The 72,089-nt window shown below is 39.9% G+C and overlaps 3 protein-coding genes across 3 annotated transcripts; all 3 read left to right on the forward strand.

The window, feature by feature from the left end:
- Positions 1–10,397: 10,397 nt before the first annotated feature.
- LOC130682008 (melanoma-associated antigen B16-like) lies at positions 10,398–11,450 on the forward strand. The gene has a single exon (XM_057496013.1). It carries the CDS (start codon positions 10,398–10,400, stop codon positions 11,448–11,450), a length of 1,053 nt encoding a protein of 350 aa, XP_057351996.1.
- A 24,925-nt stretch (positions 11,451–36,375) lies between these two features.
- LOC130682009 (melanoma-associated antigen B16-like) lies at positions 36,376–37,428 on the forward strand. The gene has a single exon (XM_057496014.1). It carries the CDS (start codon positions 36,376–36,378, stop codon positions 37,426–37,428), a length of 1,053 nt encoding a protein of 350 aa, XP_057351997.1.
- A 24,855-nt stretch (positions 37,429–62,283) lies between these two features.
- LOC130682010 (melanoma-associated antigen B16-like) lies at positions 62,284–63,336 on the forward strand. The gene has a single exon (XM_057496015.1). The coding sequence runs from the start codon at positions 62,284–62,286 to the stop codon at positions 63,334–63,336; it is 1,053 nt and encodes a 350-aa protein (XP_057351998.1).
- The last annotated feature ends 8,753 nt before the right edge of the window (positions 63,337–72,089 follow it).

Here is a 72,089-nt window from a genome sequence, read left to right on the forward strand (position 1 = left end):
AACTAGCAGAAAGAGAAATCAGGAAAACGATTCCATTCACAATTGCATCAAAAAGAATAAAAGACCTAGGAATAAACCTAACCAAGGAAGTGAAAGAACTATACTCTGAACACTATGAGACACTCATGAGAGAAGTTAAAGAAGACGTCAATAAATGGAAACACATCCTATGCTCATGGATAGGAAGAATTAATATTTTTTAAATGGCCATCCTGCCTAAAGCAATTACAGAGTCAATGTAATTCCTGTCATAATACCAACAACATTCTTCAATGAACTAGAGCAAATCATTCTGAAATTCATATAGAACCACAAAAGACCCAGAATAGCCAAAGCAATACTGAGATGGAACAATAAAGCTGGGGGGATTATGCTCCCTGACTTCAAGCTCTACTACAAAGCCACAGCAATCAAAACAATTTGGTACTGGCACAGGAACAGACCCATAGACTAATGGAACAGACTAGAGAGCCCAGATATAAACCCAACCATATATGGCCAATTAATATACGATAAAGGAGCCATGGACATACAACGGGGAAATGACAGCCTCTTCATCAACTGGTGCTGGCAAAACTAGACAGCTACATGCAAGAAAATGAAACTGGATTATTGTTTAACCCCATACACAAAAGTAAACTCAAAATGGATCAAAGACCTGAATGTAAGTCATGAAACCATAAAACTCTTAGAAGACAGCATAGGCAAAAATCTCCTGAATATAAACATGAGCAAGGTCTCCCTGAATGCATCTCCTCGAGCAAGGAAAACAAAAGCAAAAATGAACACATGGGACTACATCAAACTAAAATCTTCTGTACAGCAAAGGACACCATCAACAGAACAAAAAGGCATACTACAGTATGGGAGAATATATTTGTAAATGACATATCCTACAAGGGGTTAACATCCAAAATATATAGAGAACTCAGGCACCTCAACACCCAAAAAGCAAATAACCCAATTAAAAAATGGGCGGAGGATATGAAGAGACAGTTCTCCAAAGAAGAAATTCAGATGGCCAACAGACAGACACATGAAAAGAGGCTCCACATCACTAATCATCAGGGAAATGCAAATTAAAACCACAATGAGATATCACCTCACACCAGTAAGGATGTTCAGCATCGAGAAGACTAAGCACTACAAGTGCTGGCAAGGATGCGGAGAAAGGGGAACCCTCCTACACTGCTGGTGGGAATATAAGCTAGTTCAACCATTGTGAAAAGCAATATGGCAGTTCCTCAGAAAACTAAAAATAGAAATACCATTTGACCCGGGAATCCCACTCCTTGGAATTTACCCAAAGAATACAAGTTCTCAGATTCAAAAAGACATATGCACCCCTATGTTTATTGCAGTACTTTTTACAATAGCCAAGATATGGAAGCAACCTAAGTGTCCATCAGTAGATGAATGGATAAAGAAGAGGTGGTACATACACACAATGGAATATTATTCAGCCATAAGAAAGAAACAAATCCTACCATTTGCAACAACATGGATGGAGCTGGAGGACATTACGCTCAGTGAAATAATCCAGGAGGAGAAAGACAAGTGCCAAATGATTTCCCTCATTTTTGGAGTATAACAATGAAGCAAAACTGAAGGAACCAAACAGCAGCAGACTCACATACTCCAAGATGAGACTAGCGGTTAGCAAAGGGGAGGGGTGAGGGCGGGCGGGTGGGGAGGGAGGGAGAAGGGGATTGAGGGGTATTATGTTTAGTACACCTGGTGTGAGGCATCACGGGGAAAACAGTGCAGCACAGAGAAAGCAAATAGTGAATCTGTGACATCTTACTAAGCTGATGGACAGTGACTGCAATGGGATATGGGGGTGGGACTTGATAATATGGGCTAATGTAGTCACCACATTGTTTTTTCAAGTGAAACCTTCATAAGAGGTTATATCAATGATAAAAAATTTAAAATATATAAATAAATATACGTTACTGCACCAGAATTAACACTTGTCCCATCAACTATCCTAACACAAATATACCATCTATATAGTAAGCATTACATATTTAATTAAATGGTAATTAATCCTTTTGTGTGTAAGTAAATTTAAATATGTATATTTTTGCTAACAATGATTAAATTAAGAAATAATTTAAACAGGTATGGAGAGTACAATGTGCTTTAGAAAGCCTACTGGATGAGGTTTAACTCTCTGAGACAAGCGCAGTAATTCAAAATCATTTCATTGGTTTTATGTTTTTACTTTTAAATAGTATATGGACAGTAATAAGTATTTTTTTAGATTTTGATTTTGGTGGTCATGGATTTTGTAATATAAAACGATTTAAAAGGGTTGACACAACTTGTGTTCTTTTACCTCTCCTGCTTCTGGGTTTATTTAGCCCTGTAAAGAAGACTTGTGATGTATCAATCCAAAGCAGTGTTAGTAGTGAACTCTTCCTTAGCTGTTCATAACCACTTCCAGTTTTGTCAACATGAAATTTTTGGTTTAGTTACCTTGTGGAGAAAGTTTAAACACACAGTGACATTAAGACTAGAGACTTACTCCTAAAAACCACTACCTGGAGCTTTGCCCCTTCCTCTTGCTCTGTCCCTGTTTCTGTGAATTTATAATCAAGTGCAGGTAAAGTCCTTTTCTTTTTAATATATTTTTTTAATTTTGATATCATTAATGTACAATTACTTGAACAACATTATGGTTACTAGACTCCCCCTATTATCAAGTCCCCCACACATACCCCATTACAGTCACTGTCCATCAGCATAGTAAGCTGCTATAGAATCATTACTTGTCTTCTCTATATACTGCCTTTGCCGTGTCCCCCCCAGCTACATTAAGTGTGCTAATCGTAATGCCCCTTTTTCCCCCTTATCCCTCCCTTCCCACCCATCCTCCCAAGTCCCTTTCCCTTTGGTAACTGTTAGTCCATTCTCGGGTTCCGTGAGTCTGCTGCTGTTGAGTTCCTTCAGTTTTTGCTTTGTTGTTATACTCCGCAGATGAGTGAAATCATTTGATACTTGTCTTACTTTTGTGTATGGGGTTAAACAATAATCCAGTTTCATTCTCTTGCATGTAGCTGTCCAGTTTTGCCAGCACGAGTTGCTGAAGAGGCTGTCATTTCCCCATTGTATATCCGTGGCTCCTTTATCGTATATTAATTGAATTCAGATATTAGTTCTAGTAGTTTTGGAATGAATTCTTTAGGGGTTTTTTTTATGTACAATATCATGCCATTTGCAAACAGTGAAAGTTTGACTTCTTCCTTAGCAATCTGGATGGCTTTTTTCTCTTTGTGTTGTCTGATTGCAGTGACTAGGACCTCCAGTACTATGTTGAATGAAAGTGGGGAGAATGGGCATCCTTGTCTTGTCCCTGATCTTAGAGAAAAAGCTTTCACATTTTCACTGTTAAGTAAGATGTTTGCTGCGGGTTTGTCATATATGGACTTTATCATATTGAGGTACTTGCCCTCTATACCCATTTTGTTGAGAGATTTTATCATGAATGGGTGTTGAATTTTGTCCAATGCTTTTTCAGCATCTATGGAGATGATCATGTGATTTTTGTCCTTCTTTTTATTGATGTGGTGGATGATGTTGATGGATTTTCGAATGTTGTACTATCCTTGCATCCCTGGGATGAATCCCACTTGATCACGTTGTGTGATCCTTTTGATATATTTTTGAATTCGCTTTTCTATTATTTTGTTGAGTGTTTTTGTGTCTATGTTTATCAGTGATATTGGTTTGTAGTTTTCTTTTCTTGTGGTGTCTTTGCCTAGTTTTGGTATTAGAGTGGTGCTGGCTTCATTGAATGAGTTTGGAATTATTCCCTCCTCTTCTATTTCTTGGAAAACATTAAGGAGAATGGGTATTATGTCTTCTCTAAATGTCTGATAAAAATTCAGTGGTGAATACATCTGGTTCAGGGATTTTGTTCTTGGGTACTATTTTCATTATTGATTCAATTTCATCACAGGCACTGGGGAATGAGCTTGCACATATCTTTTAGGGGCATGCAATTCAATGCACTACACTAGAGTTCTTAGGGGTCAGACTACTCAGGAGAACAAGAGCCCTGTGGGTTCCTAGAACAGTGCCCTTAAAGAAACCCAGAGAGGTGGTGTTTATTATAGGTGAGGAGGTGTCTCCCTGTTGCAGACAAGCATAACCTCTCATCCTGTCTCTTCCAGTGGGCCAGCATTAGCTATTGCCCTGCTCGCACTTCTGCCTAACATCCCTGACCATGCCTTGGGGTCAGAGGAATAAGAAGAATGCTTGTGAAATACACCACAAGGCCCAAGATGAGACACCCCCACCCATCCTATTTTGGGGGCTACTTCCCCAGAGCTCCCCTGTTGCTGACATTGCCCAGAGACCTCAGAGCACCATAAGCACTACCACTGCTTTGCAGGCATGCCGCGCATGAGATCAGATGAAGGTGCCAAGAGCCAAGACCAGGAAAAGGCAAGACCTCTGAGGCTCCACTCTCAATTAAGAGCTCACACAGAGGCCTTCTAATGAGGAAGAACGCCACTCCTGTTGCACAAGTAGAAAATGAAACCCCCATTACAAAAGTAGACATGCTGAAGATTGTCAACCCAAGTACAAGCACAACTTCCCTGAGATCCTCAGGAGAACCTCTAAGTACATGGGGCTGATCTTTGGCATTAATGTTAAAGAAGCTGACCTCAGAAGTTGGCCAGACACTGTCTGAGTGGTTAACAGCGGCCAGACCCTCAGTTGTTTTATCTTAGAGTTGAGAGACTAAGACTGCAATGAAAAACTGATGATAACTGTTTGGTATTTTAGGGAAAGCAGAGAGGATCTCCACCTGTGGCAGTAATGTTAGGAGGCCTGTACTCTTGCCCAGTGCAGGTGAACCCAGTACACAGACTAGCTGTTTTATGTGTATCTTGTCCAGAGAGTTTCTGAGAAATAAGTTTGATACTCTGTTCAGGTAAGATGTGAAGACACTCAGCTGGGACTCTGTCGTGGGCTGAGAGCCAGAGCCTGCTCCTTTCCAAGGGGCATTTGCCGTAGGTTATCTTGAATATTCTTTCATAAATCTATGAGGGCTAGATTTCTGCTTGTAGTAGAATGAATGAAAATAGGGGTGAATGCAAAGAAAGGTGGTTTGGATGGAAAGGTAGCTAGGAGGGACTGGATGAGATGGATCTTTACACGAATTTTGGGATTTCTGAGTTGCATCAAAATGGAAAGAGACTCTCTAACACTTAAATAGTATGTTTTCACATGGGGGAAATTGATGGAGTTTTATTTGCAAAGCAACAGTTTGGTTGATTTGCTATTGCATGTTCTATAATACTTCATGATCTCTGAGACAATCATTCATAAACTATTCATGAATGATCTAATACATGTGAGGCACTGTGATAAGTGCTTTACATGTATTACATACATTCCAACTGTCCTAGAAGACAGGGCTTATCCAACCTATTTACCAGATGAAGAGCCTGAGGCTTATAAAGTTTGGTAATGGAGCAGAGTTCACAGGGCTAGGGGTGTGACGCAGTTGGGACTAGATCCCTGGTCTGAATTCTCCTAGAGTCAACTGTTTCACATCATTTCTTCATAAAAATACTGCTCTTTGCCCACTTCTCTGCAATCATATATAAGTGGATCTGTTTGGGGAAACTCTATTTGGTTAGTTTGGTCTGTTTATGCCACAAGCTCTTGATTACTATGGATTTTTTGTAATTCTTAATATCTAGTGGAATAAGCTATATTTTTTCAAGGGGATATTAGATCTGTTTGGCCATTTGCAAGTCAATTTAAATTTTATAACCAGTTTTCAAGTTTCAAACACACATACACCTATACACAGATATCCACACACAAACCTTTGGGACTTCATTTATAGGAGAAGAATTACAAGTATCTGTATATTGGGGGCAATTAACATGGTCATAATATTGAATCTTCTATCTACATACATACATTTCTTTATTTAGCTAGGCCCTCATTAGTGTCTCTAAATAATATCAGTTTATTTTTTTCCCTTGAGTTGATACATTTGTAGAGTTTTATTTACTTATATGTATCAGGTACTGTTATGTTATTTACAAGTTATATTTTGTTTAATTTCACTTTCCCACTTTTTGTTGCCACCAATTAGTATTTTTGCATATTAATACTATACCCATCAACCTTTATAAACACTTTTATTGACCTGATAATTTTTCATTAATATGTAGATTTTCTTCACATACATTCTAATAATCTCTTAATGGTGCTAGCTTTATTTTCCAATCCTAATCACTTTGATTTCTTCTCTTTCTGTTACTTCCTATGTATTATCTTCACTAAAACACTGAAAAATATGGTGATAGGCATCCTCATCTCCTTCCCAGTTTTAAAGTAATAGCTCTCAGTGATTCAATTATTAAATATACTATTTACTGTAGGGTTGTGTAGATACCATTTATCTAGTGTGATCTTTTTTTTATGAATGAGTGCTGATTTTGGTAAGCCAATTTAAGAATTTAGGTATGATTTCATCATTTAATCTGTTAATGTGATTGATATTCCCTTCCCTTATGTAAGTATGAAAATTTTCAGAGTAAAAATTTTAAAAGTAGGGTTCCAATCCATGGCATTAGAATGTGTTAAGTGTGTGGGATGGTTTTAGTCACATTTTTTTAAATGTGGATATCAAAATCCTCCACTGTAATTCTTATCAAAATCCAGTTATTTCCCCCAGTTCTCTGCAGTAGCCAAGTTAATAAATCAGAAGATGATAGATAGTCTGTTTTGGAACATGCTATTCAGTTCTTTTGGTCTATTTGTCTACATATACATCTATACCACAAACTCGTATTACTGTAGTGTTTTTGTAATTCTTAATGTCATATCTTCTCTTTCTTTCTCAAGACTATATTAGTTATTCATAGCCATTTGCAAGTCAATCTAAAATTTGAACTACATCATCAAGATTCACACACATGCACATGTACATAAACGTTCACACACAAAAATCATGGCTTTATTGAAGAGGATGGATTGTGTTTCTTTGTACATTAAATTTGGAGAGAATTAACATGTTTATTCTATCAAATCTTCAATCTGAAACATACAGTACTTCTCCATTTAGTTACTTGAATTTCAATAAATAGCTGTATAATTTTTTCCACAGAGTTCTTATGTTTTTTATTATACTTATTGTTAGAAAACAGGTATTCATTAAGGTAATTTGCAAGGTATGCCTTATTTAATTTCATCTTCGCATGTATGTCGATACAGAAAAAAGTGCATTTTTGTATATTGACACTATACCCAATTTTATTTAATAACATTTTTATTGATTTAATAGTTATTCTTCAGGTTTTCCTCATATACATTTTATTCATGTTTAATTATACTAGCACTGTTCCTTGTTTCCCAATTCCTACCTTTTTCATTACTTCTGTTTCCCATTACTTTTCTATGTATATCTTTATTAGAAAGTACAATAAAATGGTGGTAGCAAGCATTTTTGTCTATTTCTCAATATTAAAAGGATTCAAGGTTTCCACATAAGCTGATTTTTACTCTAAGGTTTATTAGTGATGTCCTCTAATCTACTTTTAGAACATGAATCCACTTTTTGATCATGAATGAAAGATGCGTACTTTTATGAAACACTTTTCTCTATCAAGTTAGGTAGGATTTTTCTCACTTGGTCTGTTGAAGTGCTATGGGAGTCCTTGACCTATTTGTCCTCAGATTGATCCGTTCTTCAACCTTACTCTGCCTTGTGCTCTTCTATACAGGGTCTGACCTCCAATTCCTAGTCTCTCCAATATGAAGACACCAACTCAGTTCAGCCAACAGAAGAAACCAGAGGAGATTAGACCCCAGGAGGATGGGAATTCTCCCTGGTTTTCTCCTTCCTCTTTGGTTCAAGTGGCTTCTGCTTTAATTGCTCCATCTTCTCTTGATTCCAGCCCAACCAGATTAGCCCACAATAGTATCAGATTCTGTCAGCACAGAAATCTATTCTCCAGTAACTCTGTTCCCTCTATTTGTCCTTCTAGGCTGGATGTGAAACTGACTTCATAAATTGTTAAGCACTGGTATTCCTGACATTCCTGATTGGCTTCTGTATCGCTTGTACAACCACTTTCCTGATCTGAAAGCCTTCTCTGACTGACATATTTAGACCCACCAAATAATCGTTAGTTGTTCGAGTTGGCAGATTATATTAACTGAGTTCTTATTACGACTCTGTCCTTGAATAACAAAGAAACTCAACTGTCACTACCATTCAATTTCACTAGATAACATCTCCACTCTAGTTAATATCCAAAACTAGACAAAGTTAAAAAAAAGTAGACCTGGGAACCTCATCAAAATAAAACTTTCTCAAGAAATTTTTGAGAACTTTCATATACCATTCTCAAGAAACTTTTCTCCGCTCAGTAATATTTATATATATATGGCCCAAATTTTAATGGTGTGAATAATATGCTCTATAGCAGAAATTCTGTGAAATGGAGCAGGTGGATTTAGGGTATATACATAAACATATTTATAAAAATATGACATTTATGAAATATCCAACATGTCAAACCCTAGAAACAAATGTAAGTACAAGAACGAATAAGGTAACATATAATGGAGATGAAAGTAAAATTTAAGAGTTAGAAAACAGTAGAGACTGTTCAAAAGAGCCAGTTTCTCAAAAAGACCTTTATGGCAAATAATTTATTTAAGTATTAACAAGTAGCAAAGAATAGAATAAAAATAAGTGGTATGAGTTAAATACTACTATATAAAATAGGTGCAGTAGAGATTTAAACAGTGTAAGAGAACACCAAAATACATTGTAACAATGCCTCGGGATAAACGAATGGCAGACAAGGGAAGAGTTTCTCCTATACAAGATTTTCAGGTGATGCATCAAAAAGAAATGAGAGAATTACCATTCTACAGCCCTTAATGAAGGACGATCATAATTATCACAGTACCACGATTAGCAAAAAGGAAGAAACACTGACAGTCCGTGTCTCCTAATGGAAGTAGCGAGCATTGCCTCTGGAGCGGTCTTGCAAAGAGCAAACCTACTGAGCAAAAAAGTGCAAGTCTGACTGGGTTCTCAGGGACATGAGGAGCTTGGCGTAACACGCATGACCTGGAATCACCAGAGGGAGGCGGGCCGGGATTCCGACCTCTGACCGGCACAAGTCAAAGCGAGAACTGTCAGTTGGGGCTGGCAGTGACCTCTGCTGAGAAGCTGTCATTGGCTGAGCTCCGTCCATGCTGTAGACGCTGACCGGATGTGATGTCCCTGACTTCCTCTTCCAGACCATGGAGGCAGTGAGCGCCTGGGTCCCGGGCGTGGGGATGCATCAGTAGAGAGGAGTCTGCAGTGCTGCCAGGCATCAAGTGGGGATCGAAATAATTTCTGAGGAGACCATCCACCACAGAAAAGTGAGGCCCACTAGATAAGAGCCCCGCGCCTCCCCCGGGTCAGGGCTGGGAGGCTGACCTAACGCACACTTCTAACTTGGTAGTGTTCGGCTTGGACCTGTGTGGTGCTGGGTTGAGGCTCACCGGACCAGAGAGAGTGAGCTGCGCACAGTGTCTCGCTCTTACTCGTAGATCAAGGAAGCCCCAGTGGAGTGGGAATCCCGGGGAATGCAGCCTTGAACTGTTGTCCATGCTGAGAGGCTCTGGGCAAGGCTGTCAGGTAGATGTGACGCGTCCAGAAATCAGGAGGCAGAGGCTTTGATCTGTGCTTGGGCTGTGTTAGGTCCGCCAGATAAGAGACCCCAGGACTTGCCTGGACTTCAAGTAAGGCAGCTTGAGTGAGAACTGGGTTGGAGCAGGGGAGGGGGTGACCTCGGACACCAGTGCAGATGGTGGGCGGGGCATCTAGCTCCTGCTGTCAGTCCTGGGAAAGCCCCGGTAGTGTTTCTGGGGGAGGTACCTTCACACTTCCTCCTCAGTTGACTTCAGGAGATGTGACATTGGTCTTAGGGGGACAGCCTCCTGTTGGTGTGGGGAGAGTGGACCAGGCCCTAAGAATTGCCCAGGTAATGAACCTGAGGGAGGCCTGATGGGACCTCGTTCCTCAGGGCTGCGATGGCTCTCCAGAGCCCCAACCCACCTGCCTGGCTGGAGATTGTGGAGAATTCCCAGCGTGGTTTGCCTGGCTGCACACTCGGAAGCATTCAGGCCTCCCCTCCATGCTCTTGGGGGATATGGCAACCGGGAGGTGAGGAGACCTGGGGGGCCCTGTGGCTGTATTGTCAGAGGTCCGTTGGGTGGCGGCTTAAGCAGAGCCACCGGCCACAGTTGCGTTTGCCAGCTAAGGCCATTCACCTCTGCCTTCCCTCTCTTCAGCAGTGATTCCTCATTGCCCTCCTTCCTGTCCACAGTCCTACCTGCTGCCACCCGCAAGAGCCGTCATGTCTCTGCATCAGAAGAATCCACAACGCTCACGGCGTCAAAGCCTTCAGACCCGCAGCGAGACCCAGGGCCTGCAAGCTGCACAGACGTCCGAGGCACTGGTGAAGACCCGTGTGTCTTCGCCTCCCCTAATGCCTGGCAGTTCGAAGGGGGCTTCTGCTGCTGGTGTTCCCAGCACTCGTGAGGGTGCTCAGGGTTTCCTGTCATCTCCTGTTGCCATCACGGCCACCTCATCAAGCAGATCGGGTGTGCGCTCCAGTGGCCACAGGGAGGTGGAGAGCACTGCCCAGTCTGCCCCACAGCCCGCAGAATTGCCCTTAGATCCTATAGATAGGTTAGTGTCTCTTTTGGTGTGTTACCTGCTGCACAAGTATCACATCAAGGAGACTGTAACAATGGAAGATATTTTCAAGGTTGTCTCCCCAGTATGCAATGAACACTTCCCTGTGATCTTAGCGAATGCCTGCCAGCGCCTGCAGGTGGTCTTTGGCCTGGATATGAAGGTAGTGGATCCCCTCAACTACCGCTTTGAGGTCGTCATCAGCATGGGCCTCACATATGATGGGATGCTGTCTGGCCAAGAGCGCGTGCCCAAGACCGGCGTCCTGATCGTCGTCCTGGGTGTGATCCTCATGAAGGGCAATCGTGCTACCGAAAGGGAAGTCTGGCGAATTCTGAATGCGATGGGCATGCATGCCGGGAGAGTGAACCCCTTTTTCGGGGAGCCCCGGAAGCTCATCACCAACGATCTCGTGAAGGAAAAATACCTGGAGTACCGGCAGGTGGCCAACAGTGATCCTGCCCAATTTGAGTTCCTGTGGGGCCCGAGAGCCTATGCTGAAACCACCAAGATGAAAGTCCTGCAGTCCCTGGCCAGGGTTAATGGGGTTGAGCCGAGTGCTTTCCGATCTCAGTATGAGGATGCTCTGCAAGATGAGGAAAAGAGGGCCCAAGACACCATGTCAGACACGGCTGCCTCCCTTCTGGGGCCCCTGCTGGTTCTAGTGGCAAGTCTAGTCATGCCTACTGTCCCTAGTGACCCCCGAGGCTGATTCCTCACTTTGTTGTTCAAAGGCCATTTAGAGTTCAAAGAATTGAGGCCTGAGGTAGGGCTGAAAGGAGCACAGGATGTATGTGTATGTGTAACTTGGAAATGTGTTCTTTTGTTTGTCACGTGTTTATTATTCAAATGTTGTTTCTTTTAGTACAGATTCAATTAGCTTCAAAATCTCCAACTTTAGGTGCGGTATCAGTCTCACATGGAAGGCTATCATGAGGTTAAGTGGTAAAACCTCTGCTGTTTTGCAAAACTGATTGCAACCATCTCATATTGTCACCTGGAATCAGATCGCACAGAAGTTCTGTACGCATTTATTCGAAAAATGGATGAAATCAGCTTTAAGATAGTTTGGTTTATGAAGTTGAAGCAAATGCATTTTTGTCCAGTTCCAGCTTTTTTGTCTGTAAGGGTTCAGAATGTCAGCTCAGAATATGCTGTTTGGCATATTTATTTTGAATTAAAGATATTTGAGCAGTAGCCGATGAAGGAGGGACACTCTGACCCTTCTTAATCCCCCTGAAAGCAGGAGATAAATCTCTCATGGGAATGGTGTCCTACCTGTACCAGGAGGGTACAGGGCATTCTTATCACTAGAGAGAAAAGTTAGAGCCAAATGGCTGTATGAACCTTATTATTTACTACTTGCTACCCTTAACCCACACCACTCTGCCATGTCAATTCTTCGTAGATTCATTTTTAGTTTGTCTAAAAGTTATAATAAAAGCTTCCTGTTTTGGTCACTTCTTTGAGTCTCATATTTTTGTGGGGCTCCCATATGTACATTTGTATGTAATTAAATTTGTGTTTTCTTCTGTTAATCTGTCCTTTCACTAAGGGGTGTGGAGTGGGTTGTCTTCCTCAATAACCTAGAAGGATAGGGGGAAATTACTTTTCATCCTCTATGTGTGCATTACAACACCCTTCCCCTGGATATTCTCCAGTGTGCCTTCTTGTCCAAATTGGACTGTGAACCTGCTGACCAGCACTGCATTGCATCCTCTTCTGAGGCTTTCTTTCTGCACCCCCAAGGAACTGCCGAGCATCACCTGCCCTTTCCCTGACTTAGTGTGTTCCAAGTACCTGGCAGCCCCATCCTCACCGTGGAACCTCTCTGATAGCAGTGTCCTGTTCCACGCGAAAGGTCATTTTGGTAGTAAAATTTAGACCTGGTCTTCACCACTAAGCATTGTATTACATTCTCAAGGCGATTTCCAAATGATCTGGTGAGTATAGTCTGATTTAGTAAAGAATCTGCTAGTTTGGGAGCACTATTCCTAAAAGATGGGCTTATTTTATGATATTTGCCGTTGAATTTTAATGGGATTTCTTATTTGAGAATAAAGAAAACCTCTAATTTCTTTAATGAGAGGTGATTTTAAGTTAAATCTGGATGTAGGACAAGCAGAGGCTGAGGGGGTGAGGGAGCTGTATCCTCCTGAAAGCAGGAGATAAATCTCTCATGTGAATGGTGTCCTCCCTGTACCAGGGGGCTGAGGGACCTACTGGGCACATAAACCTCTGGGTGAGCTTACCTTGGTGGTAAAAAATCAAAGCCTCTCCTGTAAGTAATTGATGAGGAAAGACCGTTGGAAAACTAAGTAAGCAAACATAACTACTAGAACTACTTCTGCTAAGCTGATAATTGAGACTGGAGTTACTGGGAAAAAGTTAACTGAAAAGAAACCCAGCATACAATGTCCCAGTTCTTGTAGACTCTGGAGTTCCAAGGGAATGTGGTTCTTCGGTATTGCCTTTGGATAATAGATTAGATAAATAGATGACAGACAGATTGGTAGATAGATAGCTGGATGGACGGATGGATGGATGGACATATGGACAGATGCGTGGGTTGGGTGGGTGGACAGACATACAGATGAAAGAAAGAAAGAAAGAAAGAGAAAGAGAAAGAATCTTGGTTTCAATATGCATACTTGCATTTGTGCAGATGACCAGGCATTATCAGTCAGGTGGTAGATAGCAGAGAATCCTAAGTTAAACTTTTGTCAATGCAGCAAAAGTAAAAGAAAAATTCTCAGTATACTGTTATCATACTGCTTATTACAAACGACAGTGCAGATGGTGCTTCTGAGTGAAGTGTATGGCAAACACTCCCTGCAGAGATTTACAAGATCCTCTTGAAAAGTATACGTGACCCTGTATTGGAAGCACCTGTTATATAAGATCTCAGAAAGTTGGAGAATTGCAAGAAACACTTTGCCTTTTCAGAGACTCCACCAAAAAATGATAAGGGTTGTTGTACAAATTCTAGTGGTTGCTCTCTATGGGGCACTGACTATATGACAGTTCATGGACGACACCACAAGTGCTTATCCACAGCTTGTCTGCCACTCCATCTTGGGTATGTGAGAAGACTGTATTGCCCAGTTCACTTGTAGTTGGAAAGGATCATGCAAGTAGCCCTTGCTGCTGAAACATGGGTGGAAACGATCTTTATCAGTCACACACCAAGGCTTTTGAGAGACAGTATGCCACCATACTATTTTCTCTTCTAATCAGCAGCAAACAAGGACAGTGTATGTTCAAATGTGGAAGTACGAGACGGAGGCAGCCTAGACCTCTGGGTTACCTGGTAGCAAAGATTACCTGCCCAATCAATCAGATTTTATATGCACAAAAAATAAAGTTTTATTATGTTAAGCCATTCAGATTTCAGGTGTTGGCTGTTCCATCAGCTAGCACAAACCTTATCTGAATCATACACAGCTACTAATTCTGTTGCTAAGCTTATTTAAGTATTTAATGACAAAGCTAATAATGTATATATTCTTATTGCAAGAATTCTAAACTTACAAATCATAATCTCTGCCTTCAGAATATTCCTTCATAATGCAGCCATGTTCTCAGCAATAGCTACAATAAAGGATCTAGTATGTTATTTTAAAGCTAATTATAGGCTTTCTCATACAATGATGTGTTATAAAAATATATTATTTCAAAACAGAAAGAGTAGTAAATGGTATGCATATTATTCTGCCATATGTCCTCCCCACTTAACATGAAAAAAGGATCTTTCCAAGATAGCACATAGAGTCCTACTTCACTTTTATAACAGTTCCTATAGCCTGTATGGTCCGGAATTAATTTAGCCCTCTTTCTGACAGACACATAATTTGTGGCTATCACTTGTAGAACTAAAATATTTTGAACATGATTTGTTAGGCTGAAGTCCATTGTTCTGATAGCAAGGTGGAAACTGGTTTAAAGTGGAGAATGTGTACAGACTGCAAATTTTTATAAATATTGCCCAAATTTCATCCCCCAAATACCAGTTCATATTCTCAGAAAGTAATGACTGTAAATACCATAAAGACTGACACATATATTATTTCATACATCAAAAGTGCTTAATTTGAGAAGCAAAGATTTGGTCAAAAGGATCAGCTGACAGGGAATATGGCCACACAGGGCACTTACACTGGTGAGGGATGGCGATGCAATATCCAGGGTCCATGGGAGAGACCACATGTAAATCCAAGTCCAGAGTGTCCAGAGCAGGCTGGTAGTTGGAAGTTCTGAATCCAGAAGTCAGTGTAGGATGGAAAAGAGACCAGAAGGAGGAAAAAGTGAGCAATCTGGATGGAGAGTCCAGGACACCTCAGTGAATAGGCGTGGGAAATCTCCAAATCACTACTAACGGATAGAAATTGTATGGTTACCTGAGTAGGGACGTCTACTGGATAAAAGGGCCAGAAACATCCATCACCCCACAGAATTCCTCCATCTACTGTTAAAGCAAGTGTAGCTGCCTCTGCTGCATCAGCCAGTATTGTCCCTGGTGGATTCTAGGAAAACGACATGTCTTGGCTAGTCTGGGGGTCCACTTTGCCAATGTATTAGGGCAGGGATGTGTCTTGATACCTGCTGGCAATGGGTATCTCATCCTCTGTGCACAGTGGGCCCTCTCCACTGAGGTGGGGACTGCACGAATGTTAGTGAGTGACGGCAGACAGTTGAGACAGGCCAGAAGCACCAATGAGCAAAGGAAGGTGGCACGCAACTGCAAGGAGGAGGAGATTTGAAGTAGTGTACCCTAACACCAATTTCCTCAGCTGCTCTTCAGATGAAGATCTAGGTTTGGACATGTCTCCTAAAATAATCCACATGGTGTCCCCAACACAGACTGTAAATTTCTCTCTGAAATTTCTCATGTTTCCTGAATTTGTGGCGCACTAGATGATGGGTATCATTGACAAATAAAAATTAATAAGGTCGGAAATCTAATGTACAGCCAAGTGATTATAGCTAACAATACTATACTGCAATTCAACATTTGCTAAGAGGATAAATCTTAAATGTTTTCACCACCACAACAAAAACAACAAAAAATCAAGGAAAAGGAAATGGTAACTTTGTGAAGTAATGGATATGTTAATTAAGTTGATTGCGGTGATTATTTTGCAATCTATATGTATATCACAACATCAACTTGTAGATCATAAATATGTACAATTTTTATTCGTCAATTATATCTCAATAAACCCGGGGAAAAAGGGACATAAGGAGGAAGAACATTAATAAACAAGTGCACTGCCGAATTGCACATTATACGGATGTGGGTCAGTCTTAAATGTCGGTATTAATTCTCAATGGGAAAGTTAATTTATGAGTGACAGTCTAGGGAGGGGAATGGAGAACCTGATTTGGAATTGTCAAGGCCCGGTGACGCATGAGATTACAACAGGTGAGCCATTTAGAAACAAGAGACGAAAAATGCAAGAGAAAATATTAAACCATAGTTTTGAAGAGTGGATTATTTTAAAATGGTGATTTAGGCAAAGTTTGAGAGGGGTTCCTGATTAGTGATTTGTAGATACTACAAATAATATATAGTAGTTTTCAAGTATCTATTGGTGCCAGGTACTGTATTTATATTTCATTCTATTATATTACTGCATTCTTGAAAAACATAACAACCGCCAGACACAAGATACAGGTGATGTTAGCTCCATCTCCTGATTTATTTACTTATTTTCTAAAAGGCCTGGAAATATTCAGTGACTTACGCAAGGTTACCTTGCTAGTAAGTGCCAGATGGAGCTTGAATTCTGATCTCACTGATGAAAGGATCTTATATTTTTACCTACATGAAGGAGAAAATTCTATAATTATATAATACACAATAGACTGTCTTGAAATACTCTTAATCAGGATTACTTACCTAAAGAAAATTACTAATAGCAAAAAACATTTTTTTGTGGAGTTCCTACACGAATTATAGATAGGGTACGTAGAAACTTTTGAAAACTTTTATTCTTCCCATAGTTAAGTTCCAAAATTGAAAAACTCCAATCCTTTTCCCTTTTTAAGCATAAAAATGGAGTTTTTCTGCATTTGAGCACCGCTCAGATCTTACAACTTCTCTCTATCGCCATCTGTCACTGTCCTAGTGGGTAGCATCTTCATCTTTTGCTTGTATCAGTTAGATCAGCTTCTAATTGGTCCCCCTGAATCTACTCTTGCTCCTCCAAATATCCCTCATACTCCGTGAAATGTGTCCTTGAAGAATGCTAACTCTACTCAAAACCCTCCCGTGGTCTCCGGTCCCTCACAGGGTAAATCCTCGAGGCTCTGCACAATGGGGTTCTGGTTTTCTTCATCAATCTCTTTCTCCGCTCTCAGCTCGCTGTTGAGCCATCCACTCACCTGCAGTAGGTTTCTTTTAGAGAAAAAAAATTAAGAAGTGACAATTTAGAACTTATTGTACCGTTCAACACGATTGGGAAATTTGGGCTAATTAAAAGTTAGGGCATTGGAACTGGCTGGCAGAAGCTTGGTAATTATCCGCTAGGGTAACTGTCAATTCCCCCGTTTATCAAATTATAGACATCTCCGCTACCTTGTACCTAGTATAATTCACTATTTCTGGACCACACGATAAAATAAACATATGCATGAACAAAAATGAGGAAATTAAAAAACAAAGGAGAGAAATTGCATTGTACAACGAATTATGCTTTTAAACAAAGGTATTTTAAGTCTCTTGTGAACACTTACCAAACTTTCAAGGGCCACCCTAAGCACCAACTGCTGTTATGATAGTGACCTTTAAGCTCCTTGAGTCCCATAACACAATGTTTTTGTTTCGTTGTCAGTGGTCACACTCACTGGCTGCCTTGCATCAGCCCTTTTCAACGGACTTATCACTATTTGTCTGTAAGATCTTTCAAAGGCGTGAGTGTGGTGGAACTAATCTGTACGCCTTTCAGAGTTTACCCATTCACAGAGAATAGTTTGTTGCACTGAAGGGAATCGCAGCACTGTTACTCTTCCCAAGTATAATGAGGACGCCCAAATACAAGGACATATGCTGTCACTACTGAGATTGCCACACATACTTAGTAGTTGGGAAGTTGCCACACATATAATAGTTGATACAGTTTATCTTTATAAATATGCCGATATGAAAGGACGTAAATAAGAGTTCTGGTACAAAGTGACTTTAACAGGCCTTCCTTACAAGGAGAAAAATAAAGGTGTATAAACCCTCTTTTGTCCAGTAGGTACATGGCACTGTTTATACAAAGCCGTGTTTTGTGACTCTCAACGTCAGTCTCTCCAGATCACAAACTGGAAAACCCAGGAGCAATTGTAATGGTCCCTCCTCCGGGCCCTCCTCTTATGGCTCGTCTCTAGGTCTGGCAAACCTCATGATCTTCTCAGTATGAGCACATTGCTGTCAGTCTCCATCACAATGATCTGAGTGGGGATGTTACTCTTTTCCTCCCTCAGCATTTGAAAGAATATTCTGACTGGTCTGTGCTTTCTGTCTGCAGTACCTCTCCTTTTAATCCGTTCTATTGTTGTAGTAGTGAATATCTTTATTCCCACAATACCGCATAGCCAACTCCTAACTTTTTATGCTAACACCCAGTATCTCAACTCAACGACTCCATCTAATTTTCTAATCAAACTTCAACTATGACAACCCATTCACACAATTTGCTAAATGTGCATCATTTGTTCACATACTATATTCTGTTCATGCCATTTCCTCCTAACACAAATATTCCTGCCTCATCAAAAAGTCTTTGGGTGATAAGTTTAGATTATATCAATCTCTTTCCTTATCTGAGTTCTTCTCTTGTATTCTGCATTTCTCCCAATTAGTTTGTATATACTTCAAAGGCAGGAACCATTTTCATATTACCAGATTTCCCCCAAAGAACAAAGGGCTAAAAAAGAGCAAGCATAAAGAAACACCTCTAATAATTACTCCGTGGACTTGGTGTGAATGTCCAAATATAGTTATAACGAGGAAGCCCAAAGACAAGGACATATGCTATTACTACTGAGATTGCCACAATACTTAATATAAAACCAACAAAAGTGAAACACTTTCTTTTTGTTATTAAAATAGAAAACAATAATACAACATACATATGAATGTCATTCTGCTTTTTAAATTTATTCAAAGATCATAGGTAATGTTAATAAAGTATTCAACCTTTATTCTGTTGGCTTATAAAACCTGGACCTCTTACTAAGACTACTTTCAAATTATGTGCACTTGGGTGTGTACATACTTCCACATATTTTTTTAAATGTGGTAGATTTATATGGAGTCATATTTCAATTTCCACTCTGAAATAATATCCCATGGAAATTCCTTTTCAATACAGACATTAAAAATACATGGACAAAGCAATAATACCAAGTAAAGTAAAAAAGAACACTCATAAAACGGGTATAGAATGTATGTTATAAAGGCACTCACTTGTATGGCCATATTAAATACAATATCATGAAGAACTTTCATAATAATGAATTGTGCAGCACTGTTCAGGACTGTTCAGTCATGTATGAACACACACACACACACATACATATAATGCAAATAAAACTCACTATAAGGTTTTAACTAACTCTTTATTACTTTCATCCTGAATGCTCACATGATGTGTTCTGGATCAGACACAGATTTATCATTCACGTAAAATACAAATTCACTTAAAATACAAATACAAATGCAAATAATGGCCATGTTGTTTGTGACACCCTGATTCTTACTCCTGGGGTGATGTGGTGAAAGTCAGGTCAATTGTCCTATATTTACAAACTTTGAAGTCATTGTAATCGGTGAAGAATGGAGAAAAATGGATTTTTTTTTCTGTTTATGTACAAGAGCAAGAGGCAACTAGCTACCTTCTCTCTCCCTCTTGAAATGAGGGAGAAAAATCTTTGTTCTATGGACATAAGATGGAAAAACACTCGAGTTCTCACTCTAACTTTCTGGAGTATAAATACATCTTTCCAAGGCCCAGGAAAGTCCTTCTGTCCTAGGTCTCTGTAATCTAGAGTTGTCTCCAAGGTCTCATTTTCTGTTGAAATACAAATATATACCTCTGGATTTAGCTAAATCTTTCTGGAGTTCCCAAGTCTTGCTTTAATGCTAGGATCCCAAATGTAAGCAACATTTTTCTCATGAATCTCTAATTCTATAGAAACATAAACATATTTTCTCTACACCTTATACTTGTAGTATATAATATTAAAAGCTATCAGTATTTATGGGATACACAGACATATAAAAGAACCCTATGACATGAAAATTTGGATAAAAACAGTATGTCTTAAAAGGAGACATGTAAATATTGAGGTGATCTACATCTAACATTTCTGGGATCTAACTGGTACATGAAAAGTCTGCAGCACAAAGTGGCAATTGGGGTGGGAAGTTATGTAGTGCTTTGACCTTGGGGTAATATTTTCACAATGGCCAGTTCACCCTTCCCTCTACAAGGATGTTACTGTTCTCACTTGAAACCGGTGTGAAAAACACAAACACACAAAGGAGTTACTAAAAACTTTGAAGGTAAGATTCCAAATCACTAAAATTCAAGTTTCTATTCAACATATTATGCTGAAACTCAGGAATCATTATTTTAGCTCCTATACTTAACTGAAATCCAGCTCTCTACCAGATACCATGTCCCCATTCCTTTCCTGAGTACAGATCAATCAAGTAAACAACTGGAAGGTGGAGTCACAATCCTTTTCACTACCCAGTACTATTGCCCTTCTTCCTTGATTCATTTCAGGCGGTCTAAGGACAACCTACATCCGAATTTCCTAGATTACTGTTGAATATATTACAAGCACCTGCCTGCACCAGTCTTGAATATAAGTCACAGAACCTGCACTTTTAATAAATATCACAAATGATTCTGTAGCTATCCAAATTTAGAACCATTGACATTTTCCCTTTGGTTTTCTTCAACACTATCATTTATTATATTTGTAATTTTCTCTAATTTTTAAAAAAGCACTGGTGCATGGAGTACAGTATTCCTTTCCACCCAAAGTCTCACAAACATTCTGAAAGATTTAAATATCCATGAGAATGTTGTGCTATGCCTCAGGTTTTCCATTTCTTAATCATATTTCTAATCACCACATCCTTGACCACTTCAACCAGCCACTTTTATCAATATTTATAGCTATCACAAAAGTTGTAAGCAGATATAATGTTTCATTCATATATTCATGATTTATACAAGTTAGTGGTTTGCAACCCTCACTATGCTTGAGAATCACCTGGGCAGCTTTTAAAACCTACCGGTGCCAAGGACACAGCCTAGAGAATCCAATCTCAGTTGGTTTGGAATATGTCCCGGGCATCTGTAATTATGTAATTTCTCCAGGTTGTTTTAATATGCATCCAGGTTTGAAAAACACTTCTCTGAATGCAACCAGAAGAGAGTTGGTGAGAACTTCAGAGATCTAAGTTAAATAAGTCTAACACTAATATTACAAAGATGCAATAAAAACCATGGATTCTTGGGCCAAATGGCCTGAATTTAAATTCCAGGTATATTCTGTCTTAATTGTACTTCTCCAGGAAAGTAAACTGTCCATGCTCTCCTTTCTCCATATGTTTAAAATAGTAGTGATAATACCTAATCCTGCTATTTGTTGTGAGGCCTAAATGAAACAAATATATGTAAAATGCTTAGTCATTTCCTGATATTCAACAAACGTTGGTTATTGTCATTAATCATAGGTTTGTCGAGTATTCAATAAAAATTAGAGTGAATTTTATTGAAGAACAGAATATAAGTCACTCTGTTTCATTTTGTCTTATCCAGACATGCTTTCCTTACATAAGGCTGTTGAATAGCCTTTATATGTTCTTTAATAAATAGTATTGGGTCTGTCCCCAGTCAAGAACTGGAGAACATATGGGATTATTTTAGAAGCATTTTGAGTATCAGGTGGAGCTAAGATGGCGGCATGAGTAGGCAGGCAGAAATCTCCTCCCAAAACCATATGTATTTTTGAAAATACAACAAATGCAACTATTCCTAAAAGAGAGACCAGAAGACACAGGACAACAGCCAGACTACATCTACACCTGCGAGAACCCAGCACCTCGTGAAGAGGGTAAGATACAAGCCCCGGCCAGGTGGGACCCGAGTGCCCCTCACCCCAGCTCCCAGCGGGAGGAGAGGAGTTGGAGTGGGGAGGGAGATGGAGCCCAGGACTGCTAAACACCCAGCCTTAGCCATTGGCATCGGAGCGCAGACACACAGTGTCTGCATTGGGTGCTGGAAACTAGGGAAACAGGACAGTACGATCTGTGAGTGGGTCCCCAGGGCCGGCGCCCTTGGGACAAAGAAAAGCGAGTGCTTTTTGAAAGTCTTTAAGGGACAGGTACCCCACAGCTGGATGGAAACTCCCCTGGACACTTAGCCTAGCAGCTGGGAATCCCAGGGAGCTCCGGGCGCCCTAACCCCCTGGGCGGCCTCACAGCTCAGAGGTCCCTCACGGAGATAAACAGTCTCACGCTTGTTTCCCCTCCAACACGGCTCCACCATAGTGGAGAAGCAGCCTGAGGCAGTAGGGCAGAGCTTCTTTCACAGCAGCCAGGCAAGAATTAGAAACTCCATCTGCGTGCAGCTGCCCAGCACAAGCCACTAGGGGTTGCTGTTCTCCCAGGAGAGGAGGGCCACAAACCAGCAAGAAGAGATGTTCTCCCAGGCAACACATGCACCAGCTCCCCACAAATACCTCTATCGCCATGGAAAGGAAAAATAATTTGATACAGACCAGACTAACCCAGACATCCTCCCCTAACAAGGAATCTGGGGAGATAGACCTAACCAATCTCCCTGAAAAGGAATTCAAAATAAAGGTCATAACCATGCTGATGGAGCTGCAGAGAAATATGTAAGAGCTCAGGAATGACGTCTGGAAGGAGATTACAGAAATGAAACAATCTCTGGGAGGATTTATGAGCAGAACGGATAAGATGCAAGTGGCCACTGATGGAATAGAAACCAGAGAACAGGAATGCATAGAAGCTGACACAGAGAGAGAGATAAAAGGATCTCCAGGAATGAATCAATATTAAGGGAACTGTGTGACCGATCCAAACGGAACAATATTCGCATTATAGGGGTATGAGAAGAAGAAGAAGAGAGAAAAAGGGATAGAGAGTGTTTTTGAAGAAATAATTGCTGAAAACTTCCCCAAATTGGGGGAGGAAATAATCGTACAGACCACGCAAGTACACAGAACTCCCAACAGAAGGGACCCTAGGAGGACAACACCAAGACACATAATAATTAAAATGACAAAGATCAAGGACAAGGACAGAGTTTTAAAGGCAGCTAGAGAGAGGAAAAAGGTGACCTTTAAAGGAAAACCCATCAGGCTATCATCAGCCTTCTCAACAGAAACCTTACAGACCAGAAGAGAATGGCATGATATATTTAATGCAGTGAAACAGAAGGGCCTTGAACCAAGAATACTGTATCCAGCATTATTATCATTTAAATATGAAGGAGGGATTAAATAATTCCCAGACAAGCAAAAGTTGAGGAAGTTTGTGTCTCACAAAACATCTCTACATGGTATTTTAGAGGGACTGCTCTAGATGGGGGCACTCCTAAGGCTAAACAAATGTCACCAGAGAAAATAAAATCACAGCAAAGAAAGCAGACCAACCAAATAGTAACTAAAGGCAAAAAATAAAATCAACTACCCACAAAAGCAGTTAAAGGAAACACAAAAGAGCACAGAATAAAACACCCAACATATAAAGAATGGAGGAGGAGGAATAAGACGGGAGAGAAATAAAGAATCACCAGACAGTGTTCATAATAGCTCCATAAGCAAGTTAAGTTAGGCAGTAAGATACTAAAGAAGCTAACCATGAATCTAAAGCCTGCAATGGCAATAAGTACATATCTTTCAATAATCACCCTAAATGTAAATGGACTGAATGCACCTATCAAAAGACAAAGAGTAACAGAATGGATAAAAAAGCAAGACACATCTATATGCTGCTTACAAAAGACACACCTCAAACCCAGAGACATGCACAGACTAAAAGTCAAGGGATGGAAAAAGATGTTCCATGCAAACAACAGGGAGAAAAAAGCAGGTGTTGCAGTACTAGTATCAGACAAAACAGACTTTTAAACAAAGAAGTAACAAGAGATAAAGAAGGACATTACACAATGATAAAAGGCTCAGTCCAACAAGAGGATATAACCATTATAAATATATATGCACCCAACACAGGAGCACCAGCATATGTGAAACAAATACTAACAGAACTAAAGGAGGAAATCGAATGCAATGCATTCTTTTTAGGAGACTTCAACACACCACTCACTCCAAAGGATAGATCCACCAGACAGAAAATAAGTAAGGACACAGAGGCACTGAACAGCACACTAGAACAGATGGACCTAATAGACATCTATAGAACTCTACATCCAAAAGCAACAGGATACACATTCTTCTCAAGTGCACATGGAACATTTTCCAGAATAGACGACATACTAGGCCACAAAAAGAGCCTCAGTAAATTCAAAAAAATTGAAATCCTACCACCAAGTTTTCAGACCACAGAGGCATAAAACTAGAAATAAATTGTACAAAGAAAGCAAAAAGGCTCACAAACACATGGAGGTTTAACAACATGCTCCTAAATAATGAATGGATCAACGACCAAATTAAAATGGAGATCCAGCAATATATGGAAACAAATGACAACAACAACACAAAGCCCCAACTTCTGTGGGAAGTAGCTAATGCAGTCATAAGAGGAAAGTATCTAGCAATCCAGGCATATTTAAAGAAAGAAGAACAATCCCAAATGAATACTCTAACGTCACAATTATCGAAATTGTTAAAAGAAGAACAAATGAGGCCTGAGGTCAGCATAAGGAGGGACATAAAAAAGATCAGAGAAGAAATAAATAAAATTGAGAAGAATAAGACAATAGAAAAAAATCACTGAAACCAAGAGCTGGTTCTTTGAGAAAATAAACAAAATAGATAAGCCTCTAACCAGACTTATTAAGAGAAAAAGAGCATCAACACACATCAACAGAATCAAAAACGAGAAAGGAAAAATCACGATGGGCTCCATAGAAATACAGAGAATTATTAGAGAATACTATAAAAACCTATATGCTAACAACTGGAAAACCTAGAAGAAATGGACAACTTCTTAGAAAAATACAACCTTCCAAGACTGACCAAAGAAGAAACACAAAATCTAGACAAACCAATTACCAGCAAAGAAATTGAAGTGGCAATCAAAAAACTACCCAAGAAAAAATACCCCTGGGCCAGATGGATTTACCTTGGAGTTTTATCAGACATACAGAGAAGACATAATAACCATTCTCCTTAAAGTATTCCAAAAAATAGAAGAGGAGGGAATACTTCCAAACTCATTCTATGAACCCCACATCACCCTAATACCAAAACCAGGCAAAGACCCCACCAAAAAAGAAAATTACAGACCAATATCCCTGATGAACGTAGATGCAAAAATACTCAACAAAATATTAGCAAACTGAATTCAAAAATACATCAAAAAGATCATCCATCATGATCAAGTAGGATTTATTGCAGGGATGCAAGGATGGTACAACACTCAAAAACCCATCAAGATCATCCACCACATCAACAAAAAGAAGGACCAAAACCACATGATCATCTCTATAGATGCTGAAAAAGCATTTGACAAAATTCAACATCCATTCATGATAAAACCTCTCAACAAAATGGGTATAGAGGGAAAGTATCTCAACTTAATAAAGGCCATATATGATAAACCCACAGCCAACATTATATGTAACAGCAAGAAGCTGAAAGCTTTTCCTTTAAGATGATAAACAAGATAAGGATGCCCAGTCTCCCCGCTTTTATTCAACATAGTTCTGGGGGTCCTAGCCATGGCAATCAGACAACACAAAGAAATAAAAGGCATCCAGATTGGCAAGGAAGAAGTTAAACTGTCCCTGTTTGCAGATGACATGATATTGTACATAAAAAGCCCTAAAGAATCCACTCCAAAACTCCTAGATCTAATATCTGAATTCAGCAAAGGTAGGATACAAAATTAATACTCAGAAATCTGTTGCCTTCCTATACACTAATGATGAACTAGCAGAAAGAGAAATCAGGAAAACGATTCCATTCACAATTGCATCAAAAAGAATAAAAGACCTAGGAATAAACCTAACCAAGGAAGTGAAAGAACTATACTCTGAACACTATGAGACACTCATGAGAGAAGTTAAAGAAGACGTCAATAAATGGAAACACATCCTATGCTCATGGATAGGAAGAATTAATATTTTTTAAATGGCCATCCTGCCTAAAGCAATTACAGAGTCAATGTAATTCCTGTCATAATACCAACAACATTCTTCAATGAACTAGAGCAAATCATTCTGAAATTCATATAGAACCACAAAAGACCCAGAATAGCCAAAGCAATACTGAGATGGAACAATAAAGCTGGGGGGATTATGCTCCCTGACTTCAAGCTCTACTACAAAGCCACAGCAATCAAAACAATTTGGTACTGGCACAGGAACAGACCCATAGACTAATGGAACAGACTAGAGAGCCCAGATATAAACCCAACCATATATGGCCAATTAATATACGATAAAGGAGCCATGGACATACAACGGGGAAATGACAGCCTCTTCATCAACTGGTGCTGGCAAAACTAGACAGCTACATGCAAGAAAATGAAACTGGATTATTGTTTAACCCCATACACAAAAGTAAACTCAAAATGGATCAAAGACCTGAATGTAAGTCATGAAACCATAAAACTCTTAGAAGACAGCATAGGCAAAAATCTCCTGAATATAAACATGAGCAAGGTCTCCCTGAATGCATCTCCTCGAGCAAGGAAAACAAAAGCAAAAATGAACACATGGGACTACATCAAACTAAAATCTTCTGTACAGCAAAGGACACCATCAACAGAACAAAAAGGCATACTACAGTATGGGAGAATATATTTGTAAATGACATATCCTACAAGGGGTTAACATCCAAAATATATAGAGAACTCAGGCACCTCAACACCCAAAAAGCAAATAACCCAATTAAAAAATGGGCGGAGGATATGAAGAGACAGTTCTCCAAAGAAGAAATTCAGATGGCCAACAGACAGACACATGAAAAGAGGCTCCACATCACTAATCATCAGGGAAATGCAAATTAAAACCACAATGAGATATCACCTCACACCAGTAAGGATGTTCAGCATCGAGAAGACTAAGCACTACAAGTGCTGGCAAGGATGCGGAGAAAGGGGAACCCTCCTACACTGCTGGTGGGAATATAAGCTAGTTCAACCATTGTGAAAAGCAATATGGCAGTTCCTCAGAAAACTAAAAATAGAAATACCATTTGACCCGGGAATCCCACTCCTTGGAATTTACCCAAAGAATACAAGTTCTCAGATTCAAAAAGACATATGCACCCCTATGTTTATTGCAGTACTTTTTACAATAGCCAAGATATGGAAGCAACCTAAGTGTCCATCAGTAGATGAATGGATAAAGAAGAGGTGGTACATACACACAATGGAATATTATTCAGCCATAAGAAAGAAACAAATCCTACCATTTGCAACAACATGGATGGAGCTGGAGGACATTACGCTCAGTGAAATAATCCAGGAGGAGAAAGACAAGTGCCAAATGATTTCCCTCATTTTTGGAGTATAACAATGAAGCAAAACTGAAGGAACCAAACAGCAGCAGACTCACATACTCCAAGATGAGACTAGCGGTTAGCAAAGGGGAGGGGTGAGGGCGGGCGGGTGGGGAGGGAGGGAGAAGGGGATTGAGGGGTATTATGTTTAGTACACCTGGTGTGAGGCATCACGGGGAAAACAGTGCAGCACAGAGAAAGCAAATAGTGAATCTGTGACATCTTACTAAGCTGATGGACAGTGACTGCAATGGGATATGGGGGTGGGACTTGATAATATGGGCTAATGTAGTCACCACATTGTTTTTTCAAGTGAAACCTTCATAAGAGGTTATATCAATGATAAAAAATTTAAAATATATAAATAAATATACGTTACTGCACCAGAATTAACACTTGTCCCATCAACTATCCTAACACAAATATACCATCTATATAGTAAGCATTACATATTTAATTAAATGGTAATTAATCCTTTTGTGTGTAAGTAAATTTAAATATGTATATTTTTGCTAACAATGATTAAATTAAGAAATAATTTAAACAGGTATGGAGAGTACAATGTGCTTTAGAAAGCCTACTGGATGAGGTTTAACTCTCTGAGACAAGCGCAGTAATTCAAAATCATTTCATTGGTTTTATGTTTTTACTTTTAAATAGTATATGGACAGTAATAAGTATTTTTTTAGATTTTGATTTTGGTGGTCATGGATTTTGTAATATAAAACGATTTAAAAGGGTTGACACAACTTGTGTTCTTTTACCTCTCCTGCTTCTGGGTTTATTTAGCCCTGTAAAGAAGACTTGTGATGTATCAATCCAAAGCAGTGTTAGTAGTGAACTCTTCCTTAGCTGTTCATAACCACTTCCAGTTTTGTCAACATGAAATTTTTGGTTTAGTTACCTTGTGGAGAAAGTTTAAACACACAGTGACATTAAGACTAGAGACTTACTCCTAAAAACCACTACCTGGAGCTTTGCCCCTTCCTCTTGCTCTGTCCCTGTTTCTGTGAATTTATAATCAAGTGCAGGTAAAGTCCTTTTCTTTTTAATATATTTTTTTAATTTTGATATCATTAATGTACAATTACTTGAACAACATTATGGTTACTAGACTCCCCCTATTATCAAGTCCCCCACACATACCCCATTACAGTCACTGTCCATCAGCATAGTAAGCTGCTATAGAATCATTACTTGTCTTCTCTATATACTGCCTTTGCCGTGTCCCCCCCAGCTACATTAAGTGTGCTAATCGTAATGCCCCTTTTTCCCCCTTATCCCTCCCTTCCCACCCATCCTCCCAAGTCCCTTTCCCTTTGGTAACTGTTAGTCCATTCTCGGGTTCCGTGAGTCTGCTGCTGTTGAGTTCCTTCAGTTTTTGCTTTGTTGTTATACTCCGCAGATGAGTGAAATCATTTGATACTTGTCTTACTTTTGTGTATGGGGTTAAACAATAATCCAGTTTCATTCTCTTGCATGTAGCTGTCCAGTTTTGCCAGCACGAGTTGCTGAAGAGGCTGTCATTTCCCCATTGTATATCCGTGGCTCCTTTATCGTATATTAATTGAATTCAGATATTAGTTCTAGTAGTTTTGGAATGAATTCTTTAGGGGTTTTTTTTATGTACAATATCATGCCATTTGCAAACAGTGAAAGTTTGACTTCTTCCTTAGCAATCTGGATGGCTTTTTTCTCTTTGTGTTGTCTGATTGCAGTGACTAGGACCTCCAGTACTATGTTGAATGAAAGTGGGGAGAATGGGCATCCTTGTCTTGTCCCTGATCTTAGAGAAAAAGCTTTCACATTTTCACTGTTAAGTAAGATGTTTGCTGCGGGTTTGTCATATATGGACTTTATCATATTGAGGTACTTGCCCTCTATACCCATTTTGTTGAGAGATTTTATCATGAATGGGTGTTGAATTTTGTCCAATGCTTTTTCAGCATCTATGGAGATGATCATGTGATTTTTGTCCTTCTTTTTATTGATGTGGTGGATGATGTTGATGGATTTTCGAATGTTGTACTATCCTTGCATCCCTGGGATGAATCCCACTTGATCACGTTGTGTGATCCTTTTGATATATTTTTGAATTCGCTTTTCTATTATTTTGTTGAGTGTTTTTGTGTCTATGTTTATCAGTGATATTGGTTTGTAGTTTTCTTTTCTTGTGGTGTCTTTGCCTAGTTTTGGTATTAGAGTGGTGCTGGCTTCATTGAATGAGTTTGGAATTATTCCCTCCTCTTCTATTTCTTGGAAAACATTAAGGAGAATGGGTATTATGTCTTCTCTAAATGTCTGATAAAAATTCAGTGGTGAATACATCTGGTTCAGGGATTTTGTTCTTGGGTACTATTTTCATTATTGATTCAATTTCATCACAGGCACTGGGGAATGAGCTTGCACATATCTTTTAGGGGCATGCAATTCAATGCACTACACTAGAGTTCTTAGGGGTCAGACTACTCAGGAGAACAAGAGCCCTGTGGGTTCCTAGAACAGTGCCCTTAAAGAAACCCAGAGAGGTGGTGTTTATTATAGGTGAGGAGGTGTCTCCCTGTTGCAGACAAGCATAACCTCTCATCCTGTCTCTTCCAGTGGGCCAGCATTAGCTATTGCCCTGCTCGCACTTCTGCCTAACATCCCTGACCATGCCTTGGGGTCAGAGGAATAAGAAGAATGCTTGTGAAATACACCACAAGGCCCAAGATGAGACACCCCCACCCATCCTATTTTGGGGGCTACTTCCCCAGAGCTCCCCTGTTGCTGACATTGCCCAGAGACCTCAGAGCACCATAAGCACTACCACTGCTTTGCAGGCATGCCGCGCATGAGATCAGATGAAGGTGCCAAGAGCCAAGACCAGGAAAAGGCAAGACCTCTGAGGCTCCACTCTCAATTAAGAGCTCACACAGAGGCCTTCTAATGAGGAAGAACGCCACTCCTGTTGCACAAGTAGAAAATGAAACCCCCATTACAAAAGTAGACATGCTGAAGATTGTCATCCCAAGTACAAGCACAACTTCCCTGAGATCCTCAGGAGAACCTCTAAGTACATGGGGCTGATCTTTGGCATTAATGTTAAAGAAGCTGACCTCAGAAGTTGGCCAGACACTGTCTGAGTGGTTAACAGCGGCCAGACCCTCAGTTGTTTTATCTTAGAGTTGAGAGACTAAGACTGCAATGAAAAACTGATGATAACTGTTTGGTATTTTAGGGAAAGCAGAGAGGATCTCCACCTGTGGCAGTAATGTTAGGAGGCCTGTACTCTTGCCCAGTGCAGGTGAACCCAGTACACAGACTAGCTGTTTTATGTGTATCTTGTCCAGAGAGTTTCTGAGAAATAAGTTTGATACTCTGTTCAGGTAAGATGTGAAGACACTCAGCTGGGACTCTGTCGTGGGCTGAGAGCCAGAGCCTGCTCCTTTCCAAGGGGCATTTGCCGTAGGTTATCTTGAATATTCTTTCATAAATCTATGAGGGCTAGATTTCTGCTTGTAGTAGAATGAATGAAAATAGGGGTGAATGCAAAGAAAGGTGGTTTGGATGGAAAGGTAGCTAGGAGGGACTGGATGAGATGGATCTTTACACGAATTTTGGGATTTCTGAGTTGCATCAAAATGGAAAGAGACTCTCTAACACTTAAATAGTATGTTTTCACATGGGGGAAATTGATGGAGTTTTATTTGCAAAGCAACAGTTTGGTTGATTTGCTATTGCATGTTCTATAATACTTCATGATCTCTGAGACAATCATTCATAAACTATTCATGAATGATCTAATACATGTGAGGCACTGTGATAAGTGCTTTACATGTATTACATACATTCCAACTGTCCTAGAAGACAGGGCTTATCCAACCTATTTACCAGATGAAGAGCCTGAGGCTTATAAAGTTTGGTAATGGAGCAGAGTTCACAGGGCTAGGGGTGTGACGCAGTTGGGACTAGATCCCTGGTCTGAATTCTCCTAGAGTCAACTGTTTCACATCATTTCTTCATAAAAATACTGCTCTTTGCCCACTTCTCTGCAATCATATATAAGTGGATCTGTTTGGGGAAACTCTATTTGGTTAGTTTGGTCTGTTTATGCCACAAGCTCTTGATTACTATGGATTTTTTGTAATTCTTAATATCTAGTGGAATAAGCTATATTTTTTCAAGGGGATATTAGATCTGTTTGGCCATTTGCAAGTCAATTTAAATTTTATAACCAGTTTTCAAGTTTCAAACACACATACACCTATACACAGATATCCACACACAAACCTTTGGGACTTCATTTATAGGAGAAGAATTACAAGTATCTGTATATTGGGGGCAATTAACATGGTCATAATATTGAATCTTCTATCTACATACATACATTTCTTTATTTAGCTAGGCCCTCATTAGTGTCTCTAAATAATATCAGTTTATTTTTTTCCCTTGAGTTGATACATTTGTAGAGTTTTATTTACTTATATGTATCAGGTACTGTTATGTTATTTACAAGTTATATTTTGTTTAATTTCACTTTCCCACTTTTTGTTGCCACCAATTAGTATTTTTGCATATTAATACTATACCCATCAACCTTTATAAACACTTTTATTGACCTGATAATTTTTCATTAATATGTAGATTTTCTTCACATACATTCTAATAATCTCTTAATGGTGCTAGCTTTATTTTCCAATCCTAATCACTTTGATTTCTTCTCTTTCTGTTACTTCCTATGTATTATCTTCACTAAAACACTGAAAAATATGGTGATAGGCATCCTCATCTCCTTCCCAGTTTTAAAGTAATAGCTCTCAGTGATTCAATTATTAAATATACTATTTACTGTAGGGTTGTGTAGATACCATTTATCTAGTGTGATCTTTTTTTTATGAATGAGTGCTGATTTTGGTAAGCCAATTTAAGAATTTAGGTATGATTTCATCATTTAATCTGTTAATGTGATTGATATTCCCTTCCCTTATGTAAGTATGAAAATTTTCAGAGTAAAAATTTTAAAAGTAGGGTTCCAATCCATGGCATTAGAATGTGTTAAGTGTGTGGGATGGTTTTAGTCACATTTTTTTAAATGTGGATATCAAAATCCTCCACTGTAATTCTTATCAAAATCCAGTTATTTCCCCCAGTTCTCTGCAGTAGCCAAGTTAATAAATCAGAAGATGATAGATAGTCTGTTTTGGAACATGCTATTCAGTTCTTTTGGTCTATTTGTCTACATATACATCTATACCACAAACTCGTATTACTGTAGTGTTTTTGTAATTCTTAATGTCATATCTTCTCTTTCTTTCTCAAGACTATATTAGTTATTCATAGCCATTTGCAAGTCAATCTAAAATTTGAACTACATCATCAAGATTCACACACATGCACATGTACATAAACGTTCACACACAAAAATCATGGCTTTATTGAAGAGGATGGATTGTGTTTCTTTGTACATTAAATTTGGAGAGAATTAACATGTTTATTCTATCAAATCTTCAATCTGAAACATACAGTACTTCTCCATTTAGTTACTTGAATTTCAATAAATAGCTGTATAATTTTTTCCACAGAGTTCTTATGTTTTTTATTATACTTATTGTTAGAAAACAGGTATTCATTAAGGTAATTTGCAAGGTATGCCTTATTTAATTTCATCTTCGCATGTATGTCGATACAGAAAAAAGTGCATTTTTGTATATTGACACTATACCCAATTTTATTTAATAACATTTTTATTGATTTAATAGTTATTCTTCAGGTTTTCCTCATATACATTTTATTCATGTTTAATTATACTAGCACTGTTCCTTGTTTCCCAATTCCTACCTTTTTCATTACTTCTGTTTCCCATTACTTTTCTATGTATATCTTTATTAGAAAGTACAATAAAATGGTGGTAGCAAGCATTTTTGTCTATTTCTCAATATTAAAAGGATTCAAGGTTTCCACATAAGCTGATTTTTACTCTAAGGTTTATTAGTGATGTCCTCTAATCTACTTTTAGAACATGAATCCACTTTTTGATCATGAATGAAAGATGCGTACTTTTATGAAACACTTTTCTCTATCAAGTTAGGTAGGATTTTTCTCACTTGGTCTGTTGAAGTGCTATGGGAGTCCTTGACCTATTTGTCCTCAGATTGATCCGTTCTTCAACCTTACTCTGCCTTGTGCTCTTCTATACAGGGTCTGACCTCCAATTCCTAGTCTCTCCAATATGAAGACACCAACTCAGTTCAGCCAACAGAAGAAACCAGAGGAGATTAGACCCCAGGAGGATGGGAATTCTCCCTGGTTTTCTCCTTCCTCTTTGGTTCAAGTGGCTTCTGCTTTAATTGCTCCATCTTCTCTTGATTCCAGCCCAACCAGATTAGCCCACAATAGTATCAGATTCTGTCAGCACAGAAATCTATTCTCCAGTAACTCTGTTCCCTCTATTTGTCCTTCTAGGCTGGATGTGAAACTGACTTCATAAATTGTTAAGCACTGGTATTCCTGACATTCCTGATTGGCTTCTGTATCGCTTGTACAACCACTTTCCTGATCTGAAAGCCTTCTCTGACTGACATATTTAGACCCACCAAATAATCGTTAGTTGTTCGAGTTGGCAGATTATATTAACTGAGTTCTTATTACGACTCTGTCCTTGAATAACAAAGAAACTCAACTGTCACTACCATTCAATTTCACTAGATAACATCTCCACTCTAGTTAATATCCAAAACTAGACAAAGTTAAAAAAAAGTAGACCTGGGAACCTCATCAAAATAAAACTTTCTCAAGAAATTTTTGAGAACTTTCATATACCATTCTCAAGAAACTTTTCTCCGCTCAGTAATATTTATATATATATGGCCCAAATTTTAATGGTGTGAATAATATGCTCTATAGCAGAAATTCTGTGAAATGGAGCAGGTGGATTTAGGGTATATACATAAACATATTTATAAAAATATGACATTTATGAAATATCCAACATGTCAAACCCTAGAAACAAATGTAAGTACAAGAACGAATAAGGTAACATATAATGGAGATGAAAGTAAAATTTAAGAGTTAGAAAACAGTAGAGACTGTTCAAAAGAGCCAGTTTCTCAAAAAGACCTTTATGGCAAATAATTTATTTAAGTATTAACAAGTAGCAAAGAATAGAATAAAAATAAGTGGTATGAGTTAAATACTACTATATAAAATAGGTGCAGTAGAGATTTAAACAGTGTAAGAGAACACCAAAATACATTGTAACAATGCCTCGGGATAAACGAATGGCAGACAAGGGAAGAGTTTCTCCTATACAAGATTTTCAGGTGATGCATCAAAAAGAAATGAGAGAATTACCATTCTACAGCCCTTAATGAAGGACGATCATAATTATCACAGTACCACGATTAGCAAAAAGGAAGAAACACTGACAGTCCGTGTCTCCTAATGGAAGTAGCGAGCATTGCCTCTGGAGCGGTCTTGCAAAGAGCAAACCTACTGAGCAAAAAAGTGCAAGTCTGACTGGGTTCTCAGGGACATGAGGAGGTTGGCGTAACACGCATGACCTGGAATCACCAGAGGGAGGCGGGCCGGGATTCCGACCTCTGACCGGCACAAGTCAAAGTGAGAACTGTCAGTTGGGGCTGGCAGTGACCTCCACCTGGAATCACCAGAGGGAGGCGGGCCGGGATTCCGACCTCTGACCGGCACAAGTCAAAGCGAGAACTGTCAGTTGGGGCTGGCAGTGACCTCTGCTGAGAAGCTGTCATTGGCTGAGCTCCGTCCATGCTGTAGACGCTGACCGGATGTGATGTCCCTGACTTCCTCTTCCAGACCATGGAGGCAGTGAGCGCCTGGGTCCCGGGCGTGGGGATGCATCAGTAGAGAGGAGTCTGCAGTGCTGCCAGGCATCAAGTGGGGATCGAAATAATTTCTGAGGAGACCATCCACCACAGAAAAGTGAGGCCCACTAGATAAGAGCCCCGCGCCTCCCCCGGGTCAGGGCTGGGAGGCTGACCTAACGCACACTTCTAACTTGGTAGTGTTCGGCTTGGACCTGTGTGGTGCTGGGTTGAGGCTCACCGGACCAGAGAGAGTGAGCTGCGCACAGTGTCTCGCTCTTACTCGTAGATCAAGGAAGCCCCAGTGGAGTGGGAATCCCGGGGAATGCAGCCTTGAACTGTTGTCCATGCTGAGAGGCTCTGGGCAAGGCTGTCAGGTAGATGTGACGCGTCCAGAAATCAGGAGGCAGAGGCTTTGATCTGTGCTTGGGCTGTATTAGGTCCGCCAGATAAGAGACCCCAGGACTTGTCTGGACTTCAAGTAAGGCAGCTTGAGTGAGAACTGGGTTGGAGCAGGGGAGGGGGTGACCTCGGACACCAGTGCAGATGGTGGGCGGGGCATCTAGCTCCTGCTGTCAGTCCTGGGAAAGCCCCGGTAGTGTTTCTGGGGGAGGTACCTTCACACTTCCTCCTCAGTTGACTTCAGGAGATGTGACATTGGTCTTAGGGGGACAGCCTCCTGTTGGTGTGGGGAGAGTGGACCAGGCCCTAAGAATTGCCCAGGTAATGAACCTGAGGGAGGCCTGATGGGACCTCGTTCCTCAGGGCTGCGATGGCTCTCCAGAGCCCCAACCCACCTGCCTGGCTGGAGATTGTGGAGAATTCCCAGCGTGGTTTGCCTGGCTGCACACTCGGAAGCATTCAGGCCTCCCCTCCATGCTCTTGGGGGATATGGCAACCGGGAGGTGAGGAGACCTGGGGGGCCCTGTGGCTGTATTGTCAGAGGTCCGTTGGGTGGCGGCTTAAGCAGAGCCACCGGCCACAGTTGCGTTTGCCAGCTAAGGCCATTCACCTCTGCCTTCCCTCTCTTCAGCAGTGATTCCTCATTGCCCTCCTTCCTGTCCACAGTCCTACCTGCTGCCACTCGCAAGAGCCGTCATGTCTCTGCATCAGAAGAATCCACAACGCTCTCGGCGTCAAAGCCTTCAGACCCGCAGCGAGACCCAGGGCCTGCAAGCTGCACAGACGTCCGAGGCACTGGTGAAGACCCGTGTGTCTTCGCCTCCTCTAATGCCTGGCAGTTCGAAGGGGGCTTCTGCTGCTGGTGTTCCCAGCACTCGTGAGGGTGCTCAGGGTTTCCTGTCATCTCCTGTTGCCATCACAGCCACCTCATCAAGCAGATCGGGTGTGCGCTCCAGTGGCCACAGGGAGGTGGAGAGCACTGCGCAGGCTGCCCCACAGCCCGCAGAATTGCCCTTAGATCCTATAGATAGGTTAGTGTCTCTTTTGGTGTGTTACCTGCTGCACAAGTATCACATCAAGGAGACTGTAACAATGGAAGATATTTTCAAGGTTGTCTCCCCAGTATGCAATGAACACTTCCGTGTGATCTTTGCAAATGCTTGCCAGCGCCTGCAGGTGGTCTTTGGCCTGGATATGAAGGCAGTGGATCCCCCCAACTACCGCTATGAGCTCGTCATCAGCATGGGCCTCACATATGATGGGATGCTGTCTGACCAAGAGCGCGTGCCCAAGACCGGCGTCCTGATCGTCGTCCTGGGTGTGATCCTCATGAAGGGCAATTGTGCTACCGAAAGGGAAGTCTGGCGAATTCTGAATGCGATGGGCATGCATGCCGGGAGAGTGAACCCCTTTTTCGGGGAGCCCCGGAAGCTCATCACCAACGATCTCGTGAAGGAAAAATACCTGGAGTACCGGCAGGTGGCCAACAGTGATCCTGCCCAATTTGAGTTCCTGTGGGGCCCGAGAGCATATGCTGAAACCACCAAGATGAAAGTCCTGAAGTTCCTGGCCAGGGTTAATGGGGTTGAGCCGAGTGCTTTCCGATCTCAGTATGAGGATGCTCTGCAAGATGAGGAAAAGAGGGCCCAAGACACCATGTCAGACACGGCTGCCTCCCTTCTGGGGCCCCTGCTGGTTCTAGTGGCAAGTCTAGTCATGCCTACTGTCCCTAGTGACCCCCGAGGCTGATTCCTCACTTTGTTGTTCAAAGGCCATTTAGAGTTCAAAGAATTGAGGCCTGAGGTAGGGCTGAAAGGAGCACAGGATGTATGTGTATGTGTAACTTGGAAATGTGTTCTTTTGTTTGTCACGTGTTTATTATTCAAATGTTGTTTCTTTTAGTACAGATTCAATTAGCTTCAAAATCTCCAACTTTAGGTGCGGTATCAGTCTCACATGGAAGGCTATCATGAGGTTAAGTGGTAAAACCTCTGCTGTTTTGCAAAACTGATTGCAACCATCTCATATTGTCACCTGGAATCAGATCGCACAGAAGTTCTGTACGCATTTATTCGAAAAATGGATGAAATCAGCTTTAAGATAGTTTGGTTTATGAAGTTGAAGCAAATGCATTTTTGTCCAGTTCCAGCTTTTTTGTCTGTAAGGGTTCAGAATGTCAGCTCAGAATATGCTGTTTGGCATATTTATTTTGAATTAAAGATATTTGAGCAGTAGCCGATGAAGGAGGGACACTCTGACCCTTCTTAATCCCCCTGAAAGCAGGAGATAAATCTCTCATGGGAATGGTGTCCTACCTGTACCAGGAGGGTACAGGGCATTCTTATCACTAGAGAGAAAAGTTAGAGCCAAATGGCTGTATGAACCTTATTATTTACTACTTGCTACCCTTAACCCACACCACTCTGCCATGTCAATTCTTCGTAGATTCATTTTTAGTTTGTCTAAAAGTTATAATAAAAGCTTCCTGCTTTGGTCACTTCTTTGAGTCTCATATTTTTGTGGGGCTCCCATATGTACATTTGTATGTAATTAAATTTGTGTTTTCTTCTGTTAATCTGTCCTTTCACTAAGGGGTGTGGAGTGGGTTGTCTTCCTCAATAACCTAGAAGGATAGGGGGAAATTACTTTTCATCCTCTATGTGTGCATTACAACACCCTTCCCCTGGATATTCTCCAGTGTGCCTTCTTGTCCAAATTGGACTGTGAACCTGCTGACCAGCACTGCATTGCATCCTCTTCTGAGGCTTTCTTTCTGCACCCCCAAGGAACTGCCGAGCATCACCTGCCCTTTCCCTGACTTAGTGTGTTCCAAGTACCTGGCAGCCCCATCCTCACCGTGGAACCTCTCTGATAGCAGTGTCCTGTTCCACGCGAAAGGTCATTTTGGTAGTAAAATTTAGACCTGGTCTTCACCACTAAGCATTGTATTACATTCTCAAGGCGATTTCCAAATGATCTGGTGAGTATAGTCTGATTTAGTAAAGAATCTGCTAGTTTGGGAGCACTATTCCTAAAAGATGGGCTTATTTTATGATATTTGCCGTTGAATTTTAATGGGATTTCTTATTTGAGAATAAAGAAAACCTCTAATTTCTTTAATGAGAGGTGATTTTAAGTTAAATCTGGATGTAGGACAAGCAGAGGCTGAGGGGGTGAGGGAGCTGTATCCTCCTGAAAGCAGGAGATAAATCTCTCATGTGAATGGTGTCCTCCCTGTACCAGGGGGCTGAGGGACCTACTGGGCACATAAACCTCTGGGTGAGCTTACCTTGGTGGTAAAAAATCAAAGCCTCTCCTGTAAGTAATTGATGAGGAAAGACCGTTGGAAAACTAAGTAAGCAAACATAACTACTAGAACTACTTCTGCTAAGCTGATAATTGAGACTGGAGTTACTGGGAAAAAGTTAACTGAAAAGAAACCCAGCATACAATGTCCCAGTTCTTGTAGACTCTGGAGTTCCAAGGGAATGTGGTTCTTCGGTATTGCCTTTGGATAATAGATTAGATAAATAGATGACAGACAGATTGGTAGATAGATAGCTGGATGGACGGATGGATGGATGGACATATGGACAGATGCGTGGGTTGGGTGGGTGGACAGACATACAGATGAAAGAAAGAAAGAAAGAAAGAGAAAGAGAAAGAATCTTGGTTTCAATATGCATACTTGCATTTGTGCAGATGACCAGGCATTATCAGTCAGGTGGTAGATAGCAGAGAATCCTAAGTTAAACTTTTGTCAATGCAGCAAAAGTAAAAGAAAAATTCTCAGTATACTGTTATCATACTGCTTATTACAAACGACAGTGCAGATGGTGCTTCTGAGTGAAGTGTATGGCAAACACTCCCTGCAGAGATTTACAAGATCCTCTTGAAAAGTATACGTGACCCTGTATTGGAAGCACCTGTTATATAAGATCTCAGAAAGTTGGAGAATTGCAAGAAACACTTTGCCTTTTCAGAGACTCCACCAAAAAATGATAAGGGTTGTTGTACAAATTCTAGTGGTTGCTCTCTATGGGGCACTGACTATATGACAGTTCATGGACGACACCACAAGTGCTTATCCACAGCTTGTCTGCCACTCCATCTTGGGTATGTGAGAAGACTGTATTGCCCAGTTCACTTGTAGTTGGAAAGGATCATGCAAGTAGCCCTTGCTGCTGAAACATGGGTGGAAACGATCTTTATCAGTCACACACCAAGGCTTTTGAGAGACAGTATGCCACCATACTATTTTCTCTTCTAATCAGCAGCAAACAAGGACAGTGTATGTTCAAATGTGGAAGTACGAGACGGAGGCAGCCTAGACCTCTGGGTTACCTGGTAGCAAAGATTACCTGCCCAATCAATCAGATTTTATATGCACAAAAAATAAAGTTTTATTATGTTAAGCCATTCAGATTTCAGGTGTTGGCTGTTCCATCAGCTAGCACAAACCTTATCTGAATCATACACAGCTACTAATTCTGTTGCTAAGCTTATTTAAGTATTTAATGACAAAGCTAATAATGTATATATTCTTATTGCAAGAATTCTAAACTTACAAATCATAATCTCTGCCTTCAGAATATTCCTTCATAATGCAGCCATGTTCTCAGCAATAGCTACAATAAAGGATCTAGTATGTTATTTTAAAGCTAATTATAGGCTTTCTCATACAATGATGTGTTATAAAAATATATTATTTCAAAACAGAAAGAGTAGTAAATGGTATGCATATTATTCTGCCATATGTCCTCCCCACTTAACATGAAAAAAGGATCTTTCCAAGATAGCACATAGAGTCCTACTTCACTTTTATAACAGTTCCTATAGCCTGTATGGTCCGGAATTAATTTAGCCCTCTTTCTGACAGACACATAATTTGTGGCTATCACTTGTAGAACTAAAATATTTTGAACATGATTTGTTAGGCTGAAGTCCATTGTTCTGATAGCAAGGTGGAAACTGGTTTAAAGTGGAGAATGTGTACAGACTGCAAATTTTTATAAATATTGCCCAAATTTCATCCCCCAAATACCAGTTCATATTCTCAGAAAGTAATGACTGTAAATACCATAAAGACTGACACATATATTATTTCATACATCAAAAGTGCTTAATTTGAGAAGCAAAGATTTGGTCAAAAGGATCAGCTGACAGGGAATATGGCCACACAGGGCACTTACACTGGTGAGGGATGGCGATGCAATATCCAGGGTCCATGGGAGAGACCACATGTAAATCCAAGTCCAGAGTGTCCAGAGCAGGCTGGTAGTTGGAAGTTCTGAATCCAGAAGTCAGTGTAGGATGGAAAAGAGACCAGAAGGAGGAAAAAGTGAGCAATCTGGATGGAGAGTCCAGGACACCTCAGTGAATAGGCGTGGGAAATCTCCAAATCACTACTAACGGATAGAAATTGTATGGTTACCTGAGTAGGGACGTCTACTGGATAAAAGGGCCAGAAACATCCATCACCCCACAGAATTCCTCCATCTACTGTTAAAGCAAGTGTAGCTGCCTCTGCTGCATCAGCCAGTATTGTCCCTGGTGGATTCTAGGAAAACGACATGTCTTGGCTAGTCTGGGGGTCCACTTTGCCAATGTATTAGGGCAGGGATGTGTCTTGATACCTGCTGGCAATGGGTATCTCATCCTCTGTGCACAGTGGGCCCTCTCCACTGAGGTGGGGACTGCACGAATGTTAGTGAGTGACGGCAGACAGTTGAGACAGGCCAGAAGCACCAATGAGCAAAGGAAGGTGGCACGCAACTGCAAGGAGGAGGAGATTTGAAGTAGTGTACCCTAACACCAATTTCCTCAGCTGCTCTTCAGATGAAGATCTAGGTTTGGACATGTCTCCTAAAATAATCCACATGGTGTCCCCAACACAGACTGTAAATTTCTCTCTGAAATTTCTCATGTTTCCTGAATTTGTGGCGCACTAGATGATGGGTATCATTGACAAATAAAAATTAATAAGGTCGGAAATCTAATGTACAGCCAAGTGATTATAGCTAACAATACTATACTGCAATTCAACATTTGCTAAGAGGATAAATCTTAAATGTTTTCACCACCACAACAAAAACAACAAAAAATCAAGGAAAAGGAAATGGTAACTTTGTGAAGTAATGGATATGTTAATTAAGTTGATTGCGGTGATTATTTTGCAATCTATATGTATATCACAACATCAACTTGTAGATCATAAATATGTACAATTTTTATTCGTCAATTATATCTCAATAAACCCGGGGAAAAAGGGACATAAGGAGGAAGAACATTAATAAACAAGTGCACTGCCGAATTGCACATTATACGGATGTGGGTCAGTCTTAAATGTCGGTATTAATTCTCAATGGGAAAGTTAATTTATGAGTGACAGTCTAGGGAGGGGAATGGAGAACCTGATTTGGAATTGTCAAGGCCCGGTGACGCATGAGATTACAACAGGTGAGCCATTTAGAAACAAGAGACGAAAAATGCAAGAGAAAATATTAAACCATAGTTTTGAAGAGTGGATTATTTTAAAATGGTGATTTAGGCAAAGTTTGAGAGGGGTTCCTGATTAGTGATTTGTAGATACTACAAATAATATATAGTAGTTTTCAAGTATCTATTGGTGCCAGGTACTGTATTTATATTTCATTCTATTATATTACTGCATTCTTGAAAAACATAACAACCGCCAGACACAAGATACAGGTGATGTTAGCTCCATCTCCTGATTTATTTACTTATTTTCTAAAAGGCCTGGAAATATTCAGTGACTTACGCAAGGTTACCTTGCTAGTAAGTGCCAGATGGAGCTTGAATTCTGATCTCACTGATGAAAGGATCTTATATTTTTACCTACATGAAGGAGAAAATTCTATAATTATATAATACACAATAGACTGTCTTGAAATACTCTTAATCAGGATTACTTACCTAAAGAAAATTACTAATAGCAAAAAACATTTTTTTGTGGAGTTCCTACACGAATTATAGATAGGGTACGTAGAAACTTTTGAAAACTTTTATTCTTCCCATAGTTAAGTTCCAAAATTGAAAAACTCCAATCCTTTTCCCTTTTTAAGCATAAAAATGGAGTTTTTCTGCATTTGAGCACCGCTCAGATCTTACAACTTCTCTCTATCGCCATCTGTCACTGTCCTAGTGGGTAGCATCTTCATCTTTTGCTTGTATCAGTTAGATCAGCTTCTAATTGGTCCCCCTGAATCTACTCTTGCTCCTCCAAATATCCCTCATACTCCGTGAAATGTGTCCTTGAAGAATGCTAACTCTACTCAAAACCCTCCCGTGGTCTCCGGTCCCTCACAGGGTAAATCCTCGAGGCTCTGCACAATGGGGTTCTGGTTTTCTTCATCAATCTCTTTCTCCGCTCTCAGCTCGCTGTTGAGCCATCCACTCACCTGCAGTAGGTTTCTTTTAGAGAAAAAAAATTAAGAAGTGACAATTTAGAACTTATTGTACCGTTCAACACGATTGGGAAATTTGGGCTAATTAAAAGTTAGGGCATTGGAACTGGCTGGCAGAAGCTTGGTAATTATCCGCTAGGGTAACTGTCAATTCCCCCGTTTATCAAATTATAGACATCTCCGCTACCTTGTACCTAGTATAATTCACTATTTCTGGACCACACGATAAAATAAACATATGCATGAACAAAAATGAGGAAATTAAAAAACAAAGGAGAGAAATTGCATTGTACAACGAATTATGCTTTTAAACAAAGGTATTTTAAGTCTCTTGTGAACACTTACCAAACTTTCAAGGGCCACCCTAAGCACCAACTGCTGTTATGATAGTGACCTTTAAGCTCCTTGAGTCCCATAACACAATGTTTTTGTTTCGTTGTCAGTGGTCACACTCACTGGCTGCCTTGCATCAGCCCTTTTCAACGGACTTATCACTATTTGTCTGTAAGATCTTTCAAAGGCGTGAGTGTGGTGGAACTAATCTGTACGCCTTTCAGAGTTTACCCATTCACAGAGAATAGTTTGTTGCACTGAAGGGAATCGCAGCACTGTTACTCTTCCCAAGTATAATGAGGACGCCCAAATACAAGGACATATGCTGTCACTACTGAGATTGCCACACATACTTAGTAGTTGGGAAGTTGCCACACATATAATAGTTGATACAGTTTATCTTTATAAATATGCCGATATGAAAGGACGTAAATAAGAGTTCTGGTACAAAGTGACTTTAACAGGCCTTCCTTACAAGGAGAAAAATAAAGGTGTATAAACCCTCTTTTGTCCAGTAGGTACATGGCACTGTTTATACAAAGCCGTGTTTTGTGACTCTCAACGTCAGTCTCTCCAGATCACAAACTGGAAAACCCAGGAGCAATTGTAATGGTCCCTCCTCCGGGCCCTCCTCTTATGGCTCGTCTCTAGGTCTGGCAAACCTCATGATCTTCTCAGTATGAGCACATTGCTGTCAGTCTCCATCACAATGATCTGAGTGGGGATGTTACTCTTTTCCTCCCTCAGCATTTGAAAGAATATTCTGACTGGTCTGTGCTTTCTGTCTGCAGTACCTCTCCTTTTAATCCGTTCTATTGTTGTAGTAGTGAATATCTTTATTCCCACAATACCGCATAGCCAACTCCTAACTTTTTATGCTAACACCCAGTATCTCAACTCAACGACTCCATCTAATTCTCTAATCAAACTTCAACTATGACAACCCATTCACACAATTTGCTAAATGTGCATCATTTGTTCACATACTATATTCTGTTCATGCCATTTCCTCCTAACACAAATATTCCTGCCTCATCAAAAAGTCTTTGGGTGATAAGTTTAGATTATATCAATCTCTTTCCTTATCTGAGTTCTTCTCTTGTATTCTGCATTTCTCCCAATTAGTTTGTATATACTTCAAAGGCAGGAACCATTTTCATATTACCAGATTTCCCCCAAAGAACAAAGGGCTAAAAAAGAGCAAGCATAAAGAAACACCTCTAATAATTACTCCGTGGACTTGGTGTGAATGTCCAAATATAGTTATAACGAGGAAGCCCAAAGACAAGGACATATGCTATTACTACTGAGATTGCCACAATACTTAATATAAAACCAACAAAAGTGAAACACTTTCTTTTTGTTATTAAAATAGAAAACAATAATACAACATACATATGAATGTCATTCTGCTTTTTAAATTTATTCAAAGATCATAGGTAATGTTAATAAAGTATTCAACCTTTATTCTGTTGGCTTATAAAACCTGGACCTCTTACTAAGACTACTTTCAAATTATGTGCACTTGGGTGTGTACATACTTCCACATATTTTTTTAAATGTGGTAGATTTATATGGAGTCATATTTCAATTTCCACTCTGAAATAATATCCCATGGAAATTCCTTTTCAATACAGACATTAAAAATACATGGACAAAGCAATAATACCAAGTAAAGTAAAAAAGAACACTCATAAAACGGGTATAGAATGTATGTTATAAAGGCACTCACTTGTATGGCCATATTAAATACAATATCATGAAGAACTTTCATAATAATGAATTGTGCAGCACTGTTCAGGACTGTTCAGTCATGTATGAACACACACACACACACATACATATAATGCAAATAAAACTCACTATAAGGTTTTAACTAACTCTTTATTACTTTCATCCTGAATGCTCACATGATGTGTTCTGGATCAGACACAGATTTATCATTCACGTAAAATACAAATTCACTTAAAATACAAATACAAATGCAAATAATGGCCATGTTGTTTGTGACACCCTGATTCTTACTCCTGGGGTGATGTGGTGAAAGTCAGGTCAATTGTCCTATATTTACAAACTTTGAAGTCATTGTAATCGGTGAAGAATGGAGAAAAATGGATTTTTTTTTCTGTTTATGTACAAGAGCAAGAGGCAACTAGCTACCTTCTCTCTCCCTCTTGAAATGAGGGAGAAAAATCTTTGTTCTATGGACATAAGATGGAAAAACACTCGAGTTCTCACTCTAACTTTCTGGAGTATAAATACATCTTTCCAAGGCCCAGGAAAGTCCTTCTGTCCTAGGTCTCTGTAATCTAGAGTTGTCTCCAAGGTCTCATTTTCTGTTGAAATACAAATATATACCTCTGGATTTAGCTAAATCTTTCTGGAGTTCCCAAGTCTTGCTTTAATGCTAGGATCCCAAATGTAAGCAACATTTTTCTCATGAATCTCTAATTCTATAGAAACATAAACATATTTTCTCTACACCTTATACTTGTAGTATATAATATTAAAAGCTATCAGTATTTATGGGATACACAGACATATAAAAGAACCCTATGACATGAAAATTTGGATAAAAACAGTATGTCTTAAAAGGAGACATGTAAATATTGAGGTGATCTACATCTAACATTTCTGGGATCTAACTGGTACATGAAAAGTCTGCAGCACAAAGTGGCAATTGGGGTGGGAAGTTATGTAGTGCTTTGACCTTGGGGTAATATTTTCACAATGGCCAGTTCACCCTTCCCTCTACAAGGATGTTACTGTTCTCACTTGAAACCGGTGTGAAAAACACAAACACACAAAGGAGTTACTAAAAACTTTGAAGGTAAGATTCCAAATCACTAAAATTCAAGTTTCTATTCAACATATTATGCTGAAACTCAGGAATCATTATTTTAGCTCCTATACTTAACTGAAATCCAGCTCTCTACCAGATACCATGTCCCCATTCCTTTCCTGAGTACAGATCAATCAAGTAAACAACTGGAAGGTGGAGTCACAATCCTTTTCACTACCCAGTACTATTGCCCTTCTTCCTTGATTCATTTCAGGCGGTCTAAGGACAACCTACATCCGAATTTCCTAGATTACTGTTGAATATATTACAAGCACCTGCCTGCACCAGTCTTGAATATAAGTCACAGAACCTGCACTTTTAATAAATATCACAAATGATTCTGTAGCTATCCAAATTTAGAACCATTGACATTTTCCCTTTGGTTTTCTTCAACACTATCTTTTATTATATTTGTAATTTTCTCTAATTTTTAAAAAAGCACTGGTGCATGGAGTACAGTATTCCTTTCCACCCAAAGTCTCACAAACATTCTGAAAGATTTAAATATCCATGAGAATGTTGTGCTATGCCTCAGGTTTTCCATTTCTTAATCATATTTCTAATCACCACATCCTTGACCACTTCAACCAGCCACTTTTATCAATATTTATAGCTATCACAAAAGTTGTAAGCAGATATAATGTTTCATTCATATATTCATGATTTATACAAGTTAGTGGTTTGCAACCCTCACTATGCTTGAGAATCACCTGGGCAGCTTTTAAAACCTACCGGTGCCAAGGACACAGCCTAGAGAATCCAATCTCAGTTGGTTTGGAATATGTCCCGGGCATCTGTAATTATGTAATTTCTCCAGGTTGTTTTAATATGCATCCAGGTTTGAAAAACACTTCTCTGAATGCAACCAGAAGAGAGTTGGTGAGAACTTCAGAGATCTAAGTTAAATAAGTCTAACACTAATATTACAAAGATGCAATAAAAACCATGGATTCTTGGGCCAAATGGCCTGAATTTAAATTCCAGGTATATTCTGTCTTAATTGTACTTCTCCAGGAAAGTAAACTGTCCATGCTCTCCTTTCTCCATATGTTTAAAATAGTAGTGATAATACCTAATCCTGCTATTTGTTGTGAGGCCTAAATGAAACAAATATATGTAAAATGCTTAGTCATTTCCTGATATTCAACAAACGTTGGTTATTGTCATTAATCATAGGTTTGTCGAGTATTCAATAAAAATTAGAGTGAATTTTATTGAAGAACAGAATATAAGTCACTCTGTTTCATTTTGTCTTATCCAGACATGCTTTCCTTACATAAGGCTGTTGAATAGCCTTTATATGTTCTTTAATAAATAGTATTGGGTCTGTCCCCAGTCAAGAACTGGAGAACATATGGGATTATTTTAGAAGCATTTTGAGTATCAGGTGGAGCTAAGATGGCGGCATGAGTAGGCAGGCAGAAATCTCCTCCCAAAACCATATGTATTTTTGAAAATACAACAAATGCAACTATTCCTAAAAGAGAGACCAGAAGACACAGGACAACAGCCAGACTACATCTACACCTGCGAGAACCCAGCACCTCGTGAAGAGGGTAAGATACAAGCCCCGGCCAGGTGGGACCCGAGTGCCCCTCACCCCAGCTCCCAGCGGGAGGAGAGGAGTTGGAGTGGGGAGGGAGATGGAGCCCAGGACTGCTAAACACCCAGCCTTAGCCATTGGCATCGGAGCGCAGACACACAGTGTCTGCATTGGGTGCTGGAAACTAGGGAAACAGGACAGTACGATCTGTGAGTGGGTCCCCAGGGCCGGCGCCCTTGGGACAAAGAAAAGCGAGTGCTTTTTGAAAGTCTTTAAGGGACAGGTACCCCACAGCTGGATGGAAACTCCCCTGGACACTTAGCCTAGCAGCTGGGAATCCCAGGGAGCTCCGGGCGCCCTAACCCCCTGGGCGGCCTCACAGCTCAGAGGTCCCTCACGGAGATAAACAGTCTCACGCTTGTTTCCCCTCCAACACGGCTCCACCATAGTGGAGAAGCAGCCTGAGGCAGTAGGGCAGAGCTTCTTTCACAGCAGCCAGGCAAGAATTAGAAACTCCATCTGCGTGCAGCTGCCCAGCACAAGCCACTAGGGGTTGCTGTTCTCCCAGGAGAGGAGGGCCACAAACCAGCAAGAAGAGATGTTCTCCCAGGCAACACATGCACCAGCTCCCCACAAATACCTCTATCGCCATGGAAAGGAAAAATAATTTGATACAGACCAGACTAACCCAGACATCCTCCCCTAACAAGGAATCTGGGGAGATAGACCTAACCAATCTCCCTGAAAAGGAATTCAAAATAAAGGTCATAACCATGCTGATGGAGCTGCAGAGAAATATGTAAGAGCTCAGGAATGACGTCTGGAAGGAGATTACAGAAATGAAACAATCTCTGGGAGGATTTATGAGCAGAACGGATAAGATGCAAGTGGCCACTGATGGAATAGAAACCAGAGAACAGGAATGCATAGAAGCTGACACAGAGAGAGAGATAAAAGGATCTCCAGGAATGAATCAATATTAAGGGAACTGTGTGACCGATCCAAACGGAACAATATTCGCATTATAGGGGTATGAGAAGAAGAAGAAGAGAGAAAAAGGGATAGAGAGTGTTTTTGAAGAAATAATTGCTGAAAACTTCCCCAAATTGGGGGAGGAAATAATCGTACAGACCACGCAAGTACACAGAACTCCCAACAGAAGGGACCCTAGGAGGACAACACCAAGACACATAATAATTAAAATGACAAAGATCAAGGACAAGGACAGAGTTTTAAAGGCAGCTAGAGAGAGGAAAAAGGTGACCTTTAAAGGAAAACCCATCAGGCTATCATCAGCCTTCTCAACAGAAACCTTACAGACCAGAAGAGAATGGCATGATATATTTAATGCAGTGAAACAGAAGGGCCTTGAACCAAGAATACTGTATCCAGCATTATTATCATTTAAATATGAAGGAGGGATTAAATAATTCCCAGACAAGCAAAAGTTGAGGAAGTTTGTGTCTCACAAAACATCTCTACATGGTATTTTAGAGGGACTGCTCTAGATGGGGGCACTCCTAAGGCTAAACAAATGTCACCAGAGAAAATAAAATCACAGCAAAGAAAGCAGACCAACCAAATAGTAACTAAAGGCAAAAAATAAAATCAACTACCCACAAAAGCAGTTAAAGGAAACACAAAAGAGCACAGAATAAAACACCCAACATATAAAGAATGGAGGAGGAGGAATAAGACGGGAGAGAAATAAAGAATCACCAGACAGTGTTCATAATAGCTCCATAAGCAAGTTAAGTTAGGCAGTAAGATACTAAAGAAGCTAACCATGAATCTAAAGCCTGCAATGGCAATAAGTACATATCTTTCAATAATCACCCTAAATGTAAATGGACTGAATGCACCTATCAAAAGACAAAGAGTAACAGAATGGATAAAAAAGCAAGACACATCTATATGCTGCTTACAAAAGACACACCTCAAACCCAGAGACATGCACAGACTAAAAGTCAAGGGATGGAAAAAGATGTTCCATGCAAACAACAGGGAGAAAAAAGCAGGTGTTGCAGTACTAGTATCAGACAAAACAGACTTTTAAACAAAGAAGTAACAAGAGATAAAGAAGGACATTACACAATGATAAAAGGCTCAGTCCAACAAGAGGATATAACCATTATAAATATATATGCACCCAACACAGGAGCACCAGCATATGTGAAACAAATACTAACAGAACTAAAGGAGGAAATCGAATGCAATGCATTCTTTTTAGGAGACTTCAACACACCACTCACTCCAAAGGATAGATCCACCAGACAGAAAATAAGTAAGGACACAGAGGCACTGAACAGCACACTAGAACAGATGGACCTAATAGACATCTATAGAACTCTACATCCAAAAGCAACAGGATACACATTCTTCTCAAGTGCACATGGAACATTTTCCAGAATAGACGACATACTAGGCCACAAAAAGAGCCTCAGTAAATTCAAAAAAATTGAAATCCTACCACCAAGTTTTCAGACCACAGAGGCATAAAACTAGAAATAAATTGTACAAAGAAAGCAAAAAGGCTCACAAACACATGGAGGTTTAACAACATGCTCCTAAATAATGAATGGATCAACGACCAAATTAAAATGGAGATCCAGCAATATATGGAAACAAATGACAACAACAACACAAAGCCCCAACTTCTGTGGGAAGTAGCTAATGCAGTCATAAGAGGAAAGTATCTAGCAATCCAGGCATATTTAAAGAAAGAAGAACAATCCCAAATGAATACTCTAACGTCACAATTATCGAAATTGTTAAAAGAAGAACAAATGAGGCCTGAGGTCAGCATAAGGAGGGACATAAAAAAGATCAGAGAAGAAATAAATAAAATTGAGAAGAATAAGACAATAGAAAAAAATCACTGAAACCAAGAGCTGGTTCTTTGAGAAAATAAACAAAATAGATAAGCCTCTAACCAGACTTATTAAGAGAAAAAGAGCATCAACACACATCAACAGAATCAAAAACGAGAAAGGAAAAATCACGATGGGCTCCATAGAAATACAGAGAATTATTAGAGAATACTATAAAAACCTATATGCTAACAACTGGAAAACCTAGAAGAAATGGACAACTTCTTAGAAAAATACAACCTTCCAAGACTGACCAAAGAAGAAACACAAAATCTAGACAAACCAATTACCAGCAAAGAAATTGAAGTGGCAATCAAAAAACTACCCAAGAAAAAATACCCCTGGGCCAGATGGATTTACCTTGGAGTTTTATCAGACATACAGAGAAGACATAATAACCATTCTCCTTAAAGTATTCCAAAAAATAGAAGAGGAGGGAATACTTCCAAACTCATTCTATGAACCCCACATCACCCTAATACCAAAACCAGGCAAAGACCCCACCAAAAAAGAAAATTACAGACCAATATCCCTGATGAACGTAGATGCAAAAATACTCAACAAAATATTAGCAAACTGAATTCAAAAATACATCAAAAAGATCATCCATCATGATCAAGTAGGATTTATTGCAGGGATGCAAGGATGGTACAACACTCAAAAACCCATCAAGATCATCCACCACATCAACAAAAAGAAGGACCAAAACCACATGATCATCTCTATAGATGCTGAAAAAGCATTTGACAAAATTCAACATCCATTCATGATAAAACCTCTCAACAAAATGGGTATAGAGGGAAAGTATCTCAACTTAATAAAGGCCATATATGATAAACCCACAGCCAACATTATATGTAACAGCAAGAAGCTGAAAGCTTTTCCTTTAAGATGATAAACAAGATAAGGATGCCCAGTCTCCCCGCTTTTATTCAACATAGTTCTGGGGGTCCTAGCCATGGCAATCAGACAACACAAAGAAATAAAAGGCATCCAGATTGGCAAGGAAGAAGTTAAACTGTCCCTGTTTGCAGATGACATGATATTGTACATAAAAAGCCCTAAAGAATCCACTCCAAAACTCCTAGATCTAATATCTGAATTCAGCAAAGGTAGGATACAAAATTAATACTCAGAAATCTGTTGCCTTCCTATACACTAATGATGAACTAGCAGAAAGAGAAATCAGGAAAACGATTCCATTCACAATTGCATCAAAAAGAATAAAAGACCTAGGAATAAACCTAACCAAGGAAGTGAAAGAACTATACTCTGAACACTATGAGACACTCATGAGAGAAGTTAAAGAAGACGTCAATAAATGGAAACACATCCTATGCTCATGGATAGGAAGAATTAATATTTTTTAAATGGCCATCCTGCCTAAAGCAATTACAGAGTCAATGTAATTCCTGTCATAATACCAACAACATTCTTCAATGAACTAGAGCAAATCATTCTGAAATTCATATAGAACCACAAAAGACCCAGAATAGCCAAAGCAATACTGAGATGGAACAATAAAGCTGGGGGGATTATGCTCCCTGACTTCAAGCTCTACTACAAAGCCACAGCAATCAAAACAATTTGGTACTGGCACAGGAACAGACCCATAGACTAATGGAACAGACTAGAGAGCCCAGATATAAACCCAACCATATATGGCCAATTAATATACGATAAAGGAGCCATGGACATACAACGGGGAAATGACAGCCTCTTCATCAACTGGTGCTGGCAAAACTAGACAGCTACATGCAAGAAAATGAAACTGGATTATTGTTTAACCCCATACACAAAAGTAAACTCAAAATGGATCAAAGACCTGAATGTAAGTCATGAAACCATAAAACTCTTAGAAGACAGCATAGGCAAAAATCTCCTGAATATAAACATGAGCAAGGTCTCCCTGAATGCATCTCCTCGAGCAAGGAAAACAAAAGCAAAAATGAACACATGGGACTACATCAAACTAAAATCTTCTGTACAGCAAAGGACACCATCAACAGAACAAAAAGGCATACTACAGTATGGGAGAATATATTTGTAAATGACATATCCTACAAGGGGTTAACATCCAAAATATATAGAGAACTCAGGCACCTCAACACCCAAAAAGCAAATAACCCAATTAAAAAATGGGCGGAGGATATGAAGAGACAGTTCTCCAAAGAAGAAATTCAGATGGCCAACAGACAGACACATGAAAAGAGGCTCCACATCACTAATCATCAGGGAAATGCAAATTAAAACCACAATGAGATATCACCTCACACCAGTAAGGATGTTCAGCATCGAGAAGACTAAGCACTACAAGTGCTGGCAAGGATGCGGAGAAAGGGGAACCCTCCTACACTGCTGGTGGGAATATAAGCTAGTTCAACCATTGTGAAAAGCAATATGGCAGTTCCTCAGAAAACTAAAAATAGAAATACCATTTGACCCGGGAATCCCACTCCTTGGAATTTACCCAAAGAATACAAGTTCTCAGATTCAAAAAGACATATGCACCCCTATGTTTATTGCAGTACTTTTTACAATAGCCAAGATATGGAAGCAACCTAAGTGTCCATCAGTAGATGAATGGATAAAGAAGAGGTGGTACATACACACAATGGAATATTATTCAGCCATAAGAAAGAAACAAATCCTACCATTTGCAACAACATGGATGGAGCTGGAGGACATTACGCTCAGTGAAATAATCCAGGAGGAGAAAGACAAGTGCCAAATGATTTCCCTCATTTTTGGAGTATAACAATGAAGCAAAACTGAAGGAACCAAACAGCAGCAGACTCACATACTCCAAGATGAGACTAGCGGTTAGCAAAGGGGAGGGGTGAGGGCGGGCGGGTGGGGAGGGAGGGAGAAGGGGATTGAGGGGTATTATGTTTAGTACACCTGGTGTGAGGCATCACGGGGAAAACAGTGCAGCACAGAGAAAGCAAATAGTGAATCTGTGACATCTTACTAAGCTGATGGACAGTGACTGCAATGGGATATGGGGGTGGGACTTGATAATATGGGCTAATGTAGTCACCACATTGTTTTTTCAAGTGAAACCTTCATAAGAGGTTATATCAATGATAAAAAATTTAAAATATATAAATAAATATACGTTACTGCACCAGAATTAACACTTGTCCCATCAACTATCCTAACACAAATATACCATCTATATAGTAAGCATTACATATTTAATTAAATGGTAATTAATCCTTTTGTGTGTAAGTAAATTTAAATATGTATATTTTTGCTAACAATGATTAAATTAAGAAATAATTTAAACAGGTATGGAGAGTACAATGTGCTTTAGAAAGCCTACTGGATGAGGTTTAACTCTCTGAGACAAGCGCAGTAATTCAAAATCATTTCATTGGTTTTATGTTTTTACTTTTAAATAGTATATGGACAGTAATAAGTATTTTTTTAGATTTTGATTTTGGTGGTCATGGATTTTGTAATATAAAACGATTTAAAAGGGTTGACACAACTTGTGTTCTTTTACCTCTCCTGCTTCTGGGTTTATTTAGCCCTGTAAAGAAGACTTGTGATGTATCAATCCAAAGCAGTGTTAGTAGTGAACTCTTCCTTAGCTGTTCATAACCACTTCCAGTTTTGTCAACATGAAATTTTTGGTTTAGTTACCTTGTGGAGAAAGTTTAAACACACAGTGACATTAAGACTAGAGACTTACTCCTAAAAACCACTACCTGGAGCTTTGCCCCTTCCTCTTGCTCTGTCCCTGTTTCTGTGAATTTATAATCAAGTGCAGGTAAAGTCCTTTTCTTTTTAATATATTTTTTTAATTTTGATATCATTAATGTACAATTACTTGAACAACATTATGGTTACTAGACTCCCCCTATTATCAAGTCCCCCACACATACCCCATTACAGTCACTGTCCATCAGCATAGTAAGCTGCTATAGAATCATTACTTGTCTTCTCTATATACTGCCTTTGCCGTGTCCCCCCCAGCTACATTAAGTGTGCTAATCGTAATGCCCCTTTTTCCCCCTTATCCCTCCCTTCCCACCCATCCTCCCAAGTCCCTTTCCCTTTGGTAACTGTTAGTCCATTCTCGGGTTCCGTGAGTCTGCTGCTGTTGAGTTCCTTCAGTTTTTGCTTTGTTGTTATACTCCGCAGATGAGTGAAATCATTTGATACTTGTCTTACTTTTGTGTATGGGGTTTAACAATAATCCAGTTTCATTCTCTTGCATGTAGCTGTCCAGTTTTGCCAGCACGAGTTGCTGAAGAGGCTGTCATTTCCCCATTGTATATCCGTGGCTCCTTTATCGTATATTAATTGAATTCAGATATTAGTTCTAGTAGTTTTGGAATGAATTCTTTAGGGGTTTTTTTTATGTACAATATCATGCCATTTGCAAACAGTGAAAGTTTGACTTCTTCCTTAGCAATCTGGATGGCTTTTTTCTCTTTGTGTTGTCTGATTGCAGTGACTAGGACCTCCAGTACTATGTTGAATGAAAGTGGGGAGAATGGGCATCCTTGTCTTGTCCCTGATCTTAGAGAAAAAGCTTTCACATTTTCACTGTTAAGTAAGATGTTTGCTGCGGGTTTGTCATATATGGACTTTATCATATTGAGGTACTTGCCCTCTATACCCATTTTGTTGAGAGATTTTATCATGAATGGGTGTTGAATTTTGTCCAATGCTTTTTCAGCATCTATGGAGATGATCATGTGATTTTTGTCCTTCTTTTTATTGATGTGGTGGATGATGTTGATGGATTTTCGAATGTTGTACTATCCTTGCATCCCTGGGATGAATCCCACTTGATCACGTTGTGTGATCCTTTTGATATATTTTTGAATTCGCTTTTCTATTATTTTGTTGAGTGTTTTTGTGTCTATGTTTATCAGTGATATTGGTTTGTAGTTTTCTTTTCTTGTGGTGTCTTTGCCTAGTTTTGGTATTAGAGTGGTGCTGGCTTCATTGAATGAGTTTGGAATTATTCCCTCCTCTTCTATTTCTTGGAAAACATTAAGGAGAATGGGTATTATGTCTTCTCTAAATGTCTGATAAAAATTCAGTGGTGAATACATCTGGTTCAGGGATTTTGTTCTTGGGTACTATTTTCATTATTGATTCAATTTCATCACAGGCACTGGGGAATGAGCTTGCACATATCTTTTAGGGGCATGCAATTCAATGCACTACACTAGAGTTCTTAGGGGTCAGACTACTCAGGAGAACAAGAGCCCTGTGGGTTCCTAGAACAGTGCCCTTAAAGAAACCCAGAGAGGTGGTGTTTATTATAGGTGAGGAGGTGTCTCCCTGTTGCAGACAAGCATAACCTCTCATCCTGTCTCTTCCAGTGGGCCAGCATTAGCTATTGCCCTGCTCGCACTTCTGCCTAACATCCCTGACCATGCCTTGGGGTCAGAGGAATAAGAAGAATGCTTGTGAAATACACCACAAGGCCCAAGATGAGACACCCCCACCCATCCTATTTTGGGGGCTACTTCCCCAGAGCTCCCCTGTTGCTGACATTGCCCAGAGACCTCAGAGCACCATAAGCACTACCACTGCTTTGCAGGCATGCCGCGCATGAGATCAGATGAAGGTGCCAAGAGCCAAGACCAGGAAAAGGCAAGACCTCTGAGGCTCCACTCTCAATTAAGAGCTCACACAGAGGCCTTCTAATGAGGAAGAACGCCACTCCTGTTGCACAAGTAGAAAATGAAACCCCCATTACAAAAGTAGACATGCTGAAGATTGTCAACCCAAGTACAAGCACAACTTCCCTGAGATCCTCAGGAGAACCTCTAAGTACATGGGGCTGATCTTTGGCATTAATGTTAAAGAAGCTGACCTCAGAAGTTGGCCAGACACTGTCTGAGTGGTTAACAGCGGCCAGACCCTCAGTTGTTTTATCTTAGAGTTGAGAGACTAAGACTGCAATGAAAAACTGATGATAACTGTTTGGTATTTTAGGGAAAGCAGAGAGGATCTCCACCTGTGGCAGTAATGTTAGGAGGCCTGTACTCTTGCCCAGTGCAGGTGAACCCAGTACACAGACTAGCTGTTTTATGTGTATCTTGTCCAGAGAGTTTCTGAGAAATAAGTTTGATACTCTGTTCAGGTAAGATGTGAAGACACTCAGCTGGGACTCTGTCGTGGGCTGAGAGCCAGAGCCTGCTCCTTTCCAAGGGGCATTTGCCGTAGGTTATCTTGAATATTCTTTCATAAATCTATGAGGGCTAGATTTCTGCTTGTAGTAGAATGAATGAAAATAGGGGTGAATGCAAAGAAAGGTGGTTTGGATGGAAAGGTAGCTAGGAGGGACTGGATGAGATGGATCTTTACACGAATTTTGGGATTTCTGAGTTGCATCAAAATGGAAAGAGACTCTCTAACACTTAAATAGTATGTTTTCACATGGGGGAAATTGATGGAGTTTTATTTGCAAAGCAACAGTTTGGTTGATTTGCTATTGCATGTTCTATAATACTTCATGATCTCTGAGACAATCATTCATAAACTATTCATGAATGATCTAATACATGTGAGGCACTGTGATAAGTGCTTTACATGTATTACATACATTCCAACTGTCCTAGAAGACAGGGCTTATCCAACCTATTTACCAGATGAAGAGCCTGAGGCTTATAAAGTTTGGTAATGGAGCAGAGTTCACAGGGCTAGGGGTGTGACGCAGTTGGGACTAGATCCCTGGTCTGAATTCTCCTAGAGTCAACTGTTTCACATCATTTCTTCATAAAAATACTGCTCTTTGCCCACTTCTCTGCAATCATATATAAGTGGATCTGTTTGGGGAAACTCTATTTGGTTAGTTTGGTCTGTTTATGCCACAAGCTCTTGATTACTATGGATTTTTTGTAATTCTTAATATCTAGTGGAATAAGCTATATTTTTTCAAGGGGATATTAGATCTGTTTGGCCATTTGCAAGTCAATTTAAATTTTATAACCAGTTTTCAAGTTTCAAACACACATACACCTATACACAGATATCCACACACAAACCTTTGGGACTTCATTTATAGGAGAAGAATTACAAGTATCTGTATATTGGGGGCAATTAACATGGTCATAATATTGAATCTTCTATCTACATACATACATTTCTTTATTTAGCTAGGCCCTCATTAGTGTCTCTAAATAATATCAGTTTATTTTTTTCCCTTGAGTTGATACATTTGTAGAGTTTTATTTACTTATATGTATCAGGTACTGTTATGTTATTTACAAGTTATATTTTGTTTAATTTCACTTTCCCACTTTTTGTTGCCACCAATTAGTATTTTTGCATATTAATACTATACCCATCAACCTTTATAAACACTTTTATTGACCTGATAATTTTTCATTAATATGTAGATTTTCTTCACATACATTCTAATAATCTCTTAATGGTGCTAGCTTTATTTTCCAATCCTAATCACTTTGATTTCTTCTCTTTCTGTTACTTCCTATGTATTATCTTCACTAAAACACTGAAAAATATGGTGATAGGCATCCTCATCTCCTTCCCAGTTTTAAAGTAATAGCTCTCAGTGATTCAATTATTAAATATACTATTTACTGTAGGGTTGTGTAGATACCATTTATCTAGTGTGATCTTTTTTTATGAATGAGTGCTGATTTTGGTAAGCCAATTTAAGAATTTAGGTATGATTTCATCATTTAATCTGTTAATGTGATTGATATTCCCTTCCCTTATGTAAGTATGAAAATTTTCAGAGTAAAAATTTTAAAAGTAGGGTTCCAATCCATGGCATTAGAATGTGTTAAGTGTGTGGGATGGTTTTAGTCACATTTTTTTAAATGTGGATATCAAAATCCTCCACTGTAATTCTTATCAAAATCCAGTTATTTCCCCCAGTTCTCTGCAGTAGCCAAGTTAATAAATCAGAAGATGATAGATAGTCTGTTTTGGAACATGCTATTCAGTTCTTTTGGTCTATTTGTCTACATATACATCTATACCACAAACTCGTATTACTGTAGTGTTTTTGTAATTCTTAATGTCATATCTTCTCTTTCTTTCTCAAGACTATATTAGTTATTCATAGCCATTTGCAAGTCAATCTAAAATTTGAACTACATCATCAAGATTCACACACATGCACATGTACATAAACGTTCACACACAAAAATCATGGCTTTATTGAAGAGGATGGATTGTGTTTCTTTGTACATTAAATTTGGAGAGAATTAACATGTTTATTCTATCAAATCTTCAATCTGAAACATACAGTACTTCTCCATTTAGTTACTTGAATTTCAATAAATAGCTGTATAATTTTTTCCACAGAGTTCTTATGTTTTTTATTATACTTATTGTTAGAAAACAGGTATTCATTAAGGTAATTTGCAAGGTATGCCTTATTTAATTTCATCTTCGCATGTATGTCGATACAGAAAAAAGTGCATTTTTGTATATTGACACTATACCCAATTTTATTTAATAACATTTTTATTGATTTAATAGTTATTCTTCAGGTTTTCCTCATATACATTTTATTCATGTTTAATTATACTAGCACTGTTCCTTGTTTCCCAATTCCTACCTTTTTCATTACTTCTGTTTCCCATTACTTTTCTATGTATATCTTTATTAGAAAGTACAATAAAATGGTGGTAGCAAGCATTTTTGTCTATTTCTCAATATTAAAAGGATTCAAGGTTTCCACATAAGCTGATTTTTACTCTAAGGTTTATTAGTGATGTCCTCTAATCTACTTTTAGAACATGAATCCACTTTTTGATCATGAATGAAAGATGCGTACTTTTATGAAACACTTTTCTCTATCAAGTTAGGTAGGATTTTTCTCACTTGGTCTGTTGAAGTGCTATGGGAGTCCTTGACCTATTTGTCCTCAGATTGATCCGTTCTTCAACCTTACTCTGCCTTGTGCTCTTCTATACAGGGTCTGACCTCCAATTCCTAGTCTCTCCAATATGAAGACACCAACTCAGTTCAGCCAACAGAAGAAACCAGAGGAGATTAGACCCCAGGAGGATGGGAATTCTCCCTGGTTTTCTCCTTCCTCTTTGGTTCAAGTGGCTTCTGCTTTAATTGCTCCATCTTCTCTTGATTCCAGCCCAACCAGATTAGCCCACAATAGTATCAGATTCTGTCAGCACAGAAATCTATTCTCCAGTAACTCTGTTCCCTCTATTTGTCCTTCTAGGCTGGATGTGAAACTGACTTCATAAATTGTTAAGCACTGGTATTCCTGACATTCCTGATTGGCTTCTGTATCGCTTGTACAACCACTTTCCTGATCTGAAAGCCTTCTCTGACTGACATATTTAGACCCACCAAATAATCGTTAGTTGTTCGAGTTGGCAGATTATATTAACTGAGTTCTTATTACGACTCTGTCCTTGAATAACAAAGAAACTCAACTGTCACTACCATTCAATTTCACTAGATAACATCTCCACTCTAGTTAATATCCAAAACTAGACAAAGTTAAAAAAAAGTAGACCTGGGAACCTCATCAAAATAAAACTTTCTCAAGAAATTTTTGAGAACTTTCATATACCATTCTCAAGAAACTTTTCTCCGCTCAGTAATATTTATATATATATGGCCCAAATTTTAATGGTGTGAATAATATGCTCTATAGCAGAAATTCTGTGAAATGGAGCAGGTGGATTTAGGGTATATACATAAACATATTTATAAAAATATGACATTTATGAAATATCCAACATGTCAAACCCTAGAAACAAATGTAAGTACAAGAACGAATAAGGTAACATATAATGGAGATGAAAGTAAAATTTAAGAGTTAGAAAACAGTAGAGACTGTTCAAAAGAGCCAGTTTCTCAAAAAGACCTTTATGGCAAATAATTTATTTAAGTATTAACAAGTAGCAAAGAATAGAATAAAAATAAGTGGTATGAGTTAAATACTACTATATAAAATAGGTGCAGTAGAGATTTAAACAGTGTAAGAGAACACCAAAATACATTGTAACAATGCCTCGGGATAAACGAATGGCAGACAAGGGAAGAGTTTCTCCTATACAAGATTTTCAGGTGATGCATCAAAAAGAAATGAGAGAATTACCATTCTACAGCCCTTAATGAAGGACGATCATAATTATCACAGTACCACGATTAGCAAAAAGGAAGAAACACTGACAGTCCGTGTCTCCTAATGGAAGTAGCGAGCATTGCCTCTGGAGCGGTCTTGCAAAGAGCAAACCTACTGAGCAAAAAAGTGCAAGTCTGACTGGGTTCTCAGGGACATGAGGAGCTTGGCGTAACACGCATGACCTGGAATCACCAGAGGGAGGCGGGCCGGGATTCCGACCTCTGACCGGCACAAGTCAAAGCGAGAACTGTCAGTTGGGGCTGGCAGTGACCTCTGCTGAGAAGCTGTCATTGGCTGAGCTCCGTCCATGCTGTAGACGCTGACCGGATGTGATGTCCCTGACTTCCTCTTCCAGACCATGGAGGCAGTGAGCGCCTGGGTCCCGGGCGTGGGGATGCATCAGTAGAGAGGAGTCTGCAGTGCTGCCAGGCATCAAGTGGGGATCGAAATAATTTCTGAGGAGACCATCCACCACAGAAAAGTGAGGCCCACTAGATAAGAGCCCCGCGCCTCCCCCGGGTCAGGGCTGGGAGGCTGACCTAACGCACACTTCTAACTTGGTAGTGTTCGGCTTGGACCTGTGTGGTGCTGGGTTGAGGCTCACCGGACCAGAGAGAGTGAGCTGCGCACAGTGTCTCGCTCTTACTCGTAGATCAAGGAAGCCCCAGTGGAGTGGGAATCCCGGGGAATGCAGCCTTGAACTGTTGTCCATGCTGAGAGGCTCTGGGCAAGGCTGTCAGGTAGATGTGACGCGTCCAGAAATCAGGAGGCAGAGGCTTTGATCTGTGCTTGGGCTGTGTTAGGTCCGCCAGATAAGAGACCCCAGGACTTGCCTGGACTTCAAGTAAGGCAGCTTGAGTGAGAACTGGGTTGGAGCAGGGGAGGGGGTGACCTCGGACACCAGTGCAGATGGTGGGCGGGGCATCTAGCTCCTGCTGTCAGTCCTGGGAAAGCCCCGGTAGTGTTTCTGGGGGAGGTACCTTCACACTTCCTCCTCAGTTGACTTCAGGAGATGTGACATTGGTCTTAGGGGGACAGCCTCCTGTTGGTGTGGGGAGAGTGGACAAGGTGTTGGTGTGGGGAGAGTGGACAAGGCCCTAAGAATTGCCCAGGAAATGAACCTGAGGGAGGCCTGACGGGACCTTGCTCCTCAGGGCTGCGATGGCTCTCCAGAGCCCCAACCCACCTGCCTGGCTGGAGATTGTGGAGAATTCCCAGCGTGGTTTGCCTGGCTGCACACTCGGAAGCATTCAGGCCTCCCCTCCATGCTCTTGGGGGATATGGCAACCGGGAGGTGAGGAGACCTGGGGGGCCCTGTGGCTGTATTGTCAGAGGTCCGTTGGGTGGCGGCTTAAGCAGAGCCACCGGCCACAGTTGCGTTTGCCAGCTAAGGCCATTCACCTCTGCCTTCCCTCTCTTCAGCAGTGATTCCTCATTGCCCTCCTTCCTGTCCACAGTCCTACCTGCTGCCACCCGCAAGAGCCGTCATGTCTCTGCATCAGAAGAATCCACAACGCTCACGGCGTCAAAGCCTTCAGACCCGCAGCGAGACCCAGGGCCTGCAAGCTGCACAGACGTCCGAGGCACTGGTGAAGACCCGTGTGTCTTCGCCTCCCCTAATGCCTGGCAGTTCGAAGGGGGCTTCTGCTGCTGGTGTTCCCAGCACTCGTGAGGGTGCTCAGGGTTTCCTGTCATCTCCTGTTGCCATCACGGCCACCTCATCAAGCAGATCGGGTGTGCGCTCCAGTGGCCACAGGGAGGTGGAGAGCACTGCCCAGTCTGCCCCACAGCCCGCAGAATTGCCCTTAGATCCTATAGATAGGTTAGTGTCTCTTTTGGTGTGTTACCTGCTGCACAAGTATCACATCAAGGAGACTGTAACAATGGAAGATATTTTCAAGGTTGTCTCCCCAGTATGCAATGAACACTTCCCTGTGATCTTAGCGAATGCCTGCCAGCGCCTGCAGGTGGTCTTTGGCCTGGATATGAAGGTAGTGGATCCCCTCAACTACCGCTTTGAGGTCGTCATCAGCATGGGCCTCACATATGATGGGATGCTGTCTGGCCAAGAGCGCGTGCCCAAGACCGGCGTCCTGATCGTCGTCCTGGGTGTGATCCTCATGAAGGGCAATCGTGCTACCGAAAGGGAAGTCTGGCGAATTCTGAATGCGATGGGCATGCATGCCGGGAGAGTGAACCCCTTTTTCGGGGAGCCCCGGAAGCTCATCACCAACGATCTCGTGAAGGAAAAATACCTGGAGTACCGGCAGGTGGCCAACAGTGATCCTGCCCAATTTGAGTTCCTGTGGGGCCCGAGAGCCTATGCTGAAACCACCAAGATGAAAGTCCTGCAGTCCCTGGCCAGGGTTAATGGGGTTGAGCCGAGTGCTTTCCGATCTCAGTATGAGGATGCTCTGCAAGATGAGGAAAAGAGGGCCCAAGACACCATGTCAGACACGGCTGCCTCCCTTCTGGGGCCCCTGCTGGTTCTAGTGGCAAGTCTAGTCATGCCTACTGTCCCTAGTGACCCCCGAGGCTGATTCCTCACTTTGTTGTTCAAAGGCCATTTAGAGTTCAAAGAATTGAGGCCTGAGGTAGGGCTGAAAGGAGCACAGGATGTATGTGTATGTGTAACTTGGAAATGTGTTCTTTTGTTTGTCACGTGTTTATTATTCAAATGTTGTTTCTTTTAGTACAGATTCAATTAGCTTCAAAATCTCCAACTTTAGGTGCGGTATCAGTCTCACATGGAAGGCTATCATGAGGTTAAGTGGTAAAACCTCTGCTGTTTTGCAAAACTGATTGCAACCATCTCATATTGTCACCTGGAATCAGATCGCACAGAAGTTCTGTACGCATTTATTCGAAAAATGGATGAAATCAGCTTTAAGATAGTTTGGTTTATGAAGTTGAAGCAAATGCATTTTTGTCCAGTTCCAGCTTTTTTGTCTGTAAGGGTTCAGAATGTCAGCTCAGAATATGCTGTTTGGCATATTTATTTTGAATTAAAGATATTTGAGCAGTAGCCGATGAAGGAGGGACACTCTGACCCTTCTTAATCCCCCTGAAAGCAGGAGATAAATCTCTCATGGGAATGGTGTCCTACCTGTACCAGGAGGGTACAGGGCATTCTTATCACTAGAGAGAAAAGTTAGAGCCAAATGGCTGTATGAACCTTATTATTTACTACTTGCTACCCTTAACCCACACCACTCTGCCATGTCAATTCTTCGTAGATTCATTTTTAGTTTGTCTAAAAGTTATAATAAAAGCTTCCTGTTTTGGTCACTTCTTTGAGTCTCATATTTTTGTGGGGCTCCCATATGTACATTTGTATGTAATTAAATTTGTGTTTTCTTCTGTTAATCTGTCCTTTCACTAAGGGGTGTGGAGTGGGTTGTCTTCCTCAATAACCTAGAAGGATAGGGGGAAATTACTTTTCATCCTCTATGTGTGCATTACAACACCCTTCCCCTGGATATTCTCCAGTGTGCCTTCTTGTCCAAATTGGACTGTGAACCTGCTGACCAGCACTGCATTGCATCCTCTTCTGAGGCTTTCTTTCTGCACCCCCAAGGAACTGCCGAGCATCACCTGCCCTTTCCCTGACTTAGTGTGTTCCAAGTACCTGGCAGCCCCATCCTCACCGTGGAACCTCTCTGATAGCAGTGTCCTGTTCCACGCGAAAGGTCATTTTGGTAGTAAAATTTAGACCTGGTCTTCACCACTAAGCATTGTATTACATTCTCAAGGCGATTTCCAAATGATCTGGTGAGTATAGTCTGATTTAGTAAAGAATCTGCTAGTTTGGGAGCACTATTCCTAAAAGATGGGCTTATTTTATGATATTTGCCGTTGAATTTTAATGGGATTTCTTATTTGAGAATAAAGAAAACCTCTAATTTCTTTAATGAGAGGTGATTTTAAGTTAAATCTGGATGTAGGACAAGCAGAGGCTGAGGGGGTGAGGGAGCTGTATCCTCCTGAAAGCAGGAGATAAATCTCTCATGTGAATGGTGTCCTCCCTGTACCAGGGGGCTGAGGGACCTACTGGGCACATAAACCTCTGGGTGAGCTTACCTTGGTGGTAAAAAATCAAAGCCTCTCCTGTAAGTAATTGATGAGGAAAGACCGTTGGAAAACTAAGTAAGCAAACATAACTACTAGAACTACTTCTGCTAAGCTGATAATTGAGACTGGAGTTACTGGGAAAAAGTTAACTGAAAAGAAACCCAGCATACAATGTCCCAGTTCTTGTAGACTCTGGAGTTCCAAGGGAATGTGGTTCTTCGGTATTGCCTTTGGATAATAGATTAGATAAATAGATGACAGACAGATTGGTAGATAGATAGCTGGATGGACGGATGGATGGATGGACATATGGACAGATGCGTGGGTTGGGTGGGTGGACAGACATACAGATGAAAGAAAGAAAGAAAGAAAGAGAAAGAGAAAGAATCTTGGTTTCAATATGCATACTTGCATTTGTGCAGATGACCAGGCATTATCAGTCAGGTGGTAGATAGCAGAGAATCCTAAGTTAAACTTTTGTCAATGCAGCAAAAGTAAAAGAAAAATTCTCAGTATACTGTTATCATACTGCTTATTACAAACGACAGTGCAGATGGTGCTTCTGAGTGAAGTGTATGGCAAACACTCCCTGCAGAGATTTACAAGATCCTCTTGAAAAGTATACGTGACCCTGTATTGGAAGCACCTGTTATATAAGATCTCAGAAAGTTGGAGAATTGCAAGAAACACTTTGCCTTTTCAGAGACTCCACCAAAAAATGATAAGGGTTGTTGTACAAATTCTAGTGGTTGCTCTCTATGGGGCACTGACTATATGACAGTTCATGGACGACACCACAAGTGCTTATCCACAGCTTGTCTGCCACTCCATCTTGGGTATGTGAGAAGACTGTATTGCCCAGTTCACTTGTAGTTGGAAAGGATCATGCAAGTAGCCCTTGCTGCTGAAACATGGGTGGAAACGATCTTTATCAGTCACACACCAAGGCTTTTGAGAGACAGTATGCCACCATACTATTTTCTCTTCTAATCAGCAGCAAACAAGGACAGTGTATGTTCAAATGTGGAAGTACGAGACGGAGGCAGCCTAGACCTCTGGGTTACCTGGTAGCAAAGATTACCTGCCCAATCAATCAGATTTTATATGCACAAAAAATAAAGTTTTATTATGTTAAGCCATTCAGATTTCAGGTGTTGGCTGTTCCATCAGCTAGCACAAACCTTATCTGAATCATACACAGCTACTAATTCTGTTGCTAAGCTTATTTAAGTATTTAATGACAAAGCTAATAATGTATATATTCTTATTGCAAGAATTCTAAACTTACAAATCATAATCTCTGCCTTCAGAATATTCCTTCATAATGCAGCCATGTTCTCAGCAATAGCTACAATAAAGGATCTAGTATGTTATTTTAAAGCTAATTATAGGCTTTCTCATACAATGATGTGTTATAAAAATATATTATTTCAAAACAGAAAGAGTAGTAAATGGTATGCATATTATTCTGCCATATGTCCTCCCCACTTAACATGAAAAAAGGATCTTTCCAAGATAGCACATAGAGTCCTACTTCACTTTTATAACAGTTCCTATAGCCTGTATGGTCCGGAATTAATTTAGCCCTCTTTCTGACAGACACATAATTTGTGGCTATCACTTGTAGAACTAAAATATTTTGAACATGATTTGTTAGGCTGAAGTCCATTGTTCTGATAGCAAGGTGGAAACTGGTTTAAAGTGGAGAATGTGTACAGACTGCAAATTTTTATAAATATTGCCCAAATTTCATCCCCCAAATACCAGTTCATATTCTCAGAAAGTAATGACTGTAAATACCATAAAGACTGACACATATATTATTTCATACATCAAAAGTGCTTAATTTGAGAAGCAAAGATTTGGTCAAAAGGATCAGCTGACAGGGAATATGGCCACACAGGGCACTTACACTGGTGAGGGATGGCGATGCAATATCCAGGGTCCATGGGAGAGACCACATGTAAATCCAAGTCCAGAGTGTCCAGAGCAGGCTGGTAGTTGGAAGTTCTGAATCCAGAAGTCAGTGTAGGATGGAAAAGAGACCAGAAGGAGGAAAAAGTGAGCAATCTGGATGGAGAGTCCAGGACACCTCAGTGAATAGGCGTGGGAAATCTCCAAATCACTACTAACGGATAGAAATTGTATGGTTACCTGAGTAGGGACGTCTACTGGATAAAAGGGCCAGAAACATCCATCACCCCACAGAATTCCTCCATCTACTGTTAAAGCAAGTGTAGCTGCCTCTGCTGCATCAGCCAGTATTGTCCCTGGTGGATTCTAGGAAAACGACATGTCTTGGCTAGTCTGGGGGTCCACTTTGCCAATGTATTAGGGCAGGGATGTGTCTTGATACCTGCTGGCAATGGGTATCTCATCCTCTGTGCACAGTGGGCCCTCTCCACTGAGGTGGGGACTGCACGAATGTTAGTGAGTGACGGCAGACAGTTGAGACAGGCCAGAAGCACCAATGAGCAAAGGAAGGTGGCACGCAACTGCAAGGAGGAGGAGATTTGAAGTAGTGTACCCTAACACCAATTTCCTCAGCTGCTCTTCAGATGAAGATCTAGGTTTGGACATGTCTCCTAAAATAATCCACATGGTGTCCCCAACACAGACTGTAAATTTCTCTCTGAAATTTCTCATGTTTCCTGAATTTGTGGCGCACTAGATGATGGGTATCATTGACAAATAAAAATTAATAAGGTCGGAAATCTAATGTACAGCCAAGTGATTATAGCTAACAATACTATACTGCAATTCAACATTTGCTAAGAGGATAAATCTTAAATGTTTTCACCACCACAACAAAAACAACAAAAAATCAAGGAAAAGGAAATGGTAACTTTGTGAAGTAATGGATATGTTAATTAAGTTGATTGCGGTGATTATTTTGCAATCTATATGTATATCACAACATCAACTTGTAGATCATAAATATGTACAATTTTTATTCGTCAATTATATCTCAATAAACCCGGGGAAAAAGGGACATAAGGAGGAAGAACATTAATAAACAAGTGCACTGCCGAATTGCACATTATACGGATGTGGGTCAGTCTTAAATGTCGGTATTAATTCTCAATGGGAAAGTTAATTTATGAGTGACAGTCTAGGGAGGGGAATGGAGAACCTGATTTGGAATTGTCAAGGCCCGGTGACGCATGAGATTACAACAGGTGAGCCATTTAGAAACAAGAGACGAAAAATGCAAGAGAAAATATTAAACCATAGTTTTGAAGAGTGGATTATTTTAAAATGGTGATTTAGGCAAAGTTTGAGAGGGGTTCCTGATTAGTGATTTGTAGATACTACAAATAATATATAGTAGTTTTCAAGTATCTATTGGTGCCAGGTACTGTATTTATATTTCATTCTATTATATTACTGCATTCTTGAAAAACATAACAACCGCCAGACACAAGATACAGGTGATGTTAGCTCCATCTCCTGATTTATTTACTTATTTTCTAAAAGGCCTGGAAATATTCAGTGACTTACGCAAGGTTACCTTGCTAGTAAGTGCCAGATGGAGCTTGAATTCTGATCTCACTGATGAAAGGATCTTATATTTTTACCTACATGAAGGAGAAAATTCTATAATTATATAATACACAATAGACTGTCTTGAAATACTCTTAATCAGGATTACTTACCTAAAGAAAATTACTAATAGCAAAAAACATTTTTTTGTGGAGTTCCTACACGAATTATAGATAGGGTACGTAGAAACTTTTGAAAACTTTTATTCTTCCCATAGTTAAGTTCCAAAATTGAAAAACTCCAATCCTTTTCCCTTTTTAAGCATAAAAATGGAGTTTTTCTGCATTTGAGCACCGCTCAGATCTTACAACTTCTCTCTATCGCCATCTGTCACTGTCCTAGTGGGTAGCATCTTCATCTTTTGCTTGTATCAGTTAGATCAGCTTCTAATTGGTCCCCCTGAATCTACTCTTGCTCCTCCAAATATCCCTCATACTCCGTGAAATGTGTCCTTGAAGAATGCTAACTCTACTCAAAACCCTCCCGTGGTCTCCGGTCCCTCACAGGGTAAATCCTCGAGGCTCTGCACAATGGGGTTCTGGTTTTCTTCATCAATCTCTTTCTCCGCTCTCAGCTCGCTGTTGAGCCATCCACTCACCTGCAGTAGGTTTCTTTTAGAGAAAAAAAATTAAGAAGTGACAATTTAGAACTTATTGTACCGTTCAACACGATTGGGAAATTTGGGCTAATTAAAAGTTAGGGCATTGGAACTGGCTGGCAGAAGCTTGGTAATTATCCGCTAGGGTAACTGTCAATTCCCCCGTTTATCAAATTATAGACATCTCCGCTACCTTGTACCTAGTATAATTCACTATTTCTGGACCACACGATAAAATAAACATATGCATGAACAAAAATGAGGAAATTAAAAAACAAAGGAGAGAAATTGCATTGTACAACGAATTATGCTTTTAAACAAAGGTATTTTAAGTCTCTTGTGAACACTTACCAAACTTTCAAGGGCCACCCTAAGCACCAACTGCTGTTATGATAGTGACCTTTAAGCTCCTTGAGTCCCATAACACAATGTTTTTGTTTCGTTGTCAGTGGTCACACTCACTGGCTGCCTTGCATCAGCCCTTTTCAACGGACTTATCACTATTTGTCTGTAAGATCTTTCAAAGGCGTGAGTGTGGTGGAACTAATCTGTACGCCTTTCAGAGTTTACCCATTCACAGAGAATAGTTTGTTGCACTGAAGGGAATCGCAGCACTGTTACTCTTCCCAAGTATAATGAGGACGCCCAAATACAAGGACATATGCTGTCACTACTGAGATTGCCACACATACTTAGTAGTTGGGAAGTTGCCACACATATAATAGTTGATATAGTTTATCTTTATAAATATGCCGATATGAAAGGACGTAAATAAGAGTTCTGGTACAAAGTGACTTTAACAGGCCTTCCTTACAAGGAGAAAAATAAAGGTGTATAAACCCTCTTTTGTCCAGTAGGTACATGGCACTGTTTATACAAAGCCGTGTTTTGTGACTCTCAACGTCAGTCTCTCCAGATCACAAACTGGAAAACCCAGGAGCAATTGTAATGGTCCCTCCTCCGGGCCCTCCTCTTATGGCTCGTCTCTAGGTCTGGCAAACCTCATGATCTTCTCAGTATGAGCACATTGCTGTCAGTCTCCATCACAATGATCTGAGTGGGGATGTTACTCTTTTCCTCCCTCAGCATTTGAAAGAATATTCTGACTGGTCTGTGCTTTCTGTCTGCAGTACCTCTCCTTTTAATCCGTTCTATTGTTGTAGTAGTGAATATCTTTATTCCCACAATACCGCATAGCCAACTCCTAACTTTTTATGCTAACACCCAGTATCTCAACTCAACGACTCCATCTAATTTTCTAATCAAACTTCAACTATGACAACCCATTCACACAATTTGCTAAATGTGCATCATTTGTTCACATACTATATTCTGTTCATGCCATTTCCTCCTAACACAAATATTCCTGCCTCATCAAAAAGTCTTTGGGTGATAAGTTTAGATTATATCAATCTCTTTCCTTATCTGAGTTCTTCTCTTGTATTCTGCATTTCTCCCAATTAGTTTGTATATACTTCAAAGGCAGGAACCATTTTCATATTACCAGATTTCCCCCAAAGAACAAAGGGCTAAAAAAGAGCAAGCATAAAGAAACACCTCTAATAATTACTCCGTGGACTTGGTGTGAATGTCCAAATATAGTTATAACGAGGAAGCCCAAAGACAAGGACATATGCTATTACTACTGAGATTGCCACAATACTTAATATAAAACCAACAAAAGTGAAACACTTTCTTTTTGTTATTAAAATAGAAAACAATAATACAACATACATATGAATGTCATTCTGCTTTTTAAATTTATTCAAAGATCATAGGTAATGTTAATAAAGTATTCAACCTTTATTCTGTTGGCTTATAAAACCTGGACCTCTTACTAAGACTACTTTCAAATTATGTGCACTTGGGTGTGTACATACTTCCACATATTTTTTTAAATGTGGTAGATTTATATGGAGTCATATTTCAATTTCCACTCTGAAATAATATCCCATGGAAATTCCTTTTCAATACAGACATTAAAAATACATGGACAAAGCAATAATACCAAGTAAAGTAAAAAAGAACACTCATAAAACGGGTATAGAATGTATGTTATAAAGGCACTCACTTGTATGGCCATATTAAATACAATATCATGAAGAACTTTCATAATAATGAATTGTGCAGCACTGTTCAGGACTGTTCAGTCATGTATGAACACACACACACACACATACATATAATGCAAATAAAACTCACTATAAGGTTTTAACTAACTCTTTATTACTTTCATCCTGAATGCTCACATGATGTGTTCTGGATCAGACACAGATTTATCATTCACGTAAAATACAAATTCACTTAAAATACAAATACAAATGCAAATAATGGCCATGTTGTTTGTGACACCCTGATTCTTACTCCTGGGGTGATGTGGTGAAAGTCAGGTCAATTGTCCTATATTTACAAACTTTGAAGTCATTGTAATCGGTGAAGAATGGAGAAAAATGGATTTTTTTTTCTGTTTATGTACAAGAGCAAGAGGCAACTAGCTACCTTCTCTCTCCCTCTTGAAATGAGGGAGAAAAATCTTTGTTCTATGGACATAAGATGGAAAAACACTCGAGTTCTCACTCTAACTTTCTGGAGTATAAATACATCTTTCCAAGGCCCAGGAAAGTCCTTCTGTCCTAGGTCTCTGTAATCTAGAGTTGTCTCCAAGGTCTCATTTTCTGTTGAAATACAAATATATACCTCTGGATTTAGCTAAATCTTTCTGGAGTTCCCAAGTCTTGCTTTAATGCTAGGATCCCAAATGTAAGCAACATTTTTCTCATGAATCTCTAATTCTATAGAAACATAAACATATTTTCTCTACACCTTATACTTGTAGTATATAATATTAAAAGCTATCAGTATTTATGGGATACACAGACATATAAAAGAACCCTATGACATGAAAATTTGGATAAAAACAGTATGTCTTAAAAGGAGACATGTAAATATTGAGGTGATCTACATCTAACATTTCTGGGATCTAACTGGTACATGAAAAGTCTGCAGCACAAAGTGGCAATTGGGGTGGGAAGTTATGTAGTGCTTTGACCTTGGGGTAATATTTTCACAATGGCCAGTTCA

The sequence above is a fragment of the Manis pentadactyla genome, chromosome X (assembly GCF_030020395.1).
Source record: "Manis pentadactyla isolate mManPen7 chromosome X, mManPen7.hap1, whole genome shotgun sequence".
NCBI classification, from domain to species: domain Eukaryota; kingdom Metazoa; phylum Chordata; class Mammalia; order Pholidota; family Manidae; genus Manis; species Manis pentadactyla.

Excerpts from the sequence above, each read along its gene's own strand:
- LOC130682008 (XM_057496013.1), top strand. The coding sequence starts at position 10,398 with ATGTCTCTGCATCAGAAGAATCCACAACGCTCACGGCGTCAAAGCCTT.
- LOC130682010 (XM_057496015.1), top strand. The coding sequence starts at position 62,284 with ATGTCTCTGCATCAGAAGAATCCACAACGCTCACGGCGTCAAAGCCTT.
- LOC130682009 (XM_057496014.1), top strand. The coding sequence starts at position 36,376 with ATGTCTCTGCATCAGAAGAATCCACAACGCTCTCGGCGTCAAAGCCTT.